Source organism: Salmo salar, chromosome 17 (assembly GCF_965601325.2).
Source record: "Salmo salar chromosome 17, fSalSal1, whole genome shotgun sequence".
In the NCBI taxonomy this organism is placed as follows: domain Eukaryota; kingdom Metazoa; phylum Chordata; class Actinopteri; order Salmoniformes; family Salmonidae; genus Salmo; species Salmo salar.
The window spans coordinates 63,523,605-63,590,543 of NC_138307.1; the positions used below are offsets into that span (position 1 = coordinate 63,523,605).

Consider the following 66,939-nt stretch of genomic DNA (forward strand, 5'->3'; position numbering starts at 1 on the left):
CTGGCCTGGCCTGCTGTTATTCGTGGTGTTCTTCCTCATTGTCCTCGCGACAGGCATCCAGAAAGTCAAAGCGCGAGGAGAGGAAGTGCACTGGAAACCTTAGTGAGGTTGCCATGGTTGGAGGGTGGAACCTCAACATCTGGGTCAGCATCTTCACTACCACAGGTGTGTACTCAACCTAACTAACTTGTAACATAAGATCACCCAGATTTGAAAGTCATTGAGTCTCTTTCAAAGTACTTTAGTGTTTTTCAATGTTTATTGGTTGTTCTGTGTTTACCACCCTCTCTCTACAGCTACATGGGTGGGAGGAGGTTTCATCTTAGGCAATGCTGAGGTGGTCTACGACCCTAAAAGGGGCATGACTTGGGCCATTGGACCGATAGGTTTCTCCCTTAGCCTGGTTGCAGGTATGTATGGTTATGTTATCATAATACTTGGGCAGTGGAGGCTGCTGAGTGGAGGATGGCTCATAATAATGGCTGGAATGGAGCGAATGGAATGGCATCAAACACATGGAAACCATGTGTTTGATGTTGTTAATACCTTTCCACTTATTCCGCTCTGTCCATTTGACATGCCCGTCCTCCTCAATTCAGGTGCCACCAACCTCCTGTGGTTTAAGGTAAATAATTCACAGTAAATGGATTCGTGACTGCAGGTGCATTGTTCTTTAGGAAACCTGTCCGAGAGAAGAATTATGTCACCATAATGGATCCGTTTCAGGAGAAGTATGGGAACACATTAACTGCTATTCTCTATCCCATCACTCCTTGCTGACATCTTCTGGATAGCCTGTGTGCTCGCTGCATTAGGTAAGTCAGTTGTTCTGTCAGAAAAATAGCCATCACAGCACCTTTTAGCACGTGCCATGACTAGAGCCACGTTTACCTGGTTATGTCACGTGGAAAAACTGTCTCTTGCTTAGATTTATCTGAGTGAATCTTTGATGTAATTTATTGAAGAATAAGCAATTGTTGTCCACCACCACATTATCCGGAAGCATGAGAATGAGTCTAAACTATTACATTATTAGTTGGTGATGTTGGCCAACTCCCTGATGCATGAATGAGTGCATGAACCTGCATGGCATGTGTGTAAGTTATACATTGGGTGAACTGTTGAGGCCTTCTAGCGACATAATGACACTCAGATCTCAGGGATGTTGTTGGCTATGGACTACACACAGAAGCTTGCAAGCTACTACGCTAGCTAGAATGTGTGAACAATCTGCACAATGCTTTGCTCTAGGGGGAACAGTGAGTGCGATCATAGATATCCCATCACCCTTGGCTGTGGCCCTGTCTGCTGACATGGCAGTTCTCTACACATTGCTGAGAGGGCTGTACTCGGTGGCCTACACTGATGTAAGGGCACGTGTCTAGTCTACTGTATATATACACACCAAGATTCACTTTATTTACGTGTCGGAGTTTCTGTATGGGAATTGCTTTAACTTTTTTTTCTTTTTCTTTCCTTTCAATGGTTTTGTGGTTTCGTTTTTTTTCCTTTCAGTGATTTTGTGGTTTTGTTTTTTCCCTTCCAGTGGTTCTGTGTGCCCTTCATACTGATGAGCCCCGCATCAGCAGACATTACAGTCACAGTGGTGACAAAACTGTATCAGGAGCCATGGACCGGCAGGCTGAAGTTGGCAGATGCAGGGCGCTGGCTGGATGACCTGCTACTGGTGGTAATGTCAACTTAAAGTCACATTTCACTCCAATTTCACAGTTTGTCAGAGGTGTTCAGACCTCAAACATGGTCTAATATCTAGTTGATTCCACATCACAGACCATCTATTGTATAGATCTATATCTAAATGTCTCAATCCCTACAAATGCAAGCTTTTTTTTCTCCCTCACTTAGATTAGAACCAGACCAGTTGTGGTCTACCTACTCCCTACAAGCAGGGCAAGGCGGATATGATTCTGCCCATCTCCCTGCACCACCTGTGCCCGCCTCTTGTCGGAATCGGCACTATTGCTGCTGACGTGATGTCATCGATTGACTCTGCCCTGCTGTCTTCTGCGTCCCTTTTTCCCCGAAACATCTACAAAAACATTTTCAGCAAAACGGTGAGAGAAAGTTGGAGAATCTACTTACAAACATCTTAGTTTATTCTATGTAACTATTTATTTCTTCTTCAGAAAGAGATTCTACTGGTTGTAATGGTGTCCATCCTACTGTTTGGTTTGATGGGGGCGGGCTTGGCAATGACGACCTCCTCTGTGTATGTCTTCTGGATTCTCAGTGGAGATGTGATGTACACGGTGGTGTGTGCCCAGTTGATCTGCGTGCTCTTTCTGCCTGGGTATGGTGCCTTGGCAGGCCTTGTGGTAGGGCTACTGCTGCAGCTCCTAGTGGGAGAGCCCCTGCTCGGTATGCCAGGACTCATGCCCCTTCCCTGGGACAGCCTACACGAGGACGGGCGTCTGCTGCATGTCTTCCCGTTCCGCACCGGCATCATGTTGGTCTCTCTGGCCACCATCCTGGCTGTGTCACGTTTCGCAGCCTGCCTTTTCCTTAAAGGACTACTGCCTGACAACTGGGATGTATATGGACATGGTCAAAAAAGGATGATTTTGATTAAGGATATAGTAGCTAAGGATCTGACTGAGAAGACTGGACTGAACACAAAGCAGAATGACCCATGCGAGCACATATCTCATATCTCCTCATGCGAGCACAGAAGATCTTTACAATGACCTGGGGTCCCATCATGTAGATAGTTACAGACAACGGCCAAAGGCCAGGAACAGGCAGGACTCAAACACCACAGCACAGTTAAGACTCTTAATTCAATAATGTTACCTTTTCAAAGAAATGTAGCTTGTGGAAAGTACTGTTTCCTTGTTCTTGTTACTTGTATGTCATCTTCATGTTTATGGTACATTTGTATGAATATCCTTCAAAGACTGTTTGTTTAGAAATAAATAAAAATACAAGCTAAATAACGAGTGATCAAGCATGAATCGACACCACCCTAGACAGGTGGAAAAACAAGGTAAAACGGTGAACTGGCACTTTAAGAGTTGGTCTCCCAGACACATATTAACCCACTCCTGGACTAAGTAGCATTTCCAATGGAGATTCTTTGTGTGCACATTCTGGATCCTGAGTGTCTATAATATCATATACACACCGGTGTTAGCCCAGTTAGCGATCCTATTTCTGTCTAGACAGGTCAATGACTATGGAGTGTGCTTGGGCTTTGGGATATGGCTTTTCCTTTGTGGCCTGTTTGATGTGCCCACACACACGCATACCTCTTATTTGCTCTTAAAGTGGACGGGAACATCGTACATGCCTTTCCCTTACTTCTCTCCTTGGCCACAATCCTTCTTGTGTCACGTTTGACAGGCTACCTTTTCCTTACTGGCTACTGCCCCATAGATGGGATGTGTTAATTAGGTCTGTCAGAAGGTGATTTTTAACAGCTGTGGCTGCTAAGGATCAGACTGAGGAGAAAGGACTGAATACTGTCAAAGAAAATCTAAGGCCTTTCTTCTGCCTGTGTCTCATTTACAGTTTAATTAATTTGGTATTAATGAACTGATCAAAGTAGTTGTCAATTAATCAATCCATAATTTAATTTGTTTAAAAATGGTATTCAATTCAATAAACATGTGTTTGTTAGTTACTTCCACTTCATAAAAAAGAAACACCTTCATGAATTATGTAGAGTACGTTACTTTATGCACAGAACACGTGCAGCTAAAAAACTTTTATTTTGACAATTTTGTGGACGTTCCCAGCCGAAAGTAGCTAAATACTAGATGACACGTTTTTTCTCTTCTGTTTTGTTCATGCTTCTTAGAACAACATCTAATAATAATACTGCTGATTTACAGCAGAATGCTGTAAACCGTTTTCAGCATTGATACAGTCATTTAGCAGACTTATAACACAGCAAAATGTGGATGATATGGGTATGTAGCTAACAGCCTCCTGTAGCTAGCCTAGTTCTATATGGCTTTAAACTTGCTCTGGACATTATAGCTATTTTAACACAGTTTATTTTTGTATAACGTGTTAAATGTGTCTATATGGCCCCAGCTAGCTAGCTTTGCAACCTGGTCTCAGAGCATGTCTTATTCTGTATCTAAATCAGTAACCTGCCATTTATTATATGTTAGGTTAAAGGGTTTGGGGAAGGGTTAGCTAACATACTAAGTAATTGCAAAGTAGCTAAAAAGTAGTAAGTAGTTGAAAAGTTGATAAAATGCTAAAATTGTCCTTCATGAGATTCGAAAAAGCAACCCTTGGTTGCTAGACATTCGCAGTTCGGCGCGAGATCACGGTTAGCCGATGACTTGTTTCTGCGCATGAGCTCAGCTAGCCAACGTTGCCATGACATCTCCAACAAGCAAGATCAGGGATTTCTATTGGAGAAGCAGTTATCGTTATACTGTACTGTCTTTGATATTACTGTACATCCTTGTCTACACAATAGATTACCCCATCCCTTCCTCCTCCCTGCGCCTTTTGGTTCCACCTCTACGGCTGATGTCTGCATTTATGTGGCAGGTAGCGCAACAGAGGGCCATTAAGCACTATGGAAAATTAGAGGAGTTTGTGACCGTGGTAACACAAACTGTCCCAGAAATAATGACTGACAGACAGAGGACATTGCTTTTTCTGGCATTAAGGGCAAGGGTATGTAAATTCTGAAACTTACCCTGGGTGTAGAAATGTGTTTAACAATGTGTCAGGTGTATGAAGGGCCGTGTCTAGCCCAAGATGTACTCTTAAGAATCCTACCGTTACTCCTTAAGGACCTTATGCTATTTTCAGAGGTAGATTGGCTCCTGCAGCCAAAACAGCCAAATACTCCCATCTAAACGTGAATCGATTTCAATTGTGATACGGTTCTAGAAACTAAAAACCCTCTACTTTCATATCACATCAAAATAATTTCACAAATGCAAAAAATGTTCACTTGCTGTACACTGTTTTAACCGGCTTGTTGGCATGTGGACAAATATGTTGTTGAGTTGTGTTCTTACACTCGTACAGTCATGCCCTATGAGAGATGTATGACTGCACATGTGCGAAAATAAATAAAGTGCATTTTCCCCCGTTCTGGTTAAAACACCAATGATGAACATGTGTGTTTATTCCTCCGTTAAGTAAACCGGTATTCCTGTCCTGAAGATGTCAGCACCAACAGGTTATGGGCCCAGGAGGGAACATGGAAGCCGATGGAATAGATTATATTTCGACGGAGATGAAAAAAACTACGAGTTATGGGAGACAAAGTTTTTGGGGCACTTGCGTTTGCTTGGGCTAAAGGCTGCCATATTGAGCGTGGATGAAGATGAAGAAGACGGAGAGAAAAATGAAGAAGCCTACGCCGAATTGATACAGGTTTTGGATGATAAAAGTCTTTCCCTGATAATGAGAGAAGCAGCAGATGATGGGAGAAAAGCGTTGAAGATATTGAGGGAACATTATGCAGGTAAAGGGAAGCCACGTGTGATTAGCCTCTACACTGAACTAACTTCTCTTCAGAAAGCCGCTGACGAAAGTGTTACGGACTATATCATTCGTGCTGAGACGGCTATTACAGCACTGAGAAATGCTGAAGAGACTTTAAGTGATGGGCTGTTGATTGCAATGATTCTGAAAGGTTTGCCCGAATCATTTAAGCCGTTTGCCATCCACATTACGCAGAGTGACGAGCCGACAACTTTTGGCAAGTTCAAAACCAAGTTGAGGAGCTATGAAAGCACCGAGAAGTTTAGCGCCATTTCCACTGACGACAACGTGATGAAGGCAAGTAACATTAAAGTTAGCTGGCCAAGATGGAGAGATAAAGGGACCGAGATAACCTGCTTCAACTGTGGCCAGAAAGGGCACAAGGCCCGGGAATGTACCGTTACTGGAGAGCGCAAAGAACGGAGACAGTGGTGTAGTTTTTGCAAGAGATCCACTCATACTGACGCAAATTGCAGACGAAAAAGAAGAGACAATGTGAAACAAGCAACAGATGCTGAAAGCCACACATTTGCATTCAGAATAAGTGACTGTCAGGTTAGTGGACTGAAACAGAAAGGGCTGATGGTTGATACGGGAGCAACGTCACATATAGTCACGGACATCGGGAAGTTTAAGGAGTTTGACGAGACTTTCAAACCGGAAAAACATTCCGTGGAGCTGGCTGACGGAACAAGAACGAATGGTGTCGCGGAGAGGAGAGGTGCAGCGGAGGTTTACCTGAGAGACAACACGGGTCGTCGGGTAAAAACAACGCTGACGAAGGCGCTGTACGTGCCGTCGTTTCCACAGGACATTTTCTCTGTTAAAGCAGCGACAGCCAACGGAGCTTCAGTCAACTTTCGACAGGGGTGTAACACGCTCATCCACAAGAACGGTACCACTTTTGACATCGAGGAGTACGATAGACTTTACTATCTTAACACTGTAAGTGATGAAAATGATGATGGATGTCATGGGTGCTATGATATTCACACATGGCACAAAATTCTTGGCCACTGTAATTTTGAGGATGTGTCAAAGTTAGAAAATGTGACAGAGGGAATGAAAATCACAGGTAAGATTGACAAATCTACCCTCAACTGTGAAATCTGCACTCAGGGAAAATTTGTTCAGAGCAGAAACAGAGAGCCTGATGAAAAGGTAAAAGCGGCTCTTGAGCTTGTGCACACTGATTTGGCTGGCCCTATTGAGCCAGAGGCGAAAGATGGGTTCAGATATACTCTAGCATTTACGGATGATTATTCAGGGGCAGTTTTTGTGTATTTCCTAAAAGCAAAGAGTGATACTGTAAAAGCTACTGAGAAGTTTATTGCTGATGTGGCCCCTTATGGGAAAATAAAGTGTGTCAGGTCAGATAATGGCACAGAATTCACAGCCAAAGAGTTCCAGTCACTGCTCAGTAAGAACGCCATAAGACATGAAACTTCAGCCCCTTACTCACCCCATCAAAATGGGACCGCTGAGAGAAATTGGAGAACACTGTTCGAAATGGCAAGATGCATGCTACTTGAAAGCAACCTACCAAAGAACTTGTGGACATATGCTGTAATGACTGCTGCAGTAATTCGCAATAGGTGTTACAATAAGCGTGTAGGACAGACTCCACACTACATGTTTACTGGGAGAAAGCCTGATCTTTCAAAGATGAAAGAATTTGGATCTGTTTGCTATGCATATAGACAGAACAAGAAAAAGTTAGACTCAAGATGTGAAAAGGGTATTTTTGTCGGGTATGATAAAAATAGTCCAGCATACCTAGTCTACTACCCAGACACTGGGAAAGTTCTTAAAAACAGATTAGTCAAGTGTGTTACAAAAGGTGTAGTCGAACACCAAACTCAGACAGATTTGGAAAACAGTGATGATCTTCATGGGGAGAGATTTGGAAACCCCATGCCGAAAGCCAAGATGGCAGATCAAAACTCAGAAGAGACACAAGATGTGCAAATTGAGACTTCAGATGGTCAGAGTCCATGCTATCCAGACAGAGCGAGGAAGAAACCCCAGTACTTAAAAGACTATGAGTGTAAAGTGAAATGTGATGACCAGATACCACCTAGTGTTGACTACTGCTACAGAGTAATGTGCAATGCACCACAAACCTTCAAAGAAGCAATGATTTCACCAAAATCAGAGATTTGGGCTACTGCTATGAAGGAGGAGATGGATTCCCTTAGGGAAAATGATACATTCACATTAACCACACTGCCAGAGGGTAAAAATGCAGTGGGAGGCAGGTGGGTCTATGCGGTCAAAAACAATTCAGATGAGACTGAGACATACAAGGCAAGATATGTTGCAAAGGGGTATAGTCAAGTGGCAGGAATAGACTATAAGGAGACTTTTTCTCCAACTGCAAATATGACATCAGTACGCTGTTTGATGCAGCTAGCAGCTCAGTATGACTTAGAGTTACATCAGATGGATGTCAAAACAGCATATCTACATGCTCCTATTGACTGTGAAGTGTACATGGAGCAACCAGAGGGTTTTGAAGTCAGGTCAGATACAGGTGAGCAACTAGTCTGTAAACTGAACAAGTCATTGTACGGCCTGAAACAGTCAGGAAGGAACTGGAACAAAATGTTGCATGATCACCTTAGTGAAAATGGTTTTCCACAGAACCCAGCTGATCACTGTGTTTATAACAAACAAACTGCAACAGAAAGGATCATTTTGATAATTTGGGTCGATGATCTAATTATCGCTGCTAGTGATAGTGACTCACTCACAAGTGTAAAAGAAATGTTAAGTGAAAAATTTAAGATGAAAGATCTTGGGAGGCTTGGACATTTCCTAGGCATTGATTTTACACAAAGTGAAGGGAAAATAACGATGAACCAAACAAGGTACATAACAAAGATACTGGAAAGGTTTGGTATGTCAGACTGTAAGACAAGGTCAACACCATGTGAACAAAAACTAAACTTTGATGGTGATGGTGAACTTATTGATTCAAAAAGGTATCGTGAAGTGATAGGCAGCTTGATATATGTGATGACATGTACAAGACCGGATATCAGTTGGATTGTCAGCAAGCTGTCACAATACCTATCAGAACCAAAAGAGCAACACTGGATAACAGCTAAACATGTGTTGAGGTACTTGAAGGGAACAATGAATCAGGAGTTGTGTTACAAAAAGGGGGTGGAAAAAACTCAACCTCGTAGCATATAGTGATGCTGATTGGGCAGCAGATCAAAGTGACAGACGAAGCATAACAGGGTATTGTTTTAGTTTAACTAAATGTGGACCTGTCATTTCATGGAGGTCTAAGAAGCAGCCAACAGTAGCTTTATCTACATGTGAAGCAGAGTACATGGCACTGGCTGCTACTACACAAGAAAGTTTGTACCTTGTACAGTTATTGGGCGAGATGGATAGTGAGTGCCAATATACACCAGTAACAATCTTTGAAGATAACCAAGGTGTAATTGCTCTGTCAAAGAACCCAGTATGTCGTCAGAGATGTAAACATGTCGACATCAGATATCATTTCATTCGATCTGCACTCAGTGATGGTAAAATAAGTATTGAATATTGTCCAACGGCAGACATGGCTGCAGATGTTTTGACTAAACCTGTAACGAAGTTCAAAAATGAAAAATTCTTGGGTTACATGTTTGGAATATAAACTGACATTTGTGAGATGAATAACTGTAAGCTAAATGTGTTGATAAAGTTAGGTTGAATACGACTTGTACAGTATAAGAGCAAGTGGGGGTGTTGGCATGTGGACTAATATGTTGTTGAGTTGTGTTCTTACACTCGTACAGTCATGCCCTATGAGAGATGTATGACTGCACATGTGCGAAAATAAATAAAGTGCATTTTCCCCCGTTCTGGTTAAAACACCAATGATGAACATGTGTGTTTATTCCTCCGTTAAGTAAACCGGTATTCCTGTCCTGAAGATGTCAGCACCAACACGGCTTTATCACAGTTGCGGCTAACAGTATTTTCCAGTGACAACAGTATTTTTCAGTGACAACACGATTCTGCCGGCCTTCCTCGGTTACACACAGGTATGCGTAAACATGCGCTGTAACGAGATATGGCCGTGTGGGAACAATAATTATCCCTATAAAGGTGCGTATCAATTAAACCTTTTGTTTTTTTGAAAATTATTTATCGCCTTTATTAAAGATAAGGTCCTTGTTTCCAAAACCGTACCGCAAGCGATGCGTGTTAATGTTCAGATTGAGCATAGGGGCTCTTAACAAAACTCCGTACAGAAGACGCCTTCGTCCAATGACTCTTATGTGTAATGTAATAAAGGTTAAATAATGGTTAAATAAATACAAAATAATGGAACTGAGAGTCATGATCAAGGGCTAGGCCGTGTAGACTTGACCATTTTTGTATTCTGATCATGGAATTCCGAACACATCATGTGTCTACACCTACATTTAAATGTGTCCACATTGTGTCCCTCCCTATTCCCTTTTCCTGCGCTATATTCATATGCCAGTATGCATTCTGCAAATGGTGGAATAAGCTAAATATGATAACATGACAACAACTTGATGGCAGTTGTTAACTACTGTAGCTTACTAGCCAGCTAACCTCTGTAGCGAGCCAGCAAGCAAAGTTAAAGGGATTGCAAATGGGTTAGCATAACTCTAGCCAAAAAAAGTGAATTCTTTTTCTAAATATTAGCTAGCTGGCTAACAATTATGAGACCAGCAAACACCTTCCCCACATAAGATCAGCTCTACAAAAGATCTGTGAAAAGATCTGATGTGATTGGTCAAAAGACCAATTAGTGGAAAAATATCAGAATTGGGCTGCCTGTGTAACAACAGCCTTTACCTATATTTTCAATGCTTTTTATATATATATACTTTTTTTTACATTAAACAGTAACATGCAAAACACAAACAGAACAGCCAGAGGGATTCCACATAGAAATAAGAGAATAAAAAAATTATAGTAAAACAAATCCACATGATATCAATTCAAATACAGACATGTAGCGAATACATTTTTTAAACATTTTGTTTTGTATACGTTTTAATGACTCTAAATAGTTTTCCAAATCAGATTAAAAAAATTAGAAAAGGAGCTTTTTCTTCATAAATGTTTATTTGTGTATGAAACATTTTCCAAATAAAATCAAACTTAGATATGTCAATAGTTGTATGCATTTTGAGGCCAAGATATAGTTTTACATCAGTCCAGAACACTTCACTATATAAACAATGACAGAATAAGTGTTGAGTTGAGTTGAGTTTATTTTATTTTTACAGGGACAGTGCACATTAATCAACGTTTCAGTAAAAGTGCCGGTTTTAGCCAGCCGGCTAATTTTCAACCGCAGTCCCTGGGCAGGTTATTAAAAACAATTACAATATAGACAATCATTGAACAGTGAGCACACGCAGAGTAACATAGGACAAGCAAGACATAGCATACAGACAGAGCAACATAGGACAAGCAAGATGTAGCATACAGACAGAGCAACATAGAACAAAAAGCAACAAGACAAAATCCATAAAAACAACAAAGTGTTTCCACACCTCACAAGCTACAGACAACAGACAACATGGAAAGCGGCAATACACAGCTAGGGATTATGTTCACAAGTCTGATTGACCTTTAGCCATGTCTTCATGTATTTTGTGAAAGTGTGATATGTGGTGCAGTTATGTGTGTCTGATGGCAGTGTATTCCAGACATGGGAAGCTCTCACAGAGAAAGCAGATTTACTAAAGGTGCTTTTCCTTAAGGGAACTATACAGTCACCTCTCATGGCAGACCTTGTGGATCTGCTGCCATATGTTTGGGTTTTCTGTTTTACAAAAATACTGAGTGGAGGGGGAGCCAGGCCATTTAGGATCTTGAATACAAGACATGCGTCGGTGTATTGCACAAGATTTTCCCAACTCAGGAGCTCATGCTTTCTGAGGATGTAACAGTGATGATGGCTATTGGGCTTCCTATCGAGCACTTTGAGAGCCTGTTTGTAGACAGACTGAATAGGTTTTAATGTTGTATAGCAAGCTTGGGTCCAACTAGTCAAGCAGTATGTTAAGTGGGGGAGTATCATCGATTTGAAATACAGTTTTGCTACCTCTGTGGTCAAACAATTTAGTATAAATCGGAAATTAGCTAGGTTGAATTTGGTTATTTGAATTACCTTTTTCACATGCTTTTTAAAAGAGAGGTTGGAATCAAGTATGATTCCAAGGTACTTAAAATCAGATACCACCTGGAGCTTCTCCCCTGACACATAGACATCTGGCTCAGTAGCATCTGTTGCCCTCTTTGTGAAGAACATGCAAACTGTTTTTTTCACATTGAGATGCAAACACGAGTCACTGAGCCACTTTGTAACCTGGACCATTACAGTAGTGAGTTCTTGTGCAGCTTGTTGTTTGCTCTTTGCATGCACATATATCACTGTATCATCTGCAGACATTTGAACTTCAGACCCAGTGCAGACGGAAGGCAGATCATTAATGTACAAGCTGAACAGGAGGGTCCCCAGTATTGACCCTTGGGGCACGCCCACATCATAGCTAAGAGTGGGCGACAGCTCATTGCTCACTCTGACACACTGAGTTCTGCCTTCAAGGTATGATTTCATCCATCTCAAGGCATCGGGGGAAAAGTTGAAATTGGACAATTTTGTGATGAGAATCTCATGGTTAACAGTATCGAAAGCCTTCCTGTTCAATAGATTCAATTTCTAGTTCACAAAAACTGCATTCACTGTTAATATCAGGTATATATTTAGAAATCAAGCTATTACACAGATAGAATCTATGGATAATCTTAAAGGAGATGTCCTTTACTGTATTGGTCACCATAAATTTGTGTGGAGTGAGCCAAGCACGGTGCCAGTTTACATCAAAACGATGAAGCCCAACAAAATATCACAGAGGGAATAGACTTCCTGTAGAAATATCCATATAAAACAATTGTTGAATTTCTTATCTAGTAAACCTATGCCATTCACCTTGGATATCGCTTACAATAGGAGATATACCAAAATATGCATTATTCTGAAGTAAGGATTTTATCCCACTAGGTATAGCTTTTATAACTGTGTCCTATTCCTTGCTTGAAACCTCAGTTGTATCTTTCCATAAATTCTCTCCGCGTAAATAGATTCCCACTAATACTAACTAATTGGCTGACAAGGACAATGTTTTTCGAGTAACCAGTTACGGTAAAATAACATCTTGTTTCTATGTAATATCGACCCATTATTCCATATAAAACATTTATGAGGTGAAAAGTTGTGTTTATACAGCAAAGCCCAGCACATTAAAGCCAGCTTGTGAAAAGCTGCTCATTTCACAGGAAGTTTACCCACAATTTACGGACATTGTAGTAAAAAAATTAAGCCCTCCGAGCTTCTGAAAAACAAAATGAGGTATAATATTCCAGAAACTATGAGGATTTTTTTCTGTACCTTTTAACCCAGTTGACTTTTGATATCTGATTGAAGAGAGTGAAGTCTAAGACATTTAGACCGCCATCACAAACCCTGTTGGTGATAACATCTTTTTTTTATCTTATGTGGCTTGTTTTTCCATATGTAGTTGTACAAAAGCCTATCTAAGGTACAGCAAGTGGATTTGGGAATGTCAATAGATGAAAAAAGATAGGATGCATGAGATAGCCCGTCAGCTTTGGATAAAAGCACGCTTCCTTGAAGACTTAAATCCCTCCCTAACCATGATGATACTTTTTTTGTTGACAGATTCAGTTACAGGGTTCAAATTAAGATCATTCACAGCCTTAAGATTTTTGGTGTTCTTATACATCGAGGTAGGTTACAGTATCTTTTTCAGAGATGTTACAATCTGCTGGATTGACAGCTCCTTTCAGAACAAACATCTCACATTTGAAAAGATTTAATACCAAACCTGAGAACTGCTTCACAATATCCAATGCTTATCTAGTTTGTGACACATTTTTCAAAAAAAGTGATGTCATCCGCCAGTTGGGATATCTTGATCTCTCTGGCCTGGAATGTAACGCCTTCAAATTAACTTTGATGAACTAATGAGCATAAGATTTGAGATACTAACAAAAATAAAAAAAGTGAGATTGGACAACCTTGTCGTATTCCTTTGTAAATGTTAAACCTTGAGGATGTTCCATGACAGAGTTTGATACAGCTATTGCCACCATTATACAGAATTCTAATAGCATTAACAAAAAATGACAAAACTTCAAATGCTTAAGACGATCAAAGATAAAATTGTGATTTACGATCAAATGCTTTCTGAAGATCCAAAAACAAGAAAACAGGGAAGTCATCCAATAGATCACAATACTCAACCAAGTCTAACACCAGCCTCAGATTATTAGATATATGGCACCCTTTCATTAACCCTGATTGATATTCATCAATCAGATAATTCAAGCAAGACTTTAACCTTTTCGCAAAGATTAAGGCTATAATTTTGCAGTCGTTAGTTAGGTGTGTGTGATTGGACGCCAATTATCAATATGCAAGAGATCCTTGTGTGGTTTAGGTATAAGAGTAATAACCCCTTGCTTCAGAGAGGCAGGTAGTTCTCCCTTCTTTATAGCCTCCTTAAAGGTTTCAAGAAAAAATAGTGCTATTGAGAGGGATAAAAGTGAAGGTTACTAAGAGCAAACTAAAATCTCGTCCGCACTCGCCACCATCTTCCTGGAACCTCCTATATTTTCAGTGCGATCTTCGTGTTCGGATAGCAAAGTCACATGTAAGTGTCAAGTGTCGACACGGCCAAGGATACTGTTAATATTTTTCAGATAACTCTTCAGCTGTTTCAAGGTGAGCATCCAGAGGACCTCAACAAAATTAAGATCCATCTTGACAGATTCTCATCCAGTGGTCTTTCACAGGTGAGTTGGTATGGTATGTTCTTTCTGTATATAGGGTCAAATATATCAAATTATCTGGTTGCCCTGCTTTTTGTATCGTTGTGTTGAATTTATGTTACAGAATAATGATGCACAGATAGATGCGTTGGAAGCAAACTTCCTCAAGCTCACCAAAAACCTTCTTGAAGACCCAGTCGAGAGGATCCAATTCTTCAAGGTATGGAACTGTTTATTCCCAGCTGGCTTAAATCTTAATTGTGAATAACAACATTTCATAATTGAATAGCAGGCATTATCAACCAGTTGAATTATCAAAAAAAGTTTATAGTCAATGTCTGACGAACATTCAGTCTGCCATTCTGCTATAGCAACTGTGCCAAGAGCAGCAACATCAATATTATCTATCCTTGGTTTGCAGATGTACTTGTCTGTCATACAAATTGTGGGACTCCTTTCACTTGCTCTCTCTATCTCCCTCTCAGGCAGATTTCCCTGTGGTGTATGGCAAATCTGCTACCAGTGCCAGACCTTAAGCAGGTAGAGAGAAAACCAAGGAATATGTAAATATCACTGATATTCAATGGAGTCTTTATGAGCTCCATTTTGGCTCTATGTTTGTTGTTATATCATCTTTAAAATGTTGCATTTAACACATTGAGAGTGATGTGTGAGATGTAAAAGGATTTCTATGCTTTTGTTAGTCTCATTTTTGGTGTACTGTCTTCATAGACTGCATCCTGGCTCAGCGCTGTACCCTCTGCCTCGGATGAGTGTCTGCAGTCTGTTTCTCACACAGAGGACCTGCAATACCTGCTTCAGCACCACACATGCTGTGGAAAGTTAGACAAACGTAATAATCTAAGCTCCTTTATCACAAGAAACACATTGTGACAGGCCGTCACAATGTGTTTTAGTTTACTGTCCTCTACCCTTGTGTCTGTCAGTATTTCCCTCCCCTGCAGAAGACTGCATCCTCGCTTCACTGTCCCTCCCTACCACAGTGGGAGTGGCATATGGCTCTGACAGCAAATTAGATGTCTTGCCTAACTTGGAAGGCTCTACCCATGTAAGCAGAGAGATGGAGACTTTGTCAGACAGCAGAGATTATCAACAGGCAGAATCAAGAGCACGTTTAGATGACAACCAGAACAGTAATGAAGACAAGAGTGTCTACCATGGGTAGCGATGATGATGAATGCACAGAGAGAGGTGTGGAAGAGGAGAATGAAAACATAAGTGCTGTGGGAAGGGTTATTACCGAACCAAAGGACCAGAGGAGATGTGAAGGGGCTGTTGGGGACCTGTGTGCTGCTGGAGCACCAGACCTCACAGCCAACTCTCCAATGGTCACCTCCAGTGTGGCTCAAAATCCTCAATATTTCCCCCCTGAATTACACTCAAAAGTAAAGGGGACCACTGAGTCAATTCCTCCAAGAGATCTAGAAAGAGCCCAGGAGGGAGGATGGCTGAGTCCAGTGTGAACTCTGATACACCTCTGCTTGAATCCTCACAGGAAACGTAAGAGCAAAGTGTGTTTGAATTGTGCTTGTGAATTAGGTTTGTTTGACATACACCACCAACACCATGCATCTTTACGTTTGAATCCATTATATTAAACTACTGTTATCTACTACTGTTGTGCATTAGTATTTAACTAAACATGCTCTGTGGATCCTTCCCTAACAGGACTGGTGCTGAAGAATCAAGACCATTTTCTCTAGACCATAACGACACAGAAGAGGAAAACAATGGTAAGACTTTTGAAACGTACTTATAAATGGGGCCCCAAGAATTCCATAGTTGTGCAAAGACAATGGCATTTATTTTCTTGCTTTATTCTCCACAGAACCTGCTTCAGGGGAGTCTTCTCGGCTGTCTAGCTGTGCTCAACCACCACCTAGTGACGTATCACCATCCTCTGAGACTCTTTCAAAAGCATTGTCCACTGCACGGCGTATTGCCCACAAGTGCTCCCAGTGTGGAAGGTGTTTTATCTATCCATCTCAACTGGCTCAGCATCAGCGAATTCGCACTGGAGATCGACCCTATAAATGCACCCAGTGCGGAAAGACTTTCAGTAATTCAACTGGGCTTTCAAAACACCACCAACAACACTGTCTAGACGTGACCTTCGATTGCCCCAAGTGTGGAGAGAGTTTCAGATCTATCCGCGAGCGGTTCAAACACCCATCTACTCACAAGTCCCTCATATGTCTGTTGTGTGGAAAGAGTTGCCAGACGACTTATGATTTGCGAAAGCACCAGCAAACACATAGTGTGACGCCTTCGTTCAACTGCTCTCTCTGTGAAAAACATTTCAAGATCCTGTCGAGCCTAACCAGGCACAACAGGACCCATTCAGTGGAGGGGGGGTATGCTTGTTCCAAGTGTGGGAAAACATTTGGATCTTTAAGTGAACGGCTCCAACATGAGAGGACACACAGGGCACAGCTCAACTGTACGGAGTGCGGACGGAGTTGCAGTTCCCGCTCCGAACTAAAGAGTCACCAGCAAACTCAATCTCATGAACCGCTCTTCAACTATCGACACTGTGTAGACAAATTCTTTGGGTCAGTTGAGCTGAAGATCCACCAAAGAACTCATGCAGTGGACAAACCCCATCAGTGTGACGCGTGTGGAAAGTGCTTTGGCGCCTTAGCCACCCTTGTACTCCACCAACGGACACACACGGGCGAGCGTTCATACAGCTGCCCTTACTGTGGGAAGTGTTTCTCTCAGTTGGCTAATCTTACTGTGCACACAAGGATTCACACAGGGGAGAGACCTCACATCTGCTTTCAGTGCAAGTAAGGGTTTTGCTCAGTCGGTGACATGCAGAAGCATGAGCGCTCTCACACCAAAGAGAAACCTTACAGGTGCACAGTTTGTGGAAAGGCCTTCACATTGTCAAGTCATTTGACGGTTCACATACGCAGTCACACAGGAGAGCGCCCCTACACCTGCCCTGAGTATGGAAAGAGTTTTGCGCAGAGCTCTGTCTTAACTAAGCATCAATTCACCCATACAAGACAGAGGCCATACCCATGTTATCACTGTGTAAAAAGTTACACCCGTCTCACACACTTGAAGAGACACCTACAAACACACACTTGAGGCAGTCCGAGGTGTTTTCATGTTTTGGTTTCATTCTGAAAAGCGTTGCCATGGAATTAGTGCAGATTGCTGTTTCACTGTCTGTCTATGTGTTATGCTGAATAACGTCAATGTATAACTGAAAACCATGCTCATTCTCATGCCTTTTTTCTCAAACTGTAGTTTGTGTACATTACTGCCAACACGGATGGAAAGTAAACATTTCAAAATATAAAATAACCTCTTTCAAGTTACAGTATGTGTCATATCAATGAGGCATTTTATGATACTTTCTAGCTGGGGCCTGCTTCTCTCTGGCAGTTTGGGCCTGCTTCTCTCTGGCAGTTTGTGGTTTGATTCAGAGTTTATTTTGAATGTAACAAATGTCTGCATAAAAACCAATACAAAAACTGAAAAGACAATATTTGAACTTTGAAATACAACTGTATTTCTTTTCTTTCTTCAATGAAAATGAAAGCTGCTATACAGCAGGCTTAATTTATTATATATTCTACCTTACCTATTCTATATATAATAAGCATTTGGCTTAATTAAAAATAAAACACAGACAGGTGTGTACATAAATCTTATTTTTTCTCATTTTATTCAACTGTTACCATGCACCTGCAAAAAAGATAGCTCAGATGTGCGAGTGCCTTTTGAATTTTATAACTTTGCATATAGAAATAGAGCCGACATGATTCCTTGTTCTTCATGTCAGAGAGGCATGTTTGTTTTACATTACATATTTATATCTGAACGTTCCAAAACTAACTTGTGACCTACTGAACGTGCCCCTAATATGTGAGGTAGCTGTGTCATGGTTACTGCCCTATGCCCATATATGGAGTTCCTGCTGCAAAGGATGAGACGGCACAGACAGCCCAATTCTGATACGTTTTCCACAAACTGGTATTTTGACCTATCAGATCAGCTCTGAAAAAGATCTGATGTGATTGGTCAAAAGACCAGTTAGTGGAAAAAAATTCAGAATTGGGTACCTGTGTAAATGCAGCCAAATATTAATTTCAAATCAAATTTTATTACCGTAAATTCCGGACTATAAGCCGCAACTTTTTTCCCACGCTTTGAACCTCGCGGCTTAAACAATGACGCGGCGAATATATGGATTTTTCCCGCTTTCCATTTTTTTTTCTCTAAAAAACACATTCTGTGACGTGCTCAGTTTTTTGGCGGCATGAAGCTTTCATTAGACCAATGAAATTGCCGAACGGGTTAAGGTCAAACAACTTTTTTGTTTACTGTTTAGATTAAATCAAGCGCTCTCAAACTTCCCATCATTCTGATTACGGTAGTCATTTTGTCACCCTCATCATGGCAAAGACACTGAGAAATGCATATGATGCAGCTTTCAAGTTGAAGGCGATTGATCTGGCTGTTGTAAAAGGAAATAGAGCTGCTGCACGGGAGCTTGGTCTTAATGAGTCGATGATAAGATGTTGGAAACAGCAGCGTGAGGAATTGACTCAGTGCAAAAAGACAACTAAAGCTTACTGCTAATTTTTTATTTTTTGTTACAAGCCGTGTTTCGTTAAAGCCTATTTATTTTTGTTACAAGCCGTGTTTCTTTAAAGCCTATTTATTTTTGTTACAAGCCGTGTTTCGTTAAAGCCTGTGAAAAGTTCATTTGTTTCAATGTACCGGTAGGCACCTGCAGCTTATAGACATGTGCGGCTTATTTATGTTCAAAATAAAAAAAAAAATTACAATTCAGTGGGTGCGGCTTATATTCAGGTGCGCTTAATAGTCCGGAAATTACAGTAGTCACATGCGCAGAATACAACATTCACCTTACGGTGAAATGCTTACTTACGAGCCCCTAGCTAGCTAGTAGCGCCGCTACACACTACTAGGAGCGCCGCCTCTGGGTGAACGTTTTCTTGTTTGCTTATGGTGGAATACAGCTCATTAAGTGCTGCCTTAGTGCCAGCCTCTGACTGTGGTGGTATGTAAACAGCTACGAAAAATACAGAAACTCTCGATGTAGATAGTGTGGTCTACAGTTTATCATGAGATACTCTACCTCAGGCGAGCAATAGCTCGAGACTTCCTTAGATATCGTGCACCAGCTGTTATTTACAAAAATACATAGTCCGCCGCCCCTTGTCTTACCAGACGCTGCTGTTCTATCCTGCCGGTACAGCATATAACCAGGCAGCTGTATGTTGATATTGTCGTCGTTCAGCCACGACTCCGTGAAGCATAAGATATTACAGTTTTGAATGTCCCGTTGGTAGTTTAATCTTGCGCATATGTCATCTATTTTATTCTCCAAAGATTGCACGTTTGCTAGCAAAATGTAAGGATGTGGGGGTTTATTCGATCGCCTACGAATTCTCAGAAAGCAACCTGCCCTTTGGCCCCTTTTTCTCCGCCTATTCTTTACGCAAATCACGGGTGATCTGGGCCTGTTCCTGAGAAAGTAGTATATCGTTCGCGTCGGGCTCGTCAGACTCGTTAAAGGGAAAACATTATTCTGCCAGTCCGTGGTGAGTAATCGCAGTCCAGAAGTTATTTTCGGTCATAAGAGACGGTAGCGGCAACATTATGTACAAAATAAGTTTAAAAAAAAAGTTTAAAAAAAAGCAAATAAACAAACAAAAAAAAGAATCGGTTGGGGACACACAACATTTCTGTGCCTATATTGAAATGCCTGCCAAATGGCCACATTCCTCATTGACTGTGGATTGAAAATGTTGTCTGATTTCTTGGGATGTCCTCCCAAGCCCATGTTTGATTGAGATATCTAGAAAATATAGTTTTTGTAGGCTCTGATGATATCTGATTGGATTTAAGTTATTTTGTTTGTGGGTCATTAGCAGTATGTCAGCCCTGGGCCCAGTTTTTTTTTAAAGTCTATATGGATTTCATAGAAATATAATGAATAGAACGAGAGACCTCATTCAAGTCAATGATTAGTCCGTTCTATTCATTATATTTCTATGCATTTCATCCTATCCAGGAGAATAGATACCATTTGAAAAACTGTGTTCTGTTGATTCAGAACTATAATTGTTAGTGAAAACAGTAGATTTGATATAATACACAACCAACTCTTACAGTGCAACTGCAAAGGTATTCAAGTATGCAAGTTTTTATTTTGATGACCAGGTACGCTTTCTGAAGGTTAGAAAATGCCCCCACCACTTTGTGTATATTGTTTCATTTGCAGAAATCGCTTCAATGAGACCATTTGCAAGATTGACACACAGAGAAGAACAAATGACAAACGTTCTGTAGCAGAGTAGCGATGTATCTAATACCTTTTCCTTTCTGGGTGTTCAATACAATCACCAGCATTACTTTAGCATTGTGAAGAAGAATTGTATTTATTTTATTCACACAGAAGATATCACCCCTCTAGGAAACTGGTCCTGAGGTCCATAGTGTCAGGTCTGGATGAGACACTACCCCCCCAGCTGGAGGACTCAGTCCCAACTTGAAGCTCGTCTGCATGTGATGTAGCGGTAAAACAAATAGATGGGGTAAACTCTGATCACCGGTCGTGGTGAAAAAAGTAACACCCTATATTTTCAATACATTTTTCCTCAAAGATGGGTAAACTGTAAAAAAAATGTAATAACTACTTCCTCTGTAGTTAACAACTTGGAAAAACCTCTGTGAAACCTGTATGTCTGCATTTACACAGGCAGACAAATTCTGATATTTTTTCACTAATCTTTTGACCAATCAGATCAGCTCTGGAAAAAGATTGGTCAAAAGACCAATTAGTGGGAAAAAGATCAGACTTGGGCTGCCTGTGTAAACACAACCTATGTGAACTGTGCTGATTGAATCATGTTTGTGGATGGGGTGATAGAGACATCTGTTTCAGCTCATGTTTTACCCACTGCAAAATGAGAACATGTTACTGATAGAAGAAAAGGAAGATACAGGTAACTTCCTAAAACCAACATAGTGTCTTAATAGGGCTTTGGGCCTGCCAGCACGGCTTCAATGCCATTTGGCACAGATTATACAAGTGTCTGGAACTCTATTGGAGGGATGTGACACCATTCTTGCTCAAGAAATTCCACAATTTGGGGTTTTGTTGATGGTGGTGGAAACGCCTGTCTCAGTGTTCAATTGGGTTGAGATCTGGTGAGACACGCTTTAAACCCCCTAAGCTTCTTTGAGACCCCTGTTTCAAAGTCACTGAGATCTCTTCCAGCCATTGTAGCTAAAATAATGGGCAACTGGGTATTTTTATCCATGACCCTAAGCATGATGGGATGTAAATTGCTTAATTAACTCAGGAACCACACCTGTGTGGAAGCAACTGCTTTCAATATACTTTGTATATATACTCCCTCATTTACTCAAGTGTTTCCTGTATATTGGCAGTTACCATCATTCTGAGCTTTGGCTTGTTTGATTGCACGAAGCACAGTCGGGGGCCCCTGGCATCCTCTGGTCCAACCAGGACATCTAGGGCAGTCCCGTTCCAGTTCTGAACAGTCACCTGTACGATAACCCTGTAAGCCAGTGCCAGATGGGAGCACACCAGCATGTAATGATTATGAAAATGCTTGACTCAATCATTCATCTACTTTAATGTTTTGGAATGGCACAACGTTTACACAAAGGCTAAACGGTTGGCATTTTTAGATGGATATGTTTATTGATATATGAATGCATAACTCAATTACAGAAGAGTAGATTCTGCCGATTATACTGCATTCAACAGAACACTAAATCACTATATCACCATGGAAATAAATCCAGGCGCTGAACATTTAAACAGTTTCACCAAAACTCCATATAACATTACGTAAACAAACAGGTGGAACAGCCTCAATATGTACATAAGCCATTCCACTGGTTTTCATCCTCGACTATTATGCAGAGTGATTTTTAAAAAGAGCAAGTTCAGTATTTAACAACTTAATGTTAGATGGTGCATCACCTTGAAAGTAGTCTATGGGCCAGGAAAACCTGTAATCTATGGTTCAGTTTTCTTTAAGCAGCCACTACAAATTTAAGCTAATTTTAAACACCGCTAACTACAAATCAAAGGGAGTGATAGGGTCAATTATGCAATTGTTCTAAATGTAATAGCCAAATCACCCGAAATGAATCCAATATTATTGGTTTCACATTAGCATAAGGTAATTTAGCAATTTCATGGATGCCCCATATCACTTCCATTGATTGTCAGCTAGTGGGGGCTCAAGTTAGCTTGTTAATTTGTAGTGTCTGTTTAAAGAAAACGGAAGCACAGATTACAGTGTCTCCTGGCACATTGACTACTTAAAGGGCGAGGAATCGTCAAGCTGTAAATTACTGAACTTCCCCTTGAACTGGGAAACAAGGCTTTAAAGTGTTGAGGATATGATAAATTAGTTTGGTACTGGGTGTACTTCCTGCATCTCCACTAATGCCACTATTACAAAAGCTCTACCAAAAAAAGCGTATTGTAAATACACACTACAACTTTCAATGATTTTTCTTCATGTGATAGTTCAGGTGTGAACTGCGTTTGTAAGTATTCGGGCAACGAAGACATGAATATGGCCTCTCCCCTGAATGAACTAGCAAATGTTTTTTTAAGCAAGTTCTCCGGATAAAACCCCTTCCACATTCATTACAAGTGTAGGGACGCTCTCCCCTATGCCCACGCATGTGGACGACTAAATGGCTTGACTTAAAAAAACGTTTGTCACACTCTTTGCATTGGTAAGGTCTCTCCCCAGTGTGAAAGCGCTGGTGTACCTGCAGATCCCCTCCTGATGGAAACGCCTTCCCACACACAGAGCACATGTACGGTCTCTCCCCTGTGTGGAGCCTTATGTGCACAGTGAGATTACCTTTCTGAGTGAAACATTTACCACAGTAGGAGCAGGAAAAGGGACGATAATTCATATGAGTGCGCATGTGATCCTTGAGGCGACGGTTTGTTACGAAGGACTTTCCACATTGGTGGCAATGGTGTGTTCTCGGAAGTTGCAAACCTTTCTTCTTTGGAAGGTGCGACGATGGCCTCAGATCCGACCTCTTGTGGGCTTCCACATGGTGCACTAGGCTGGGCAAGTTGCTGAAGGTCATTCCACATTTGTGACAGTCGAGCGTTTGGACGACGCTGTGACTTTTTTCGTGGGCTTCCAGTTGATTCGATTCGGGAAAGCTCCTTGCACAGTGACGACACTGGAATGGATATTGTGGTGATGTCTTAAAACTCTTCCCGCTCTGTGGACAGATGTACATGGCTTCGTTGTGTGGACACTGGTGTCTCAATTTCTCACGTAGAGAACCAAACTCTCTCCAGCACTTCAGGCAGCTAAAGGCAGTGCCCACACATTGCATCCTCTTATGGTTTGACAGACTTGTAAAGAATTTGAATCTATTCCCGCAGTTGGAGCACTTGTATGGATTATCCCCACAGTGAATTTGCTGGTGTTGGACAAGTTGAGACTGATAATTAAAGCACTTCCCACACTGAGGACACTGGTGGAAAATGTTCATGTGTGATGAACTGGAAGTAGATGGGGCACACTCATTTGAAGCTGAAGAAAGGGGAGTCAACACCTGAAACGATACCCCTGCAACTGGGTCTGCGGAAAAAAGAATAAAAACATTGACGTTTCCCCTACCATTGTCCCACAATGGTCAACTGAGGCTATCCAAAGGGTAAATGTACTTGACTAAAAGTTAGTGAGGTCTCACCTGTATCACCACCTTGCATGACACTGGTAGGAGAAAGACCAGAACCAACCCTGTGAAAGGCACAAAACAGAAATGCAAATTGATGACCATTACTAAGTCAAGTGGTAAAGTTGTTTGAGGCACTGTTTCAAACAACAAAAATGTATAAATTAATTCTCACATACAGTGTCTCAAAGTATTCACACCACTTGACTTATTCCACATTTTGTTGTTACAGCCTGAAATCAAAATGGATTAAATAAAAACAATTCTCACCCATCTACACACAATACCCCATAACGATAAAGTGAACACGTTTTTAGAAATGTTTGCAAATGTTTTAAATTATATACAGAAATAATTAATTTACATAAGTATTCACACCCCTGAGTCAATACTTTGTAGAAGCACCTTTAGCACTGATTAATTACAGCTGTAAGTCAAAACTGTAACTCGGACACTCCGGAACATTCACGGTCTTCTTGGTAAGCAACTTCAGTGTGGATTTCGTCTTATGTTTTAGGTTATTGTCCTGCATCTCCCAGTGTCTGGTGGAAAGCAGACTGAACCAGGTTTTCCTCTAGAATTTTGCCTGTGCTTAGCTACATTCCGTTTACTCCATAACGATTACAAGCATACCTATAACACGATGCAGCTACCAGTATGCTTGAAAATATTGAGACTGGTACTGAGTAAGTATTATTTTAGTGCCTTGTATTTTTATTTAACTAGGCAAGTCAGTTAAGAACAAATTCTCATTTACAATGACGGCCTACTTGTAAAGCCCCCCCAGCCAAACCCTTCCCTAACCCAAATGACGCTGGGCCAATTGTGCGCCGCCCTATAGGACTCCCCCGATCACGGTCGATTGTGATACAGCCCGGGATCGAACCCGGGTCTCTAGTGACGCCTCTAGCACTGCGATGCATTGCCTTAGACTGCTGCGCCATTCGGGAGGCCAAGCATGATGCATGTTTTGGAATATTTGTTATTCTGTACAGGCTTCCTTCTTTTCACTGTCAATCAGGTTAGTATTGTAGAGTAACTACAATGTTGTTGTCCATCCCCAGTTTTCTCCTGTCACAGCCATTAAACTCTAACCGTTTTATATTCACCATTGGCCTCATGGTGAAATCCCTGAGCGGTTTTCTTCCTCTCTAGCAACTGAGTGGACGCCTGCATCTTTGTAGTGACTGGGTGTATTGATACACGATCCAAAGTATAATTAGTAACTTCACCATGCTCAAAGGGCTATTCAATGTCTGTCTTTTTATTTATTTGGAACCATCTACCAATAGTTGCCTTTCTTTGTGAAGCATTGGAAAACCTCCCTGGTCTTTGTGGTTGAATTTGTGTTTGAAATTCACTGAGGGACCGAACAGATAATTGTATGTGTGGGGTACAGAGATGTGGTAGTCATTGAAAAATAATGTTCAACGCTTATTGCCCACAGAGTGACTCCATTCAACTTCTTATGTGACTTGTTAAGCAAATATTTACTCCTGAACTTATTTAGGCATGCCATAAAAAAAGAGGTTAAATACTTATTGACTCAAGACATTTCAGCTTTTCATTTGTAAACATTTCTAAAAACATAATTTCAATTCGACATTTTGGGGTATTGTGTGTAGGCCAGTGACAAAACATCTCAATTTAATCCATTTTAAATTCAGGCTGTAACAACTACATTTGGAAAAATTCAAGGGGTGTGAATACTTTCTGAAGGCACTGTACCTTTTCTGTGCTGACTCGTCCTCTACATCAATGTCATCTTCATTCGCTTCATCACAGGTTTCATCGCAGCCTATAATATCTCTTGTGCTCCCCATTGCCACTAAATGTGCTGTCCTCATCCCCACACCAGTGTCCAGATTGGTACGGTTTAACTGGTCAGGGAAGGCATCAGATTCAATATCTGATTCCTGAGGAATGTCAGAGGAGGAAACTGCACAGATAAAAACAAATACGTTAAAAAGAAATGTAATATCTGCCAGGATGTTCTGAATACTTATCTCATATCCATAACTTACATTTTAATCTGTCAAATTGTTTATTATTTGGCTAATCCATCCCAGTTTAAATCCCTTTCAAATGAACAAGAAAGGTAAGGAACATGGTGAGAGGAAGTTCCTGCACATAAATCAGATTATTATCCTCAGATGCAGTTGTTACATCAATAAACCTTATCTGACCATGTGGTGCTAAAATGATGGGTAAAAAAAAAAGAGTACTTTTCTATGAACTTACTGTTTGTGTACAATGTTCTGCATTGTTTGTAATTCTGGAGCAGAAACTGGAGATCTTCTGAGTGAGAGAAAGACTGCAGGCATTCATCTAGGCCAGAGGAGCCAGCACTCAGCAACAATGCAGTCTTGGGAAAATAGGGACACAAATAAAATGCCAAAATAGATTCCAGGCCAACTACAGTTATTAATTGGAATGCCGTTCTCTCAAGACTGTCTTACGAAAGTGATTTCTGCACCTGCTTAAAGTCTGGTAGTGTAAGCAGCTCCTCCAACCTAGTGAGGAAGTCACAGACCAGTTCCTGAAGCGCTTTGTCAAAATCAGGTCTGAATTCCTCAAGGAACACCACCTGAAAAGATGGAGAGTCAGCGAGATAATGCAAAAGGAAAACGGTTAGCCTACTTAATGATTGGTTGGGAGACCCTGCATGATCCTACTTTGGGAGCCAAGTCTTTTCTTCTCTCTTGCCAGGGTCTACTAGTTATGACTTATCATACAACAAAATGCAATTTTTCAAGGACATTATTACTAGGTTCTCCCTGGCTGTACCATCGATCCAGTCAAGCCATATGGCAGAGACTGCCTTTCCAAACTGCCTCAACTATCTGAAGCGGACTAGACACCATTCACTTTCCATTTTGATTATTTGTTGTGCTGGTTTGTTTTGCTTTTGAAGCGTTTCGAGATTCTATTTTGTAATGAGAAGTGCTATATAAGCAAAATAAATTATTATTTGGTTGAGTCAGGCTAAAGAAAATGTTAAAGTAAAACAGGTTCAAGACAAGCTTGACATGAACAGCTACTTACTTGAACGAAGTGTTCACGCTCAACTGGGTCTGTAATCAAGCTTTGGGTGAGCTTGGCGAAGTTAGCTTCAGGTGATTCCATGCCTGCATCATAGGACTGTAAAACAATGTGGAAAACACACCGAAACCGGATGGTAATTTTTAGACTTGGTGTTAAAGGGGGTGACAAATGGCACACAACTGTCCATACCAACAAACTTAAGCTCTTGATTTGAATGTGGCTGAATTATCAGGGTATTAATTCTCATGTAAGTGTCCAGCAGGGGAAAAAAAGTTCAAATCTTGGCATTGTACTATGACATTTGATTTACCAACCTGAACCTGTGCAAGTTGAGAAGACTTTATAGAATAAAGGAGGGTTTGGAGGCTGACAGGGTGTTCAGCAGAAAATCGCCCCAAAGTTACCTGCAAGAAAAGTGGTGATGGAGTCTGATACTTTGCATAAAACTATTCTCTGCACTTCACCAATTGAAGTGATCCTGTATGAAAGATTAGACAGAATTTCTTACCCTTGCTCTCAGCCCCAAAATAAGGAGGGTTCTCTGTCTGTCAGTCATAAGTTCTGGGACAGTTTGTGTTACCACGGTCACAAACTCCTCTAATTTTCCATAGTGCTTGATGGCCCTCTGTTGTGATACCTGCCACATAAATGCAGACATCAGCCGTAGAGGTGGAACCAAAAGGCGCAGAGAGGAGAGAGGGATGGGGGAATCTATAATGTGAAAAGCACAGTGTGTTACTGTTAGATGGCTAGCTAAATCAATTATGTTTAGCTATGCATATCTTAGCTACCGTTATGTCATAATAACATTGTCATAACAAATGTCATAACAATCCCAGCAGACAATAGCCTGCGCCGAATTTGCATGTGGACACTCAATAACATAATAATAGCTAGCTAGCTAGTCAATAGCATATTATAAACTGGGTGGTTTGAACCCTGAATGCTGATTGGCTGACAGCCATGGTATATCAGACCGTATACCACGGGTATGACAAAATATGTATTTTTACAGCTCTAATTACGTTGGAAACGAGTTTATAATAGCAATGAGACACCTCGGGGGTTTGTGGTATATTGCCAATATACAACGGCAATGCTCTGTATCCAGGCACTCCGCGTTGCGTCGTGTCGAAAAACAGCCCTTAGCCATGGTATATTGGCCATATACCACACCCCCTCGGTCTTATTGCTTAAAAATATCGAATGGCACAGCTAGCTAACGTTAGATATACAAGTGGTTTTGCTAGAAACCGCACAATAGCTAGCTAGGTAGACGGCTACTTCCTTGACGTCAGGGTCGTTTTCACTAGACACCAAACGCTAGAATACTGACCGAAACGTGGAGCGAGAACCCGAATTTGTCCAATTAGAAACGCTCGTTTACATGTTCCGTTGCAAAACGTTTAGCTACGGTTTGCTCTTATACAACCCTGGTCATAGCTAGCTAGCGACCTGGTTATTACGCCCACCTAGGTTAGAAAGCTAGCTAGCAAACACACAATATTGTTTTCTATCTTGCAAGTTACCACAAATACCGTATACATACCCATTATGGCCCATGTGCCAATCAATATCTTAGCTACCTTAGCTAGTGAGCGCCGCATGAGACAGTAGAAAGTAAATCTATCTAGCTAACGTTACCACTATAAAAGAGGATGTGAAACCTTTGCCACCAAGTACTATTTTAACGTCAGTGTCCAAAAAGTCTTCAAAATAAAAGTCAGCAATTATGCTAAATGTGTAATATTTAACTATCAATCTGTTCAATAGATGTATTTATGAACTTGATTACTGCCAATGCAATCTGCATTTTAGTTATTACTAACTGTATTTACATGTAACCATTGACTTAATCATTAGTATAATAAGAGGTCCAAGACATCTGTAACAAGGGCATTGTAGACTAACATGAGACATCTACATCATCATACCATTATAGACCATATCTGTCTAAAATAGTATGCCTACTAATCACTTCCTCATGCTGTGATTGTGAATTGAATAGTCATAATCAATGCCAGCCTAAGATGTGTCCCTGTCAAGGAAAACGATGTAAAGGTAGGGCTTACATTCGTTATATACTTACATTTTTTATTATGCGAGCCACTTGACCCACTGGAGCTTCATGGGAAAGGAGTCATAATTCTCTGTGATATTTCAGACCGAGGGACCATAGGGAATTTGGTCATTTCTGATAGTTGAAAAGGTATCCACAAATGTGTTTACCTGTGTAGTTCATGATGCCTCTCCATTGCTAATCACTTCGTGCCAATATAGAACACATACTAGACCCTGTTTATATAATTCACTGTACACTATTCAGGAAGTAAATGCTGATAACATCCACAATTTTATGAAACTGTATGGAAGAGGGTGAATGTTTTAATAAACCGTGTGTTGTCGGTAGGGTTGCACATTTTGGGGAATATTCAGTGGTGGAAACTTTACATGGGAATTTACAGAATATATGGTAATTAACAGAAATATATGGGAATTAATATTAATACCACTTAAACATAGATGTTCTTTTGCATTGGATATACAGTTGAAGTCCGAAGTTTACATACACCTTAGCCAAATACATTTAAAAACTCAGTTTTTCACAATTCCTGACATTTAATACTATTAGATTCCCTGTCTTAGGTCAGTTAGGATCACCACTTTATTTTAAGAATGTGAAATGTCAGAATAATAGTAGAGAGAATTATTTCTTTCAGCTTTTATTTCTTTCATCACATTCCCAGTGGGTCAGAAGTTTACATACACTCAATTAGTATTTGGTAGCATTGCCTTTAAATTGTGTCAAACATTTCGGGGAGCCATTCACAAGCTTCCTACAATAAGTTGGGTGAATTTTCGCTCATTCCTCCTGACAGAGCTGGTGTAACAGTCAGGTTTGTAGGCCTCCTTGCTCACACATGCTTGGGGTCCAACATGTACGCTGTGGCGTGTATGGGCTTCAGGCAAGTCTTCACGCTTTATGATTTATTTCAGAACTGCAGTTTCCTCTGCTTGGAGCAACAGTGACGTGGGCAGGGTAGAACGGATTTCTTCTCTTACATCTGCAAGCAGAGTCTGAACATCAGGCAGGATGGCATTGTCTCCCTCAATCCGTGCAATGGCTACTGCTATAGGTTTCAGGAGTTTCAGGCTGCTTACCACTCTCTCCCAAAATACATCATCCAGGAGGATCCTCTTGATGGGGCTGTCCATATCGGCAGACTGTGATATGGCCATTTCTTGGAGACGCCTTCCCCTCCAGGAGACTGTCAAACATGATGACACCACCCAAACGGGTGTTGCTGGGCAGCTTCAATGTGGTGCTCTTATTCTTCTCACTTGGGCTTGGTGAGGTAGATTGCTGTTATAACTTGATGACTCTTCACATACCTAACCGTTTCCTTTGCTCTCTTGTAGAGTGTATCCATTGTTTTCAGTGCCATGATTTCCTTGAGGAGCAGATTCAATGCATGAGCAGCACAGCCAATCGGTGTGATGTGAGGGTAGGACTCCACTTTAGACCAAGCAGCCTTCATGTTCGCAGCATTGTCTGTCACCAGTGCAAATACCTTCTGTGGTCCAAGGTCATTGATGACTGCCTTCAGCTCATCTGCAATGTAGAGACCGGTGTGTCTGTTGTCCCTTGTGTCTGTGCTTTTGTAGAATACTAGTTGAGGGGTGGAGATGTAGTTAATTATTCCTTTCCCACGAACATTAGACCACTCATCAGAGATGATTGCAATACAGTCTGCTTTCTCTATGATTTGCTTGACCTTCACTCGAACTCTGTTGAACTCTGCATCCAGCAAATGAGTAGATAAAGCATGTCTGGTTGGAGGGGTGTATGCTGGGCGAAGAACATTCAGAAATCTCTTCCAATACATATTGCCTGTGAGCATCAGAGGTGAACCAGTTGCATTCAAAGCTCGAGCAAGATATTCATCAGCATTTCTCTGGCTACGTTCCTCCATTGAGTCAAAACAACATCTGATTCCAGGAGGCCCATGAGCTGTTGCTATCGATAAGGTGTCTGATTCATCATTTTCACCTCAAATAGAAGTAGAGGGACTTTTGTCAGAGGTTGCTTGTTGTGAGTGCTGAGGGAACTTTATGCACTTGGCCAGATGATTCTGCATCTTTGTTGCATTTTTCACATATGATTTGGCACAGTACTTGCAAATGTACACAGCTTTTCCTTCTACATTAGCTGCAGTGAAATGTCTCCACACATCAGACAGTGCCCGTGGCCTTTTCCTGTAAATATTAGAAAAAAATGAGTAAAAAAACAAAACAAATACAATTCCATGTACAGATAAAAAGTTAAACAGATTATACAACTTCTTTGTAAGATAAATGTTTTAAAATGAAACATGTATGGAAACAGGTGAATTAACACTTCAGTTAGCAGGCGAAAACCCACATGGTAGCAAAAACTAACTAGCAGAAATTGTTAACAAGTTATAAATGATTTAAACACACTTTGTTGTAGGCTACTGTTTACTAGTTAACAAAAAATAATGTATGCCATATAAAATATATTCACCCCACCCAGTATTGTAATCAAAACTTACCAGAAAGCATGTAGTCCTTGGCTCAGACAGTGTAGTAGTGTGGGCTCAATAGCATCTCATTTGTTTACAAGATCTTGAGAATCAGCTGTACATGTGATGGAAGAGTGCACTGTGCATGCAGAGGGTTGCAATTCCATTGAATTGGGGATAGTTTAACCAAAATATGCCACAAGACCTAGAATTGCCTCATGTGTATCCCACTAAAAAGAAAAGGTTCACTTTTATGAGCTAACTTTTTTGATGAATTTAAGCAAAATTCCCAAAATTCCCGGGCTTAACTTCCCATGGAAAATTTCCGGAAACTTACCGGAACGTTTCCAACCCTTTGCAACCCTAGTTGTGAGCAGCCAATAACCCAGAAAACAGAACACACAACCTAATGGCCTTGCGATAGCATGCGATTGTGCAGGTTGGTCACAAGTAACACAGAGAGAGCACAGTGCTAAGTGCCCCTAAAATAAATAAATAGAAGCTTAAGTATTAAAACCTTTAATAATAGGTATAACAAAGAATATCACAACCCTCCAAATATAACACCAGGAAATACACTTTTCTAGATTCCTTGAAAGTCTAGAAATACGCTTATCAAATAACACATTATCATTATTACTGTTAGAGCAAATACTTATATTACAATTGCACATGCATTTCACTAGTTCAACCCCTATCCATGACTACCGCACCTATTACATAAACATGTGTACATGCAAACAGCTCTACATGTCTAATACATCTGTAAAGGAATAATATTTGTAATGAGAAAAACAGAACATCACATGAAACTATAAAGTAGCTTCTTAACTGGTCCGGTAACCTTGGCAACCAAACCAGCTACTTGATGAGGTTCTGAGACATGATGTATAGAGAAAGACTAGAGAGTCTACACCCCACCTCACCTACCAAAGTCCCTCCCCCATCCGTGAATGACGCCATTGCCGCACGTTTTTGGAAAACCTATACTGGACAATTCCTTTGTTTCTGTGTTAATGATAAATTCTTAGTTGTTCCAATTAAATTCCATGCATGAAGCCATTGCAGAGCGTTTGTTTGAAACCTACAATGAAAAATGCCATTGTTTCCATGTTAACAATAATTAGAACACCCATTAATCTCTCTGGACTAGTATTGATTTTCCCCCATAACTTGTTGCTTCGCTAGCGAATTGCACTCCCAACTACCCACTAAGAGGTAGGGCCGGGGGGGAAGTATTGGGACATTTTTCCGTGCGCAGGGCAGCGTTCAACAATTTGAAGGACCGCCTCCTAGTCTCTCCATGGCATAGCCTCGGGACATGCCAACATGTGCCAACATTTTTATGTTAAGGCTGTCATGATAGATTGCTGGTACGGACACATGTCCAGCCACGGCGGCCACATGTCCAGCCATGGCGGCCGCATGTCCAGCCATGGCGGTCGCATGTCCAGCCATGGCAGTGGCATTAGTAGGATTCTCCTTCATGTGATAGCTTGGTTGTGAACTGCGCTTGGAATTATTCGGGCAACGAGGACGTGAATAAGGCTTCTGCCCTGAATGAACTAGCAAATGTTTCTTTAAGCAAGTTTTCCGGATAAAACTCCTTCCACATTCATTACAAGTGAAGGGACGCTCTCCAGTATGCCCACGCATGTGGACAACTAAATGGCTCGACTTAGTAAAACGTTTGTCACACTCTTTGCATTGGTAGGGTTTCTCCCCAGTGTGAAAGCGCTGGTGTACCTGCAGATTCCCTGCTGACTGAAAGGTCTTCCCACACACAGAGCACATGTAGGGTCTCTCCCCTGTGTGGATCCTTATGTGCACATTGAGATTACCTTTCTGAGTGAAACATTTTCCACAGTAGGAGCAGGGGAAGGGACGATAATTCAAATGAGTGCGCACGTGATCCTTAAGGCGTCGGTTTGTTACGAAGGACTTTCCACATTGGTGACAATGGTGAGTTTTCGGAAGCTGCAATCCTTTCTTCTTCTTTGGAAGGTGCGACGATGGCCTCAAATCCGACCTCTTGTGGGCTTCCACGTGGTGCACGAGGCTGGGCAAGTTGCTGAAGGTAATTCCACATGTGTGACAGTCAAGAGTTTGGGCGACTCCGTGAATTTTTTCGTGAGAATGCAGTTGATCCATTTCGGAAAAGGCCATTGCGCAATGACGGCACTGGAATGGTTGTTGCTGTGGCGTCTTGAAACTCTTCCCGCTCTGTGGACAGATGTACATGACTTCGTTGTGTGGACACTGGTGTCTCAATTTCTCACGTAGAGAACCAAACTCTCTCCAGCACTTCAGGCAGCTAAAGGCAGTGCCCACACATTGCATCCTCTTATGGTTTGACAGACTTGTAAAGAATTTGAATCTATTCCCGCAGTTGGAGCACTTGTATGGATTATCCCCACAGTGAATTTGCTGATGTTGGACAAGTTGAGACTGATAATTAAAGCACTTCCCACACTGAGGACACTGGTGGACAACCATGTGTGATGAACTGGAAGTAGATGGGGCACACTCATTTGAAGCTGAAGAAAGGGGAGTCAACACCTGAAACGACACCCCTGCAACGGTGTCTGCGGAAAAATGAAAACAAATATTGAACTCATGAGGAAGTTTCCCCTACCATTGCCCCACAATGGTCAACTGAGGCTATCCAAAGGGTAAATGTACTTGACTAAAAGTTAGTGAGGTCTCACCTGTATCACCACCTTGCATGACACTGGTAGGAGAAAGACCAGAACCAACCCTGTGAAAGGCACAAAACAGAAATGCAAATTGATGACTACTACTGGGTCAAGTGGTAAGTTTGTTTGATAGACTGTCCAAATGCAAATGGTTATTTATCAACTGTACCGTTTGAAACAATAAAAATACATTTATTTTCATACCTTTTCTGCGTTGGGTCATCCTCTACATCAATATCATCTTCATTCCCTTCATCACAGGTTTCATCGCAGCCTATAATATCTCTTGTGCTCCCCATTTCCACTAAATGTGATGCCAACTCCATCCTTTGGCAGTCTCTGCTTTGTATCCCAGTCCTCATCCCCACACCAGTGTCCAGATTGGTACGGTTTAACTGGTCAGGGAAGGCATCAGATTCAATATCTGATTCCTGAGGAATGTCAGAGGAGGAAACTACACAGACAAAAACAAATACATTAAAAACACACTTTGAATAATATCTAGGTGACTGTTGAGAACAACTAGAGGCAAAACTTCTCAAATCCATAATTTACATTTTAATCCATCACTCTATTTGGCTAATCCTTCCAATTTTAAATCCCTTTCAAATGAACAAGGAAGGTAAGGAACATGGTGAGAGGAACTTCCTGCACATAAATCAGATTATTATCCTCAGATTCTGTTGTTCCATCAATAAACCTTACCTGACCATGTGGTGCTAAAATTATACAAACAAAAACTGATACTTTTCTATGAACTTACTGTTTGTGTACAATGTTCTGCATTGTTTGTAATTCTGGAGTAGAAACTGGAGATCTTCTGAGTGAGAGAAAGACTGCAGGCATTCATCTAGGCCAGAGGAGCCAGCACTCAGCAACAATGCAGTCTTGGGAAAATAGGGACACAAATAAAATGCCAAAATAGATTCCAGGCCAACTACAGTTATTAATTTGAATGCTGTTGTCTCAAGACTCTTACGAAAGTGATTTCTGCACCTGCTTAAAGTCTGGTAGTGTAAGCAGCTCTTCCAGCCGAGTGAGGAAGTCACAGACCAGTTCCTGAAGCACTTGGTCAAAATCAGGTCTGAATTCTTCAGGAAACACCACCTGAGAAGATGGAGAGTCAGTAATGCAAAAGGGAAAATAATTAGACCAATTAATTATTGTTTTATATTTAGAGACCCTGAATGATCCTAGCCTGGGTGCCAAGCCTGTTTCTGCTGTCTTGGCACCCAGGCTAGCATAATCCAGTACCCACAGAACAGGAATCAGTGTTGTGGCATGTAAGCCTACGTGTTGTGGCATTGACAGGTATCCCAATTCTGATATTTGCTTACACTTTGACCAATCACACCAGATTTTTTCACATCAGATCTGATTGGTCAAAATACCAATGACTGAAAGAAAATCTGAATTGGGCTGTCTGTGTAAATGCAGTTTAGACAAATTAATGTTAGTGAATGACTAGTTATGATTTATAATAGCGTAGGCCTATTCACTATTCAAATGCTATCTTGACTAACAATCTTACTGAATCTCAACTCAACTATATTTTCCACGAACATCATAACTAACTTGAGTCAGGCCAGAGAAAATGTTCAAGTAAAGGCCCGCACAGACTGCATGATTTTAGCAACTTTATACCACGATTTTGCCATCCCAGACAAAATGTCCACGTGGTGGGCAAATTCTTAGATCGTAAACGATTGTCGGGCGTCTTGGCTTGTTCAGTGTGACAGGGTCTGCCGATTAAAGGAAAACTCCACTCTTTTGGTATTTGTTTCATTAGTTCATTGTTGATATAGTCCCAAAATGTTTTGTACGTCAACAATCGAGTTAAGATGTATAGCTTTCAAAATACAGCTGCGTTTTGCATCATCATATGATGCTGCGTTTTGGTATTTGTGTATTTCGAAAGTTATATCTCTTGAAAACTTGATTGCTGACATGTGCCCTCCAATCTCACCACTAAGCTAAGGACCCTGGGATTAAACACCTCCCTCTGCAACTGGATCCTGGAACTCCTGACCCTCAACACGGGGGCCCCTCAGGGGTGCGTGCTTAGTCCCCTCCTGTATTCCCTGTTCACCCACGACTGTGTGGCCGCTCACAACTCCAACACCATCATTAAGTTTGCCGATGACATAATGGTGGTAGGCGTGATCACTGACGATGATGAGACAGCCTACAGGGCGCTTCAGAGTGCAGTGCATATGGCAGAGCTCCCTGCCATCCAGGACCTCTATACCAGGCGGTGTCAGAGGAAGGCCCTAAAAATGGTCAAAGACACCAACCACCCAAGTCATAGACTGTTGTCTCTGCTTCCGCAATGCAAGCGGTACTGATGCACCAAGACTGTAACCAACAGGACCCTGAACCGCTTCTACCCCCAAGCCATAAGACTGCTAAATAGTTAATTAAATAGTTCATCAATAGCTACCCAGAGTATCTGCATTGAACTCTTAAATCATCACAGCATGCTGCTTTTACTGTTTATTATCTATCCTGTAGCAGTTAGGAAGGCACAGCCACACTGTGCCTACTCTCCCACTTACACTGTGTTTCTCTCTCCTTCCACAGACTCCTAAGAAGGGGAGTTACGGACTCTGCCAGTGAGGCCACACCACCGCAAGAGACTACAGGTGGCCGCCATCTTCAACCACCCTCTTGCCTGAACTGCTTGTGGACTAGAACGCAACAGACACTAAAAGCTTTTGTTATGTGTGTTTTCTCATTGCCACTTGTGTAGTCGGGCACACCCCACTCTTCCCGACATATGGTGGAGAATGCAGACATCTGAGTAAACACACAACTTATTTTTGATGTAACTTTTTTTTGGCGCAAGAGTGGAACCATGTCTAATCCTGGAGTTGGAAACTTGGAAAACATGCTGAGATAACTCATAAATCTTCATGGAGTCAGCCAACAGATCTCCGATACCATGGTAGAAGGCATGGCCGGGATCATTCAACAGATTACCCGCCTCAGAGGTACCCTGGAAGTTCAAATGAGGCCTGTTGGAACAGTTTCGGTTCCAGTCCCTCTTCGCTCACCCGCCAGTAAGGCAAGAGAGACACTCACTAAGATGACTGACGCTGATGACCCAGAGGCTTTTCTCTTGATGTTTGAAAGTGGCAGAGAGAGAGAGAGAGAGAGAGAGTTATGGGACCGGATGACATGGCCACTCTTGTAGCCCCGTATGTCACAGGAGAGGCCTAACAAGCCTATCAGCATCTGGAGACAGTAGGGGTCAATAACTATGACCGTTTGAAGGAGCAGATCCTGAGCAGATTAAGGCTCAACCCATTTGCAATGCATCCAACGATTCAGAACCTGGGAATAACAAGCTGGACAAGCACCCCGGGCCCAATTATACCACCGAAGGCGGCTTGGGAAAAAATTGTCTGAAGCCATAAGGCAACTCTGTGGACGATGTGATCGACAAAGTTGTCCTGGGCCAGTTCATGAGAGGCCTTCCCTATGAATCTGCACAAAGCAGCCACCCAACAATGCCCTCAGACTTACCAGGACATGATTTAGCTGGTGGAAAAGTTGGGTGCTTCAAAAGATGCACTTAAGTCAAACAAACAGAAACGACCTTCACCTTTGAAGAATCAACCTGACACAACCTTTTTCCTCAAGAAAATATGAGCCTCCCAAAACAGCCGCTTACTTCCCAGCCAGAGAGGAGCAACGTAATGTTGTCTGGTGCGGAAAATGTGGGGCCAAGGGTACCCTACTCGATTAACAGATGAGCAAATGCCTACAGGCCTACCAGCGATTGCCACCTGTGGGACCTGAGGGAGGAGAGAAGTGAGGTACCTGCTTGCTAGTATCTAGTGCAGGTTCACATAACATACTGGCTCTCTTGGACTCACTCTGATACAGCCAGAATAGATTCCTGTAGGGTGTCTTTGAAACCATAACACCCTACCCCTCACCTGCATCCATGGGGACACCGAAGACATCCAACATCCGGTTCAACACTGATTGTGGGGCATGGACGGTCATTGCAGGGGTGATGCCAGAATTGACGACTCTAATGCTCCTAGGTTGAAACTGCCTGGGATTTGAGTCTTTGAGGCTGCTGGGGTAAGCAAAAAAAAAATTCGCACTACCTCTGCTCTTCACCACACACATAGACCCAAGCCTTTGCTGCCTGTTCTGAAGGCGCAACATACTAAAAAACGTTCTCGCCAGCAGAGATCAGTAAAGGTGCTGCTGGGTGATGCCTCACAACCAGACCAGCCTGAGGACAGCGGAGATACCGCTGATGTGGAAGGTGAGCCCCCCCCATATATCAATGACTTCTCAGTTATGTTGTAGGGCCGTGTTGGTGATGCCCAGAGACCAAAACCTCGCAAATCCCCTTTGGTAACTCTTTACATTGCCCTTCATCAAGGGCTACTCTATCGGTTACAGAAGTAGGTAAAGAACTTATATCCTCCTTGTGCCCAAAGTGTATGTTCCAGTTGTTCTCCAACTGTCACGTCTTGGGCGCTCATCTGGGTGAGGGAAAGACAGGGCAACGAATCCTACAGAAGTTTTACCGGCCCGGAATCTACATGTCTGTCGCACGGTACTGTCAGAGGTGTCCCACCTGTCAGCTGACTGCCCCAGTAGGGTGTACCCCGCTACCCATCATTGAGACCCCATTTGATAGACAAGGGATTGACCTAATTGGACCTCCCAAAGTCTGGGAAAGGATACCGATATATCCTGGTGGTGGTGGTAGACTATGCCACCAGGTACCCGGAGGCAATTCCCCTATGAACCATCACTACCAAGGCCATAGCCAAGAATGGGCCTTCCTAGAGTTCAATCCTGGTGACCGAGTGCTCCTTCTGCCCACCACAGAAAGCAAGTTCCTCGCCCGGTGGCAGGGGCCCAACGCGGTCATGGAGAAACTAGACCCAGTGACATACGGGATAAACCAGCCAGATCGCCGTAAACGGGAGCAAGTATATCACATTAACTTTCTGAAGAAGTGGGAGGAGGATGATGTTACTGTGGCCTTTGTCTCCACAGAGCTTCCTCAGGAAATACCCAGAGATGTCATAAACATGGGCCAAGACCTTACTCCCCAACAACTCCAAAAGGTAAGACACTTTGTTGATCAGTTCACGGATATTTTTTGTCGCGGATAACTTCCGTGGACAGATGTGCTAGAGCACGATATCCTTATACTACCTGGGAAGACTGTATATGTGAAGCCGTATAGGGTCCTTGAAGCTCATCGCAAAGCCATCTGCACCGAGGTCAAAAATGTGTGTGAGTTGGACGCCATAGAGGAGCCGAACAGTCAGAGGGCCAGCCCCATCGCCCTGGTATCCAAGCAACTGGCCTTATCCAGCCACCAAGACTCAGTTGAGAGCCTTCATGGGACTGGCCAGTTACTACCGGCGGTTTATTCCGTGGATCTTCAAACCTCCCTCTGTTTAGGACCAGTCCTGAAGTCAGCAGACTACTCCCAGCCTTTCGTCGTCCAAACAGAAGCCTCTGAAACTGGACAGGGAGCCGTCCAGTCCCAGGTCTGGGATGGTTAAGAACATGATGCTTTATTCAACAGTCAAAAGCTCCTATGCTACCATATAAAAATGTCTGGCTATAAAATGGGCCGTCTGCTCCCTATCCTACTATCTCATGGGAAGGCAGTTCACCCTGGAGACAGACCATGCACCCTTGCAGTGGATGGCCAAGGACACCAATGACCGGGCGACCCGTTGGTTCCTCGAGCTACAACCATACAACTTTGTGGTTTGACACAGACCAGGGTCTGCTCATGGGAACGCTGATGCCCTCTCCCGGCTCCATTTTCTCTTCCACCAATTCCTCTCATGGCTCGGAGTTAAAGGGAGGGGTGTGTGGCACCATGAGAGGCATGGGCATAGGTGTGGCTGAAGGACTCTCAGTGCAGCAACATGGACAGAGCCACCCACCTTAGCACAGGAGACAGGTGCGCTCACTTCAGCCCCATGGACAACGGCACTCAGTTTAGCACTGTGCAAGGCCGCACTACCTTCAGCACCAGGCCAGCCGAAGACAGTGCCACAGCGCTGCTCACCAAACACACCTGTGCAGGATTACTAGTCAGCACACCTGCAAGGCATTCCCTAATCAACTGACTGGCACAAGTGTGCAGGCTGGACCTAGCTCAAGTGAGCAGTTAGGAAGACACAGCGTGCCCACTCTCCTTCCACAGACTTCTCAGAAGGAGAGTTACGGATTCTGCCAGTGAAGCCACACCCCCGCAAGAAACTACAGGTGGCCGCCTTCTTTAACCACCCTCTTGCCTGAACAGCTTGTGGACTACAACGCCAGAGACACAAAAAACGAATGTAAAAGCATATCAAACTTGAACTCTTGTGGCGTTTACACTTACTGCCACTTGTGTAGTAGGGCACAACCCACTCTTCCCGACAGTACACTATGTATACAGCCAAGATATCGTTACTCATTGCATTTACACCTTATCAATTTATATAATTTCTCTGCATTATTGGAAAGGGACACATTATCAGAACCCTGCATAATGCACATTCACTAACTTAATGTAGTAGGCATTAGGCTACAGAAAATGAACACAGGTTAAAACAAGCTTTATTTATACAGGACATTTCAGAAATGATTGCAACAATGTTCTTTACAGGAAAAAGAAAAATATATTATTTACTACAAAGATAAGAGGATGAATAACAAAATCTGAACGACTAAAAAGCACCCGATGGAAAAGCAAAGCTAAAAAAGTGTGTTAAGATAGTTTTTTTACAGTTTCGGCCCCCTCAGGTTCTCCGGCAGGTTATTTCACCTTTATTTAACCAGGTAAGCCAGTTGAGAACAAGTTCTCATTTACAACTGCGACCTGGCCAAGATAAAGCAAAGCGACAAAAACAGAGTTACAAATGGGATAAACAAATGTACAGTCAATAACACAATAGAAAAATATATGTACAGTGTGTGCAAATGTAGTAAGATTAGGGAGGTAAGGCAATAAATAGGCCAATAGGGGCAAATTAATTACAATTTAGCATTAACACTGGAGTGATAGATGTGCAGATGATGATGTGTAAGTAGAGATACTGGGGTGCAAAAGAGCAAGAAGATAAATAACAATATGGGGATGAGGTAGTTGGGTGTGCTATTTACAGATTGGCTGTGTACAGGTACAGTGATTGGTAAGCTGCTCTGACAGCTGGTGCTTAAAGTTAGTGAGGGAGATATGAGTCTCCAGCTTCAGTGATTTTTGCAATTTGTTCCAGTCATTGGCAGCAGAGAGCTGGAAGGAAAGGCAGCCAAAGGAAGTGTTGGCTTTAGGGATGACCGGTGAAATATACCTGCTGGAGCACGTTTTACAGGTGGGTATTGCTATGGTGACCAGTGAGCTGAGATAAGGCGGGGCTTTACCTAGCAAAGTCTTAAAGATGACCTGGAGCCAGTGGGTTTGGCAACAAATATATAGCGAGGGCCAGCCAACGAGAGCATCCAGGTCGCAGTGGTGGGTAGTATATGGGGCTTTGGTGACAAAACGGATGGCACTGTGATAGACTACATCCAGTTTACTGAGTAGAGTGTTGGAGGCTATTTTGTAAACGACATCGCCGAAGTCAAGGATCTGTAGGATAGTCGGTTTTACGAGGGTATGTTTGGCAGCATGAGTGAAGGAGGCTTTGATGCGAAATAGGTTGCCGATTCTAGATTTAATTTTGGATTGGAGATGCTTAATGTGAGTCTGGAAGGAGAGTTTACAGTCTAACCAGACACCTAGGTATTTGTAGTTGTACACATATTCTAGGTCAGAACCGTCCAGAGTAGTGATGCTAGTCGGGCAGCAATCGGTTGAAGAGAAAGCATTTAGTTTTACTAGCATTTAAGAGCAGTTGGAGGCCACGGAAGGAGTGTTGTATGGCATTGAAGCTCGTTTGGAGGTTTGTTAACACAGTGTCCAAAGAAGGGCCAGATGTACAGTTGAAGTTGGAAGTTTACATACACTTAGGTTGGAGTCATTAAAACTTGTTTTTCCAACCACTCCACAAATTTCTTGTTAACAAACTATAGTTATGGCAAGTTGGTTAGGACATTTACTTAATGCATGACACAAGTAACTATTCCAACAATTGTTTACAGACAGATTATTTCACTGTATCACAATTCCAGTGGGTCAGAAGTTTACATACATTAAGTTGACTGTGCCTTTAAACAGCTTGGAAAATTCCAGAAAATGACATGGCTTTAGAAGCTTCTGATAGGCTAATTGACATCATTTGAGTCAATTGGAGGTGTACCTGTGGATGTATTTCAAGGCCTACCTTCAAACTCAGTGCCTCTTTGCTTGACATGGGAAAATCAAAAGAAATCATCCAAGACCTCAAAAAAACAAAAAAATAAACAATTGTAGACCTCCGCAAGTCTGGTTCATCCTTGGGAGCAATTTCCAAACGCCTGAAGGTACCCCGTTCATCTGTACAAACAATAGTACGCAAGTATAAACACCATGGGACCACGCAGCCGGCATACCGCTCAGGAAGGAGACGTGTTCTGTCTCCTAGAGATGAATGTATTTGTGCGAAAAGTGCATATCAATCCCAGAACAACAGCAAAGGACATTGTGAAGATGCTGGAGGAAACAGGCACAAAAGTATCTATATCCACAGTAAAATGAGTCCTATATCGACATAAGCTGAAAGGCCGCTCAGCAAGGAAGAAGCCACTGCTCCAAAACCGCCATAAAAAAGCCAGACTACGGTTTGCAACTCCACATGGGGACAAAGATAATACTTTTTGGAGGAATGTCCTCTGGTCTGATGAAACAGAAATCGAACTGTTTGGCCATAATGATCATCGTTATGTTTGGAGGAAAAAGGGGGAGGTTTGCAAGCCGAAGACCACCAACCCGAGCGTGAAGCACGGGGGTGTCAGCAATCATGTTGTGGAGGTGCTTTGCTGCAGGAGGGACTGGTGCACTTCACAAAATAGATGGCATCATGAGGCAGGATAATGATGTGGATATATTGAAGCAACATCTCAAGACATCAGTCAGAAAGTTAAAGCTTGGTCGCAAATGAGTCTTCTAAATGGACAATGACCCCAAGCATACTTCCAAAGTTGTGGCTTAAGGACAACAAAGTCAAGTTATTGGAGCGGCCATCACAAAGCCCTGACCTCAACCCCATAGAACATTTGTGGGCAGAACTGAAAAAGCATGTGCGAGCAAGGAGGCCTACAAACCTGACTCAGTTACACCAGCTCTGTCAGGAGGAGTGGGCCAAAATTCACTGAACTTATTGTGGGAAGCTTGTGAAGGCTACCTGAAACATTTGACCCAAGTTAAACAATTTAAAGGCAATGCTACCAATTACTAATTGAGTATGTAAACTTCTGACCCACTGGGAATGTGATGAAAGAAATAATTCTCTACTATTATTCTGACATTTCACATTCTTAAAATAAAGTGGTTATCTTAACTAACCCAAGACAAGGAATTTTTACTTGGATTAAATGTCAGGAATTGAGAAACTGAGTTTAAATGTATTTGGCTAAGGTGTATGTAAACTTCCGACTTCAACTGTATACAGAATGGTGTCGTCTGCATAGAGGTGGATCAGATAATCACCAGCAGCAAGAGCAACATCATTGATATATACTAAGAAAAGAGTCGGCCCGGACCACAGGCCCTCCGATTTGACACACTGAACTCAGAGAAGTAGTTGGTGAACCAGGCGAGGCAGTCATTTGAGAAAACAAGGCTGTTGAGTCTGCCGATAAGAATACTGTGATTGAGTCGAAAGCCTTGGCCAGGTCGATGAAGACGGTTGCACAGTATTATCGATGGCGGATATGATATCATTTAGTACCTTGAGCGTGGCTGAGGTGCACCTGCGACCAGCTCGGAAACCAGATTGCACAGCGGAGAAGGTACGATGGGATTCAATATGGTCAGTGATCTATTTGTTAACTTGGCTTTTGAAGACTTTAGAAAGGCAGGGCAGGATGGATATAGGTCTGTAACAGTTTGGGTTTAGAGTGTCTCCCCCTTTGAAGAGGGGGATGACCGCTTTCCAATCTTTGGGGATCTCAGACGATACAAAAGAGAGGTTGAACAGGCTAGTAATAGGGTTTGCAACAATTGCGACGGATAATTTTAGAGAAAGAGAGGGTCCAGATTGTCTAGCCCGGCTGATTTGTAGGGATCCAGATTTTGCAGCTCTTTCAGAACATCAGCTGTCTAGATTTGGGTGAAGGAGAAGCGGGGGGGGGGGGGGGCTTGGGCAAGTTGCTGCAGAGGGTGCAGAGCTGTTGGCCGGGGTAGGGGTAGCCAGGTGGAAAGCCCGGCCAGCCATAGAAAAAGCTTATTGGAATTATCGATTATCGTAGATTTATCGGTGGTGACAGTGTTTCCTAGCCTCAGTGCAGTGGGAGGCTGGGAGGAGGTGCTCTTATTCTCCATGGACTTTACAGTGTCCCAAAACTTATTGGGGTGAACAATCATGGATTGATTTAAAAACCAATAGAAATTCATTCTAAAAACGCACAGGCAGCCAGTACCGAGACCTTAAAACCGGTGTAATGTGTGCTGTCCATCTGGTCCTGGTCAGTACAAGTGCGGCAGCATTCAGTATGTTTTTGCAGTTAATCAATGACTTTCTTGGGTAGACCAGACAGAAGAGCATTACAGTAGACAAGCCTGCTTGTAATACAAGCATGGATGAGTCTCTCTGCATCAGCCCAAGAGAGAATTGGCCACACCTTGGTAATGGTCCTCTGGTGGTAAAAAGATGTCACATTCCTCATGTGTGAGTCGAAATGGAGTTCAGAATCTAAAATAACACCTAGGTTTTTTACCTGGTGTTTTATCGGTCTTGTCCGTGAATTAATAGGTGCGTACAGATTCTCTCTGTGCTTTGGCTCCAACAAGTACCACCTCGGTCTTGACTTGATTTAGTTGGAGGTAGTTGTGAGCCATCCAAGTATTTAAATCACTAAGTCAGTCTAATAATTTATCCGTTAATCTAAAATCCTCTGGTGACACTAATGTAAAAAAATCAATGCTGTGCTTTCTGATAATGTTGCAAAGGGGTAACATATATAAACTGAACAGAACCGGACCCAAAAGAGGCCAACCCACCTCTCCAGTCTGTCCAGAAGGACATCATGGCCAACAGTGTTGAATGTAGCACTTAAATCCAAGATTAAAGGACAGAGAGCTGTTTGGCATCTGTGTTGCCTCTAAAATAATTTACAATTTTAACAAAGGCTGTCTCTGTGCTAGTCCTGAAAACCAGATAGAAAAAAAAAGAAGCTGTTTGAAAAACAATTTCTCCAGATTTTTGCTTAAGAATGGAAGGTTGGAACATAGCCGAAAATTGCTAAAAGCTGAAGAATCTAGATTACTTTTCTTCTGAAGGAGCTTCACCATAGCAGTTTATTGCAGTGGGGAAAGTGCCTGTGAACAGGGAGTGATTAACAACAGCTTTCACTTCTTCAGATATGCAATTAAAACCTGTTTTGAAGAAGGTGGTGGGGATAGGATCGAGAAGGCAGGTAGAAGGCTGAAGTTGTGATATCACTTTCCTGAGCATGTCTGTGTCAACCAGGGAAAATAAATCCATAGTGTCTTTGCATGGTAGTCTAGGGCACATCAAAACGTATCATCGGGTCTTGCTAGACTGAAACAGGCTGGGTATCTCTGAAATATGCCGCAAACTCATCACATTTAGATGTAGAGGAAAGTTCACATAGGTTTGTCAGGGTAGGATTTATCAGGCCATCAATGGTCGAGAAGAGCACTGTCGAATTATCCTGATTAATAGTGATCACGTTACAAAAATGAGCCCGTCTGGCATTTCTAATTGCTTTGTTATACATGCCAAGATGCTCTCTCAGAATATCATAATGGACTTTCTCCACTACTCGTTTCTGCAATTTCTCTTTAAAATGTATTAGTTTCCTCTCTCAAATGCAAATAGCGAGTTGAAACCACTTGTCAAGGAGGAAGAAGTGATCGCTCATCTTTGTTGTTGTGAGTGACAGGTAGAGGGGGTTGGTGTGTGTGTAAACCAGAGGCGAAGCGAGCGGTTTCATGCGCGCTAAAATCTGTCCAAAATAAGCCCAATGTGTTTCAGTGGGCTTATTTTGGACATAAGCTTGTCGCTTGCCTTCCCGCCTTTGGGACAACGACCCCCATTGTTAGGGTGAAGATGCGCATCTCATCATTATATACAGATCTCTGGTGTAAAATGGGAAGGCGCACAGAGCACAGAAGGAGCAAAGGAGACAAGACCAAAAAGACAACAAGTGAACATAAACGCTCATAAAAAAAAAAAAACATGATTCTTGCGATAGTTACTTGGAATATCGCACAAAAGATCAATTCAAATTAAATTTGATATAGTCGCCCAGCCCTACAATGGACTAATAAAACAAATACCAAAAGAGAGTTTTTGGGTAGAATTTTTCTTTATGTACATCTACTTTCCCTAATCTCCGAAAAAGTTATGTCAGTATCAATAAGAACACAACCAGCAATGACGCCATTCATTAAAAAAATACAAAATAATCACACATTGTATAATGAAAGCTTTGTGCAAATAATTGTCTCTGTAGTTATAAATAACCATCCCACCTTGAATGTCAAAATTGCAATGCTTTTATTGAGCAATGCCAATAATCATGCTACGGGGCTTATATTCGGCATTAGCTTTTCCATGTTGTGATGTGCCTCTTCAATTCGAGAGTTAAGCTTTTTATTACAAGGACCGCTCAGTCACAGAGGTAGGAGGAGCAGTGTCTGTCAATCAACATAGCAACAGCCTGTTGTTGTTCTTTTGACGCCAATGCTTGATACGCCCAGCTGACGTAGCCTAAGTCGACTGACGTAGCCTCGCAAGCCAATCGCAGAATATGATGACAGAACTGAGGTAAACCTTACAACCCAGCCAGGTTGATGTCAAGATTTTACATTTGGTCACGTTGCACAGTGTGACATGTAATAATCGTAAAAGACTGAATCTGACGTAGTGTGGGAAGGCCTTGTAGATTCAAGACAAGCGTGGCATTAACAGCTACTTACTTGGACGAAGTGTTCACGCTCAACCGGGTCTATAATCAAGCTTTGGGTGAGCTTGGCAAAGTTAGCTTCAGGTGATTCCATGCCTGCATCATTGGACTGTAAAACAAAGTAAAAAAAATATATAAAAAAATAGACAATCATTTTAAGACAACTATCCATACCAACAATCTTAAATCTCTTGTTTTTAAATGTTGCTGAATTATGAGGGTGTTAATTATCGCATAAGTGTCCAGCAGAACAAAAGATCCAATCTTGGCACAATATTTATACTTTGATTCACCAACCTGTGCATGTTGAGAAGACTTTATTCTATAAAGGAGGGTCTGGAGGCTGACAGGGTTTACCTGCAAGAAAAGTGGTCAAGTCTGATACTTTGCATAAAACTATTTTCTGCATTTTACCTATACACCAAGAAAGTCCCCCTACTTCCTGGATAAAGTCTCATACTGTTTTTAATGAGCTTCAAGATATCATCAAATTCATGAAAACACAGTAATTTGACATATGTGAAATTCTTCCTGATGCCTTACGGTTTTCGATGACAAAAACACAATTGAAAACCTTCATAAAAGGCCTTGGGTAGAAGTAAATTCATCCATAAATACAAATAGAATGTAATATCTTAAATGCCCATGTTCTCATGATTTTTTTTAAGCCCATTCAAAAACAGTATGTGACAGGATGCAGGAAGTAAGTGGGACTATCCCAGCATATTGAAGTGATTCTGTATGGCATAATATGTGGCATTTCTTACCCTTGCTCTCAGACCCAAAATAAGGAGGGTTCTCTGTCTGTCAGTCATAAGTTCTGGGACAGTTTGTGTTACCACGGTCACAAACTCCTCTAATTTTCCATAGTGCTTAATGGCCCTCTGTTGCGCTACCTGCCACATAAATGCAGACATCAGCCGTAGAGGTGGAACCAAAAGGCGCAGAGAGGAGAGCGGAATGGGGGAATCTATAATGTGAAAAGTACAGTGAAGTGTGTTAGATGTCTAGCTAGATCAATTACATTTTGTAAGAACATTAACATAGCAGAACTAACTAAATTTGCATATCTTAACTACAGATAGTTATTCATTGAGTGATAAGAAATGTTACGGTTGATATAACATTGCCAGCAGATAGCTAACGTTAGCCAACTTAACGTTACAGTTTAGCTTCCACTTACGTATTAGCTATAAGGCTAGCTTGCACAGAATGTGCCCAAGTGGACACAATAACATAATTCAAAACTGAACGTTAGTTAGTCAATAACATAACAGATCGCCGTAGCGGCACTGCTAGATAGATCAAGGGGTTTTGCTAAAAACGGCAAAGTAGGCCTAGCTAGCTACCCAGCTACTTCCTTGAGATCAGGGTTGTGTTCATTATACACCGGAGGAGAAAAAAACGACAGGGACAGCCTGAACTTATCCAATAAGAAACGCTCGTTTTCATGTTGCGTTGCAAAACGTTCAGTAAAGTGTACACTAATGAGGACGACCCTGCCTGATCATGGCTAGTTGGCCACCTAGCTAGAAAACCCAACCTAGACAGATTTATAGCAAGCAAAAACAAAATATTGTTTTATCTAATATAAGTTACCACGAATACATACCCATTATGGCCCATGTGCCAATCAGTATCTTAGCTACCTTTGCTAGTGAGCGCCGCATGAGACGGTAGAAAGTAAACCTAGCTAGCCAACGTTACTGCCGACGAACAAAGAGGATGTGAAACCTTTGCCACCAGTAGGCCTATTACTCCAGCGTCCAAAATTGTCTTCAAAATAAAAGTTCTAATTACGGGTTCACAGCAATGATGTACTGTACACTGAGTGTACAAAACAATAAGAGCACATTCCTAATATTGAGTTGCAACCCCTGTCTTCAGAACAGCCTCAATTCATCGGGGCATGGACTCTACAATTCTGGCCCAGGTTGACTCCAATACTTCCCACGGTTGTGTCAAGTTGGCTGGATTTGTCCTTTGGGTGGTGGACCATTCTTTATACACACGGGAAGCTGTTGAGCGTGAAAAACCCAGCAGAGTTGCAGTTCATAACACAAACCAGTGCGGCTGGCACATACTACCATACATACCCCGTTCAAAGGCACGTAAATATTGTGTCTTGCCCATTTACCCACTGAATGGCACACATACACAATCCATGTCTCAATTATCTCAACTCTTAAAAATCCTTATTTAACCTTTTTCCTCCCATTCATCTACACTGATTGAAGTGGATTTAAAGCTGCAATATGTCATATTTTTAGGCGACCAAATTTACATGAAATGTGAGTTATAGATCTGTCATTCTCATTGAAAGTCTAAGAAGCAGTATGTGGGTATGTACGGATGTATTGTGATGGTAGGTGGGGTGTGTGTTTTTGTGTTTGGAAAAGTGTGGAGTTAAGTGAGTGACACTAGCAACACTAGCTGCAGTAACCCATGGGGGGGGGGGTCACACTCAGATAATCAGAGTGGGGGGATATTATTGTGGCCCTGGTGGCACAAAATAAATCGAATACAATTTTATTTGTCACATGCGCCGAATATGCCGTGAAATGCTGACTTACGAGCCCTTAACCAACAATGCAGTTCAAGAAATAGAGTTAAGAAAATATTTACAAAATAAACTTAAGTTAAAAAAGTATTAAATCAAAAAGTAAAACAAGAAAATGACATAACAATAATGAGGCTATATACAGGGGGTACTTGTGCCGAGTCAATGTGGGGGTACAGGTTAATCGAGGTAATTTGTAAAGTGACTATGCATAGATAATAAACAGTGAGTAGACGCCGGGTGGCCATTTGATTAATTGTTCAGAAGTCTTATGGCTTGAAGGTAGAAGCTCTTAAGGAGCCTTTTGGTCCTAGACTTGGCGCTCTGATACCGCTTGTTGTGCGGTAGCAGAGAGAACAGTCTATGACTTGGGTGACTGGAGTCTTTGACAATTCAATGGGCCTTCCTCTGACACCGCCTAGTATATAGGTCCAGGATGTCAGGAAGCTTGGCCCCAGTGATGTACTGGGCCGTACGCACTACCCTCTGTAACGCCTTACGGTCAGATGCCGAGCAGTTGCCATACCAGGCGGTGATGCAACCGGTCAGGATGCTCTCGATGGTGCAGCTGTAGAACTTTTTGAGGATCTGGGGACCCATGCCAAATCTTTTCAGTCTCCTGAGGGGGAAAAGGTGTTGTCGTTCCCTCTTCACAACTGTCTTGGTGTGTTTGGACCATGATAGTTTGTTGGTGATGTGGACACCAAGGAACTTGAAACTCTCGACCTGCTCCACTTCAGCTCTGTCGATGTTAATGTTAATATAATCAAAGGTCTGACTGCACAGAGATGCTTGAGAAAATGGTCACAACGGGGGACCAGCGTATCTTTCAGGGGAAGGGGGTGTATCTGATCTCATTCATCTAGGACTTGACAACAGTTAATCAAATCTCCCCGTTTTTGCTCAATTTTGCATGCCTTCTCAAACAGCTGCAACTGTATATGCATTTATAAATCAAGTCATTTCTTGAGTTGGGCTCAGGGATGGAACAACTGTTGAGCATTTCAGCTTATGGTTGTTTGTCGGGGAAAGGGGTTGAGTGTGTGTGTGTGTGTGTGTGTGTGTGTGTGTGTGTGTGTGTGTGTGTGTGTGTGTGTGTGTGTGTGTGTGTGTGTGTGTGTGTGTGTGTGATCCCACATCTGTTGCTAGGCGGTAATGAAGTTAGGGACAATATAGGATGAATCACAATAATGGTTTGATAAAATAATAATAGCTTGCCAAAAATGTAATTTTTGTAATGGCAATCCTGGTTATAGGTAACAATCCTTTGCATGAACTGCCTACGTTATTACGCATATTACTAGTTAATTATGGAAATTAAGATACGCGGTATTGTTTATATTTTTTTAATAGTTATATATATAATGCAAATCGAGGTGAGGGCGATGGAAATGCTTTTGACGGTTGATTTGCTTCGAATCTGTGGGTGGCACTGTGTGCTCTATTCGAAGGATGGGTCCCGGTCTCTCGGGGGCTCTGGAATCTGGGGGAACGGGGTGGTCTGCCGGTCCAAACACACCAAGACAGTTGTGAACCCCTCTCCAACCCAACTTGGGATGGGGAGGGGTTCTAGCGGGCGGAATAGTGGGGAACAATTGGAGGTTTACTTAGTAGCACTGCAAATATTATGGTGCAGCTATATGGACACTCAATCACCATGGTACTTTTTAATGGTGAGTTTACAAACGTATATTATGATAAATAGATTTGAAATTTGTATCTCATTATGGTAAATGGTGAAGTAAGTATAGCCAGTTATAATTGTAATGGCCTAGCAGATAATAAGAAAAGACGATCAGTATTTACCTGGCTAAAAGAGAAGGAATATAATATCTATTGTTTACAGGAATCTCATTCAACAATTTTAGATGAAGTTGTGAGAAAAAAGGACTGGGGGGTGAAATATATTTATCCCATGGGCAAAGAAATTCAAAAGGTGTGATGATATTAATTAACAGTAATTTTGATCCGAATGTGCAAATTGTCCAAACAGATCCTCAAGGTAGATGGTTGATTTTAAATATGTTATTGGACAATAAACAGATATGGCACATTAACCTATACGGTCCAAATAATGATGATCCACGTTTCTTTGAAAATATATATAATAATTTATCAACCCTACAAGCAATACAAGACTATTATTATGATGGTCATTTATAATACGGTTTTAAATACCTCTACGGACCGTAAAGGAAATCACACTACAAACTATCACCCTCATGCACTTAAGGAAATCACGAATGTCATGGATATATTGGAATTAGTGGATATATGGAGGCTTAAATATCCTGACCTAGTGAGGAATACATGGCGGAGGCTCAGTCAAGCTAGTAGTCTTGACTACTTTCTTATGTCATTCTCACTGGCACCAAAAGTTAAAAGAGTGTTGATGGGGACAGAATTCGGTCAGACCATCAAATTATTGGCAAAAACAGTCAATTCCCGAAAGTATTCAGACCCCTTGACTTTTTCCACATTTTGTTACGTTACAGCCTTATTCTAAAATTGATTAAATTGTTTTCCCCCTCATCAATCTACACACAATACCCCATAATGACAAAGCAAAAACAGGTTTTTTGAAATTTAAAAAAGCTGAAATATCACATTTACATAAGTATTCCGAGCCTCTACTCAGTACTTTGTTGAAGCACCTTTGGCAGCGATTACAGCCTTGAGTCTTCTTGGGTATGAAGCTACACACTTGCCACACCTGTATTTGGTGAGTTTCTCCCATTCTTCTCTGCAGATCCTCTCAAGCTCTTTTTCAGGTCTCAGAGCGAGTGACGTCACCCGATTGAAACGCTAATAGCGCACACCACCGCTAACTAACTAGCCATTTCACATCGGTTACACCTGGGCCACTCAAGGACATTCAGAGACTTGTCCCGAAGCCAATCCTGCGATGTCTTGGTTGTGTGCTTAAGGTTGTTGACCTGTTGGAAGGTGAATCACTGCCCCAGTCTGAGGTCCTGAGCACTCTGGAGCAGGTTTTCATCAAGGATCTCTCTGTACTTTGCTCCGTTAATCTTTCCCTCGATCCTGACTAGTCTCCCAGTCCCTGCCACTGAAAAACATCCCCACAGCATGATGCTACCACTACCATTCTTCACCGTAGGGATGGTGCCAGGTTTCCTCCAGACGTGACGCTTGGCATTTAGACCAAAGAGTTCAATCTTGGCTTTATCAGACCAGAGAATCTTGTTTCTCATGGTCTGAGAGTCCATTTGGTGCCTTTTGACAAACTCCAAGCGGGCTGTCATGTGCTTTTTACTGGGGAGTGGCTTCCGTCTGGCCACTCTACCATAAAGGTCTTATTGGTGGAGTGCTGCAGAGAGGGTCGTCCTTCTGGAAGGTTCTCCCATCTCCACAGAGGAACTCTGGAGATCTGTCAAAGGGACCGGTGGGTTCTTGGTCACCCCTCTGACCAAGGCCCTTTTCCCCCGATTGCTCAGTTTGGCTGTGAGGCCAGCTCTAGGAAGAGTTTTGGTGGTTCCAAACTTCTTCCATTTAAGAATGATGGAGGCCACTGTCCTTTGGGACCTTCAATGCTGCGGAACTGTTTTGGTACCCTTCCCCAGATCTGTGCCTCGACACAATCCTGTCTTGGAGCACTACGGACAATTCCCTCGACCTCATGGCTTAGTTTTTGCTCTGACATGTACTGTCAACTGTCGGACCTTATATAGACAGGTGTGTGCCTTTCCAAATCATGTCCAATCAATTGAATTTACCACAGGTGGACTCCAATCAAGTTGCAGAAACACCTCAAAGATGATCGATGGAAAGAGGATGCACCTGAGCTCAATTTCGAGTCTCATAGCAAAGGGTCTAAATACTTACAGTTGAAGTTGGAAGTTAAAGTCATTAAAACTCGTTTTCAACCACTCCACAAATTTCTTGTTAACAAACTATAGTTTTGGCAAGCCAGTCAGGACATCTACTTTGTGCATGACACAAGTAATGTTTCCAACAATTGTTTACAGACAGATTAATTAACTTATAATTCACTGTATCACAATTCCAGTGGGTCAGAAGTTTACATACACTAAGTTAACTGTGCCTTTAAACAGCTTGGAAAATTCCAGAAATTATGTCATGGCTTTATAAGCTTCTGATAGGCTAATTGACATCATTTTAGTCAATTGGAGGTGTACCTGTGGATGCATTTCAAGGCCTACCTTCAAACTCAATGTCTCTTTGCTTGACATCATGGGAAAATCAAAAGAAATCAGCCAAGACCTCAGAAAAAGAATTGTAGACCTCCACAAGTCTGGTTCATCCTTGGGAGCAATTTCCAAACGCCTGAAGGTACCACGTTCATCTGTACAAACAATAGTACGCAAATATAAACACCATGGGACCACGCAGCCATCATACCGCTCAGGAGACACGTTCTGTCTCCTAGAAATGAACATACTTTGGTGCGAAAAGTGCAAATCAATCCCAGAACAACAGCAAAGGACCTTGTGAACATGCAAGAGGAAACGGGTACAAAAGTATCTATATCCACAGTAAAATGTGTCCTATATCGACATAACCTGAAAGGCCGCTCAACTAGGAAGAAGCCACTGCTCCAAAACCGCCATAAAAAAAAGCCACACTACAGGTAGCAACTGCACATGGGGACAAAGATTGTACTTTTTGAAGAAATGTCTCTGGTCTGATGAAAAAAATAGAACTGTTTGACCATAATGACCATCATTATGTTTGGGGGAAAAAGGGGGAGGCTTGCAAGCCGAAGAACACCAACCCAACTGTGAAGCACGGGGGTGGCAGCATCATGTTGTGGGGGTGCTTTGCTGCAGGAGGGACTGGTGCACTTCACAAAATAGATGGCATCATGAGGTAGGGAAATTATGTTGATATATTGAAGCAACATCTCAAGACATCAGTCAGGAAGTTAAAGCTTGGTCGCAAATGGGTCTTTCAAATGGACAATGACCCCAAGCATACTTCCAAAGTTGTGGCAAAATGGCTTAAGGACAACAAAGTCAAGGTATTGGAGCGGCCATTACAAAGCACTGACCTCAATCCTATGGAACATTTGTGGGCAGAACTGAAAAAGCGTGTGCGAGCAAGGAGGCCTACAAACCTGATTCAGTTACACCAGCTCTGTCAGGAGGAATGGGCCAAAATTGACCCAACTTATTGTGGGAAGCTTATGGAAGGCTACCTGAAACGTTTGACCCAAGTTAAACAATTTAAAGGCAATGTTACCAAATACTAATGGAGTGTATGTAAACTTCTGACCCACTGGGAACGTGATGAAAGAAATAAAAGCTGAAATAAATAATTCTCTCTAATATTATTCTGACATTTCACATTCCTAAAATAAAGTGATGATCCTAACTGACCTGATACAGGGAATTTTTACTTGGATTAAATGTCAGGAACTGTGAAAAACTGAGTTTAAATGTATTTGGCTAAGGTGTATGTAAACTTCAGATTTTCAAAACAAGTCATAGAAAGTTGGTTGCAATTTCAGTTTAATCCACCAGAACAAAATGGAACAAATAATACAACAAATATTGTGGTTAAACTCAAATATATTGATAAAAAACATTAAAAAATTATAATCTTTGTAAAATGTATCATAAATAGGACCGGTGGAGTTATGTCACACATGCAGCTAACAAAAATATATGGAAATGTCTGCTCTACCCAAAATTACAACCAACTAATTGCAGCATTACCACAAAAAGTACGGAATTTATCTGCTTGCCATGCATTAAAGACCAAAAATTGGTTAAAGAAAATTGTGATAAATAAAAAAGTATACCAGTTTCATTTCAGGACCAAAAAAAATGACAGCTGTGCCATATAGATTGCAAAATAGTTGGGAAGAGATTTTCGATGTACCGATTCCATGGCACATGGTTTACGAACTGATATGCAAAACAATGCCAGATTCAAATCTTTGAATTTTTCTATTTGAATTATTATACAAAATTCTTACAACCAATAGAATGTTATATACACTGGACAAAAAAATAAAGGGAACACTAAAATAATACATCCTAGATCTGAATGAATGAAATAATCTTATTAAATACTTTTTTCTTTACATAGTTGAATGTGCTGACAACAAAATCACACAAAAATAATCAATGGAAATCCAATTTATCAACCCATGGAGGTCTGGATTTGGAGTCACACTCAAAATTAAAGTGGCAAACCACATTACAGGCTGATCCAACTTTGATGTAATGTCCTTAAAACAAGTCAAAATGAGGCTCAGTAGTGTGTGTGGCCTCCACGTGCCTGTATGACCTCCCTACAACGACTGGGCATGCTCCTGATGAGATGGCGGATGGTCTCCTGAGGGATCTCCTCCCAGACCTGGACTAAAACATCCGCCAACTCCTGGACAGTCTGTGGTGCAACGTGGCGTTGGTGGATGGAGCGAGACATGATGTCCCAGATGTGCTCAATTGGATTCAGGTCTGGGGAACAGGTGGGCCAGTCCATAGCATCAATGCCTTCCTCTTGCAGGAACTGCTGACACACTCCAGCCACATGAGGTCTAGCATTGTCTTGCATTAGGAGGAACCCAGGGCCAACCGCACCAGCATATGGTCTCACAAGGGGTCTGAGGATCTCATCTCGGTACCTAATGGCAGTCAGGCTACCTCTGGCGAGCACATGGCCACCCCACAAGAAATGCCACCCCACACCATGACTGACCCACCGCCAAACCGGTCATGCTGGAGGATGTTGCAGGCAGCAGAACGTTCTCCACGGCGTCTCCAGACTGTCACGTCTGTCACATGTGCTCAGTGTGAACCTGCTTTCATCTGTCAAGAACACAGGGCCCCAGTGGCGAATTTGCCAATCTTGGTGTTCTCTGGCAAATGCCAAACGTCCTGCACGGTGTTGGGTTGTAGTAAGCACAACCCCCACCTGTGGACGTCGGGCCCCCATACCACCCTCATGGAGTCTGTTTCTGACCATTTGAGCAGACACATGCACATTTGTGGCCTGCTGGAGGTAATTTTGCAGGGCTCTGGCAGTGCTCCTCCTGCTCCTCCTTGCACAAAAGCGGAGGTAGCGGTCCTGCTGCTGGGTTGTTGCCCTCCTACGGCCTCCTCCACGTCTCCTGATGTACTGGCCTGTCTCCTGGTAGTGCCTCCTGGACACTACGCTGACAGACACAGCAAACCTTCTTGCCACAGCTCGCATTGATGTGCCATCCTGGATGAGCTGCACTACCTGAGCCACTTGTGTGGGTTGTAGACTCCGTCTCATGCTACCACTAGAGTGAAAGCACCGCCAGCATTCAAAAGTGACCAAAACATCAGCCAGGAAGCATAGGAACTGAGAAGTGGTCTGTGGTTACCACCTGCAGAACCACTCCTTTATTGGGGGTGTCTTGCTAATTGCCTATCATTTCCACCTGTTGTCTATTCCATTTGCACAACAGCATGTGACATTTATTGTCAATCAGTGTTGCTTCCTAAGTGGACAGTTTGATTTCACAGAAGTGTGATTGACTTGGAGTTACATTGTGTTGTTTAAGTGTTCCCTTTATTTTTTTGAGCAGTATATATGGGGGATACAACCATCCCAGCTCTGCAGATTTTGCTGTGAAGAGACAGATTCATTAGATCATTTGTTTTGGTACAGTCCATATGTAGCTTGTTTTTGGTCACCGGTTCAGGAATGGCTAAATAATTGCAACATTTACCTGGAGCTAACTCTGCAGATAGCATTACTGGGTGATTTGAAAAGTAATGGTCAATCGATCAATAATATAATCATATTTTTAGCAAAAATGTTTATCTTTAATTTACAATCTGTAGAAACTATGAGAATAGAAAGGTTTAGAACTTTTGTGAAACATCACAGCACAGTTTAAAAATAGATGGCAAATAGAAATAAAAATGCATGGTGTTATGAGATAGATGGGAGGGGTTGAGTGGAGCTGAAGGGTGGGATTAAAAACAACAAGATAACTAATGTAAAATATACTGTGTCCGTAAAATGTATATACCATAGGTTCAAAACTTTTGTGAAACAGCACAGTTAAAAATATATGGAAAAATAGAAATCAAACAAATGAGCTTCAGAGATAGATGGGAGGGGTTGATGGTAGCTGAAGGATGGGATTAAAAACAAACAAAAGATAACTATTGCTAAATACATTGTGTCCGTAAAATGTATATAGTATGTATAAGCTGGAAGTAGAAGCGTAAGTGTTGTTGTCCATTAGTTTACTCCAATAAGGAGAGGGGTGGTAGGGTTAGGGGAAAATAATAAAAGAAAATATAATTTAAAAAGATATATATATATTTACAAAAAATATATGGGGGATTAGAAATTATTGCTTCCCGTTCTTAAATTGAGTTTTTGCTTCAAACAGCTGAAAATACAATATTTTTGATTATGGAAAATGTATTTCACAGCGGTTTACATGGTACAATGATTCTCTACACTATACTTGCTTGTTTTGTCACAAACTGAAATTAGGCAAACTAATGTAATTTTTGCAACTTGGAAATGGTGGAGCGGTTTCTGCATAGTGCATCTCTAACATCAATAACGGATCATAGCTTTCACCTGGATTCACAAGGTCAGTCTATGTCATTGAAAGTGCAGGTGTTCATAATGTTTTGTACACTCAGTGTATATTAACCCTGGATTGCTGTCGCTATGTATTGGCCAATGAGGCTTTGAAGCTTCTGCATTCCTCCATAGGAATTAATGGAATGGAGTATTTCAATGGAGTATTTCAATTTAATGTTTCAAGGACAAAATTACATATTGTATTTTGTTGTTGTAGTGGGGACAATAACATTTGAACTTAAAAAATATATATACACTACTGGTGGTTGAGAGAATGCCAAAAGTGTGCAAAGCTGTCATCAAGGCAAAGGGTGGCTATTTGAAGAATCTCAAATATAAAATATCTTTTGATTTGTTTAATTACACTTTTTTGGTTACTATATGATTCCATATGTGTTATTTCATAGTTTTAATGTCTTCACTATTATTCTACAATGTCGAAAAATAGTAAAAATGAAGAAAATCCCTTGGATGAGTAGGTGTCCTAAAACATTTGACCAGTTGTGCACTTTAAGGAAAATGTTTGAATTAGTTGGCCCACCGGCCAGATAGGACAAGTCGGCCCAACAGCCAGATAGAATAAGTTCGATAGGACAAGTCAGTCAGATAGGACAAGTTCGGACCGCCGGACAGACAGGACAAATTGGTCAGATAGGACAAGTTCGGCCAGATAGGATAAGTTCGGCTGGCCAGTCAGATAGGACAAATTCGGCCAGGACGGCCAGATAGGATTAGTCCATCTGGCCGGAAAGATAGGATGGTTGGGCAGACAGGTCAAGTTGGCCACATTGGATAAGTTCGGCCGGCTGCCCAGATAGGACAAGGCGACCAAATAGGGCAAGTTGACCGGACGGACAGATAGGATCAGTTCAGCCGCCTCGCCAGATAGTATAAGTTTGGCCGGCTGCCCAGATAGGATAAGTTCAGCCAGATAGGGCAAGTCAACCGGATGGCCAGGTAGGATAAGTCGGACAGATAGGACAAGTAAACCGGCCAGAAAGATAGGACAAGTTTGGCTGGCCAGTCAGATGACATAAATTAGGCTGGCCGGCCAGATAGGACAAGTCGGACAGATAGGACAAGTCTGCCGGACAGATGAAATAAGTCGGCCAGATAGGATAAGTTTAGCAGGCTGGTCAAATAGGACAAGTTTGGCCGGCTGGCCAGATAGAATAAGTCTGTCGGGATGGTAAGAAAGGACGTTTGGCTGGCCGGACAGATAGGATGTTTGGTCAGATAGGACAAGTTGGCCGGACAGATAGGACAAGTTGGGCTGAATCAACAGATAGAATAAGTTCTGCCGGCCAGCCAGATAGGACAAGTCGACCATATAGGACAAGTTCAGCCAGCTGGACAGATGAGACAAGTCAGTCCGATAGGAAAAGTTTGACCGGCTGCCCAAATAGGACAAGTGAGCCAGATAGGACAAGTCAGACAGATAGGACAAGTCGGCTGGGAGGCCAGATAAGATAAGTTTGGCCAGGCGGCCATATAGTACAAGTTGGACAGATAAGATAAATTTGTCCGGCTGAACAGATTCAGTCCAGATTTTGTATTTAGACTCATTACATCCGATTTTTATGGTTTCAATAAAAAGTGTTGTTGCTCATTTCAAATATGGCCACACTGAACTTATAGATGCACGTTAGCACATATGCTAATGCTAAAAATATTTTTCTCATGAACCATAAATCAGATTGACTCCAGATTTGGTATACACACTATGAATTAGCCTCTAATGAATTTGAGAATGATTAGTTGCTGTATGGTGCCACTAGAAGGCACCATAGCACACCAGGTCTATAAACACTGATCTGATGGACATGGGGCCATGACATGTGTTATGTAAACCTTATGCACAGTGCCCTCCGTAATTATTGGGACAGTGAATATTTTTTCTTCTTTTGTCTCTATACTCCAAAAAAATTACTGTGCAGACTGTCAGCTTTAATTTGGTATTTTCATTCATATCGGGTGAATCGTTTAGAAATTACAGCACTTTGCATTCATTGTGCAAACAAGGGGTAACAGCTACCACATTGGTGCGCCTGAAAAAACAAAAGATATGTTAAAAGCTTGTGAACGCCCAGAGATATTCAATGCATCATAGGCAACTCTTTCATAGTGACTACATTTCCTGTACTTCCAAATGCACCTTCTCCTACTGATACTATGTCTACTACTAACAATAATACATTCATAATAACTTACCCCTATAACACACTGGGCTGCTTATACAGGAGTCTGAAAAGACCATGCCAAAAATGACATTGTAAAATAGCGTACTGCTTTCAAAATGGCTGCAGTTGGTGAGTTTTGCAAAGAGCTGGTATCGGGTGAGATGATTATATTAGAGTAGACCAAAGAAGAGTCTCACCCCTGTGGGGACTACAGTTTTCCCGCCTGAAATTGACAGGGTCCTGCTGACACAACCTTCAAAGGGGGTTCAAAGTTAATACTGTGTTAATACGGAATGATAGCATCAGGAGAGATTGTGGAGCATTAGGGGTTCACAAAAAAAGTATACAAAAATAAGTTTTTGTTTATTATGTCAGTAACACAAATTGTCTTACACCCAAACGTCTAGAATTCTGACGTCCTTATTTTTCATCTCACTGTTGATGATAAAAAGGAACATTTTAGGTGACTTAACTAGTATGTCAAATCAAACAGAAAGGAAGTGCAAAATTTAATTATTTCCATATTTACAATGGTAATGTCATCAGAAAATGTGATCTCAAATTAGATCTTAATCCCTGGTCCTGACTCTCATTGTCATGAGCCCACGGGGCTTTTTTAGAAGGCTACATTTCAGCAATCACCTATAAAATAAATGATGGCATAGTGTCTTTCTGATGGGATTATATAAGGGTTCTATCAAGATTGGATTATCTCTTTGAAAAAGTTACAAACAAATGAACACTAAACAAGTTCTGATCTTACCCAAATGATGAGTAACAACATGTTAAAACCAGGACTCTAAATCGGAGATAGAAAGAGGATTGATTAACATCATGTACATCAGCTATGATATCGACAAAGCCCAAAAACATATATGTAAAAAAAGTGGTATGCAGAGAAGCATACATTTTGGTTAAATGCCATTATCAGCTCTGTGCAAACACAAGTGTTGACACACATACAGAAGAACAATGGTGTGTAATCAGAGTACATACACAACAAGTGGACGTAATTCAACAATGTGAGCAGAGCTAATAACAGAAGTATATTATAATTAAATATCATGATAATCAAAAGAACATCACAATATTCATAAATTGACATAATGAATGATAATATCATCACCGTGGAAAACATCAGTATGACAACACTCATACATTGTATTCTGTTGTTGTTTTGGTGTATTCAGAATGAGAACACTTGTATTCTGATGTTGTTCTAAGACTATGATGAAGTTTTTCCAAAGATCAGATATCACTAGTTTGACTTAATAAAACACGGAAAAAGCAACATACACCAAAAGTGTGATTCCAAGAACTGGCAGAGTGATGGAAGGACGGATATTTGTGCAAAAACGCATTGTTCCTCCCAAAGTTTGTAATTCTATTCAATCAAACGTTGAGTGTTTGAAGTAATGCAGGACTGTATCCCAAAGCCAGTAGAATCTGTGCCTTTTACTGTTTCAACAGCAAGAATGTAGACCTACATAGTGCCAGTGGACCATGTAAATATGGGTGTGACCGATGCTCATGTGTAAGGTAAGAAAAGCACCATATATCTATAGAACAAACACACTATGGAACAGGTTAAGCATGTTGTTTTGATGTTGGAGGGCATTGAATGGCAGGTATACCATAACCTGTTCCACTTTTGTTTTGTTAAAGTGGCACTCCAGTCTCCTTTTCACCAGATCTGTCACCTGACTTACTTTTTTTTAAACATATTTTGTTCTCTATTGCTTCTATATTGTTCCTCAAGCAAGGTTCGAGGCCGATGACGTCGCTGGAGGAAGTCTTTAAACAACATTGACTTAAAAGAATGAACCGGAAGGTAAGACCACCCATATTTCAACATACAGTGCCTTCAGACTTATTCCACATTTTGTTGTGTTACAACCTGAATTGAAAATGTTTTAAATAAAAAATCTCACCTATCTACACACAATACACCATAATGACAAAGTGATAATATGTTTTTAGGCATTTTTGCAAATTTATTGAAAATGTAATACAGAAATATCTAATTTACATAAGTATTCACACCCCTGAGTCAAACCTTTGTAGAAACACCTTTGGCAGCGATTACAGCTGTGAGTCTTTCTGGGTACGTCTCTAAGAGATTTGGATTGTCACACTTTGCCCATGATTTTTTATTTTTATTCTTCAAGCTCTGTCAAGTTCGTTTTTGATCATTGCTAGACAACCATTTCTAGATCTTGCCATACATTTTCAAGTAGATTTAAGTCAAAACTGTAACTCCGCCACTCAGGAACATTCACTGTTTTCTTGGTAAGCAACTCCAGTGTAGATTTGGCCTTGTGTTTTAGGTTATTGTCCTGCTGAAAGGTGAATTCATCTCCCATTGTCTGGTGTAAAGCAGACTGAACCAGGTTTTCCTCTAGGATTTTGACTGGGCTTAGCTCCATTCTGTTTCTTTATTCTGAAAAACTCCCCAGTCCTTAACTATTACAAGCATACACATAACATGATGCATCCACCAGTATGCTTGAAAATAAGGAGAGTGGTACTGAGTAATGTGTTGTATTGGACTTGCCCCAAAATAACACTTTGTATTTTTGCAGGATTACTTTAGTGCCTTGTTGCAAACAGGATGCATGTTTTGGAATATTTGTATTCTGTACAGGCTTCCTTCTTTTAACTCTGTCCATTAGACTAGTTTTGTGGAGTAACTGCAATGTTGTTTTCTCTTATGACTCTCTGAGGTCATTAAAGATCCCATTGCACTTATCGTAAGAGTCGGGGTGTTAACCCCGGTGTCCTGGCTAAATTCCCAAGCTGTCCCTCATACCATCACAGTCACCTAATCATCCCCAGCTTACAATTGGCTCATTCATCCCCCTCCTCTCCCCTGAAACTATTCCCCAGGTCGTTGCTGTAAATGAGAATGTGTTCTCAGTCAACTTACCTGGTAAAATAAAGGTAAAATAAAATAAATAAAAGTATCATAGCCATTAAACTCTGTTTTGAAGTCACCATTGGCCTCATGGTGAAATCCCTGAGCGGTTAACTTCCTCTCCGGCAAGTGAGTCGGACACCTGTATCTTTATAATGGCTGGGTGTATTGATACACCATCCAAAATGTCATCAATAACTTCACCATTACATTTTTACCCATCAACCAATAGGTGCCCTTCTTTGCGAGGCATTGGATAACCTGCGCGATCTTTGTGGTTGAATCTGTTGTTAAAATTCACTGCTCGACTGAGGGACCTTACAGATAATTGTATGTGTGGGGTGCAGAAATGAGGTAGTCTTTCAAAAATCATGTTAAACACTATTTTTAAACACAGAGAATCTATGGAGAGCTATCCATTTGTTTCCTATTCAGGGTTTTAACCAAGCCCACCCCTTCTTAGCTTTGATATTTGTCACTGACTACTATGTGTTATATTGAGAATGATTATTGAGAGATCTCTTAATAGCTAAATAGATTCAGTCGCTATTGAAGTCATTTAAAAGGGTAGGTTTAACAGAGCAAATTAAATCTAACCATACTTTATAAGTCATACTGTATAACATCTATGATAGTATTTAGGCCTATATAGCATTTGCGAAATCATCAACAGCTATTTTAGTATTTAGCCCTATATAGCATTTGCGAAATCATCAACAGCTATTTTTGTCTAAAAATAGACAATACAGATAGGCATAGAGTTTCAAGCTTTGGTTGATTTCTAATTTAATCTCAAAGTTAATAATTAAAAAGTTGGATTCAAGCCTCCATCTCAACCAAAAATCTAAGTTAAAGAATTTGAAATGCACTTTATATAAAGTTGCACAGAAGTTACAATAATTTGCACTATGAACTTTTAATGTAGTCTCAGCTGCACAGTTAACACATTAGGTTGTTGTATAAATACAAAATAAATACTGTATGTGTTTCCATTTGTACTTTGTTGAACTTTTACATGATTGAAAGCGCAGTGAAAACACATTTCCAGTGCCTTCAGAATGTTTTCACACCCCTTGACTTTTTCCACATTTTGTTGTGTTACAGCCTGAATTTAAAATGGATTAAATGTAGATGTTTTTGTCACTGGCCTACACACAATACCCCATAATGATCGAAATTTGTACAAATTAATTAAAAATGAAAAGCTGCAATGTCTTCAGTCAGTAAGTATCCAACCCCTTTGTTATGGCAAGCCTAAATAAGTTCAGGAGCAAAGATATGCTCAACAAGTCACATAGTAAGTTGCATGGACTCACCCTGTGCGCAATAACAGTGTTTAACATGATTTTTGAATGACTACCTCATCTCTGTACCCCACACATTCAATTATCTGTAAGGTCCCTCAATCGAGCAGTGAATTTCAAACACAGATTCAACCACAAAGACCAGGGAGGTTTTCCAATGCCTCGCAAAGAAGGGCACCTATTGGTAGATAAAAAATACAAATAAAAAAGCAGACATTGAATATCCCTTTGAACATGGTGAAGTTATTAATTACACTTTAGATGGTGGATGGTGTATCAATACACCCAGTTACTACAAAGACACAGCCGTCCTTCCTAACTCAGTTGCCAGAGATGAAGGAAAGCACTCAGGGATTTCACCATGAGGCCAACGGTGACTTTAAAACAGTTACAGAGTTTAATGGCTGTGATAGGAGAAAGCTGAGGATGTGTCAACAACATTGTAGTTATTAAACAATACTAACCTAATTGACAGAGTGAAAAGAAGGAAGCCTGTAAAAAAATATTCCAAAAACATGCATCCTGTTTGTGTTACTATTGTGTTACTACTGTTTGTCAGTTACTATTGGGCAAAACATTATCCAAAACACAACCAAAACAAACTGCAAAATGCATCCAACAAGTTTGTAGTCACAAGCTTGATGTAGTCATTGCGTGCAAGGAATATGGAACCAAATACTTTTGACTACTTAATACATTATACAGTAAGTGAATTTATCCAAATACATTACTTGTTCAAATAGGGGGAGTAGATACACAAAGTGCTTTAATTTCGAAACAGTAAAACAGATATGTATGAAAATACTGTTGCCTAATATGAAACATATCTTGAATCAAAAATGCTGAAGTATAGAGCCAAATTAAAAAATGTTGCTGCACTGTCCAAATACATATGCAAGAGTGTATTTCATACAGGACATAGCATTAGTTAAATTACAAATGAAGTCACCACAGACGATTACCGAGTGATTATTTTTTACCTTAGTCCCCTCTCTTCTTTGATTTCACAAGTTCTATCACTTTGCTCTAAAACACATGAATGATTATTGTTGATTATTGATGGAAGTTGCTGTCTCAAAACTTTTGTCACCACTTTGGGTACAGAAGTGTGTACACAAACAATGTGTCATGCCTTCATCATGTTACCCCTACTGTGCTCACAGAGTACAGTATAGTTGGCATTACACTAAGTAAAGCCTCAATATCATTGTGAAGTGGGTGCCCAAAGTCCAAGAAACAACCTATCACATTGCCAAGGGGAAAATAACTGAAAGGCTACTTAGTCAATCAAATGTGTAAACTTTGCATTATACTTTGTCAGGACAATGTATACTGAACAAAAATATAAATGCTACATACCAACAGTTTCAACAATTTTACTGAGTTACAGTTCATATAAGGAAATCAGTCAATTGAAATACATTAATTGGGCCCTAATCTATAGATTTCACATGACTGGGAATACAGATATGCATCTGTTGGTCACAGATACCTTAAAAAAAAAGGTAGAGGCGTAGATCAGAAAACCAGTCAGTATCTGGTTTGACCACCATTTTTGCCTCATGCAGCACGACACATCTCCTTCGCATAAAGTTGATCAGGCAGTTGATTGTGGCCTGTGGAATGTTGTCCCACTCCTCTTCAATGGCTGTGCGATGTTTCTGGATATTGGTGGGAACTGGAACACTATCGTACACGTCAATTCAGAGCATTCCAAACATCAATAAAATGCAATTGTGTTTGTAGCTTATGCCTGCCTGCCCATACCATAGCCCGACCGCCACCATGGGGCACTCTGTTCACAACGTTGACATCAGCAAACCACTCACCCACACGACGCCATAGACCTGGTCTGCGTTTGTACATACTGCCCAAATCTCCAAAAGGCATTGGAGGCAGCTTATGGTAGAGAAATTAACATTCAATTATCTGGCAACAGCTCTGGTGGACATTCCTGCATGCCAATTGCACGATCCCTCAAAACTTGAGAC

General features: G+C 41.5%; 3 protein-coding genes across 3 annotated transcripts; 1 reads left to right on the forward strand and 2 right to left on the reverse strand.

Annotated features, from left to right (window-relative positions):
* The first annotated feature begins 15,500 nt into the window (after positions 1 to 15,500).
* Positions 15,501 to 17,465, forward strand: LOC123728085 (uncharacterized). The gene is made up of 4 exons (XM_045698651.2): positions 15,501 to 15,728; positions 15,839 to 15,843; positions 16,012 to 16,076; positions 16,172 to 17,465. Exons 1-4 carry the CDS (start codon positions 15,501 to 15,503, stop codon positions 17,134 to 17,136), a joined length of 1,263 nt encoding a protein of 420 aa, XP_045554607.1. The 3' UTR covers positions 17,137 to 17,465.
* A 4,569-nt stretch (positions 17,466 to 22,034) lies between these two features.
* On the reverse strand, positions 22,035 to 28,824 carry LOC106576390 (uncharacterized). The gene is made up of 9 exons (XM_014153528.2): positions 28,682 to 28,824; positions 27,641 to 27,843; positions 27,447 to 27,536; positions 27,133 to 27,228; positions 26,564 to 26,674; positions 26,329 to 26,452; positions 25,816 to 26,026; positions 24,103 to 24,152; positions 22,035 to 23,990 (listed from the first exon to the last, which is right to left on the reverse strand). The coding sequence occupies exons 1-9, from the start codon at positions 28,737 to 28,739 to the stop codon at positions 22,876 to 22,878; spliced, it is 2,058 nt and encodes a 685-aa protein (XP_014009003.1). The 5' UTR covers positions 28,740 to 28,824; the 3' UTR covers positions 22,035 to 22,875.
* Positions 28,825 to 32,179: 3,355 nt separating this feature from the next.
* On the reverse strand, positions 32,180 to 49,128 carry zn12 (Zinc finger protein ZFMSA12A). The gene is made up of 9 exons (NM_001141782.1): positions 49,038 to 49,128; positions 48,193 to 48,395; positions 47,723 to 47,782; positions 47,439 to 47,534; positions 35,369 to 35,479; positions 35,136 to 35,259; positions 34,577 to 34,826; positions 34,385 to 34,434; positions 32,180 to 34,261 (listed from the first exon to the last, which is right to left on the reverse strand). Exons 1-9 carry the CDS (start codon positions 49,093 to 49,095, stop codon positions 32,946 to 32,948), a joined length of 2,268 nt encoding a protein of 755 aa, NP_001135254.1. The 5' UTR covers positions 49,096 to 49,128; the 3' UTR covers positions 32,180 to 32,945.
* Between the last annotated feature and the right edge of the window lie 17,811 nt (positions 49,129 to 66,939).

What these genes read in the sequence shown, in the direction of transcription:
- LOC123728085 (XM_045698651.2), top strand. Translation starts at nt 15,501, where the DNA reads ATGGGTAGCGATGATGATGAATGCACAGAGAGAGGTGTGGAAGAGGAG. An exon ending in CACAGAAGAGGAAAACAATG is followed by an intron (nt 16,077 to 16,171) that starts GTAAGACTTTTG and finishes TATTCTCCACAG; the next exon opens with AACCTGCTTCAGGGGAGTCT.
- LOC106576390 (XM_014153528.2), bottom strand. Translation starts at nt 28,739, where the DNA reads ATGCGGCGCTCACTAGCTAAGGTAGCTAAGATATTGATTGGCACATGG. An exon ending in TTTTGGGGCTGAGAGCAAGG is followed by an intron (nt 27,537 to 27,640) that starts GTAAGAAATTCT and finishes CTTTTCTTGCAG; the next exon opens with GTAACTTTGGGGCGATTTTC. An exon ending in CTCAACTTGCACAGGTTCAG is followed by an intron (nt 27,229 to 27,446) that starts GTTGGTAAATCA and finishes ATTGTTTTACAG; the next exon opens with TCCTATGATGCAGGCATGGA.
- zn12 (NM_001141782.1), bottom strand. Translation starts at nt 49,095, where the DNA reads ATGCGGCGCTCACTAGCAAAGGTAGCTAAGATACTGATTGGCACATGG. An exon ending in AGCGTGAACACTTCGTCCAA is followed by an intron (nt 35,480 to 47,438) that starts GTAAGTAGCTGT and finishes CCATCTTCTCAG; the next exon opens with GTGGTGTTTCCTGAAGAATT. An exon ending in CATGCAAGGTGGTGATACAG is followed by an intron (nt 34,262 to 34,384) that starts GTGAGACCTCAC and finishes ATTTTTCCGCAG; the next exon opens with ACACCGTTGCAGGGGTGTCG.